Consider the following 72,089-nt stretch of genomic DNA (forward strand, 5'->3'; position numbering starts at 1 on the left):
ATAACCTTAACCTAAACCTATTCTCAAATTTCAAAACCTATACTTATAACCTCTAACCTAAACCTATACTTATGACCTTAACCTAAATATATAACCTTAACCTAAACTTATAACCTTAACCTATAACCTTGACCTATAACCTAAACCTATACTTATAACCTAAACCTATACTTATAACCTTAACCTAAACTTCTAACCTTAACCTAAACCTATTCTCAAATCCCAAAACCTATAACCTAAAATTTAACCTATATCCTAACATATAGCCTATACCTATAACCTATAACTTAAACTCAATTCCCTAAACCTTAACCTATAACTTATAACCTATAACCTATAGCCTATAACCTAAACTCAATTCCCTAAACCTTAACCTCTAACCTAAACACAATTCCCTAGACCTTAACCCATAACCTAACCTAAACCTAAACCTATAACCTACATTTATAGCCAGACTATAATCTAAACCTAAAACCTAAGCCTAAAACCCAAACGAAAACCCGATAACGAACCCGAACCCGATTTCCTAAACCTAAACCTTAACGTATTCTTAAATCCCTAAACCTAAACCTACACCTAATCCTAATCTCAACTCTCTAACCTAAACTTAAACCTAAACTTGAAAAACCAAACCTAAACCCGAACTCGAACCCGATTTCCTAAACCTAAACCTACACCTATTCTCAATTCCCTAAACCTTAACCTATAACATAATCTAAACCTAAATCTATAACCTACACTTATAACTTAAACCTATAACCTTAACCTAAACTTAAAACCTAACCTAAACCTTAACCTTTAACATATAACCTAAACCTAAAGCTCTATAACTGTGAGACTTGACCCGAGTTCACATGTTTGCATGTGTGTGTGTGAGTATGCATCTCGTGTATTTTGGTCCCGCGGTCCTACCGGTCAAATTTCGGCGACCCGCGACCTTCGGATAGTGATTGCGGTCACCCTCGAGTTTGGTCACGTAGACCCAACTCGGATTGACCCAAGATCTATGCCTTTGCGACCGCATCGTCGCCGCGGTTCCAGCGCCGCTTCTCATGCGTAAATCCAGCGTGTCCATCAAAAGTTATGGGCCGCGCATTATTTGGACCGTTGATTGCATTTTTGGTGGGACCCACCTGATTGCACATTTCCCCATGTGCACTATTCCCCATGTAAGCCACCTTAGCCTAGCAATGATGGCTTCTTTTCTCAAGAAAACCATGATGAGATTGGCTTCTCTAGGCAATGATGAGCCACCTTATCCCATGAGCAATGATTATTTCTCTTTTCAAAAATTCATCTTTTTCTAAGAAAGCAATCATTTCAACCTTAGAAACTCTCTCATCTCCCTCTCTCTTTCTTCATTTCTCTCTTCTCCTCTTTGCAAATGTCCTCCATTGCTGAATTTTTCCAGCCCTCTTTCCTCTTCTTTCCCCCTAGATCTAACCATCAAAGATCCATCATCACCATTGAACCTCCTTCCTTGTAGCTTAAGGAGCATGGTGGTTGAAGAATCTTGAAGATCCAACAAGTGGGTGAGCATGTAGGATAGATTGCATGGTTCTTATTTTTCATAGATCTTTTGTTGCTTCATATGGAGAGTGTAGGACTCACCACATCAATGGTGAAGGTCCACCACTCCTTGGATAAGTTTTTTTTTAGCCAACACTTGCATGCATGTGATCTTGATGGGGCCATTCTCCATGGACCCCATCTTGATGAGATTTCCTTTATTCCTCTCTTCTCTACTTTCTATGGTTTGGATGTAATGATTATGTGGCCCACCTGATGTGCCATGCAACCAGAATTTTTAAATTTTGGGACATCCAGGCCCAAGTTGTTGGACACCCAGGCCCAACTGTGCTGCCTAGTTTTGCTGCTTGATTTGGAAAGCCTTTGGGCCTGATTTTATGGATTTTCTTGGAGAGGTGCTGGGCCTGGGAGTTGTGTGACACATCAGGGTGGACCCCACCTTGTGAAATCTATGATTTATTTCCCATTTATTAAATTTTTGGGCTGATCTAGACAGCAACATGTTGCTGTCCAGATTGCTGGAATTTTTTTATGCTGTAATGTATGTGTTGTAGGCCTTGTTTGTGGTCTCCTTTTTCCTGATTTCTTAGACTTCTCTTTGAGGTATGGACCCCACCTAAAAGTATGCTAAACCTCAGCTTCAAATGTCCCTATTTGATCACCCAAAAGGGTGGGCCAAGGAGGGTGGACGGTCCAGATTTTTCTGGACTGTCCAGCTACACTGTTTGCTGGAAACTCATAAATATCAGCCTGATTTTGAAATGCTGGGCCACCTTTGTGGACCCCACCTTAATGTATACTTGTATAGGAAGGTTGGCCTTGTATTTTTCCAAACTTACATAGACCTGGGCCCACTCAAATGGGGTGCTAAAGTCAGGGACAGCAGCATTGCTGCAGCAGGAAAATAAAAATCTGGACCTTGTTGTCCATAAATTGCATGAGTTAAATAAAATATTTTTACTATCTCAAAAATCCTAAATTTTTGTAGGGAGGTGTCCCACCTATGGTAGGACCTATCCACATAATTTCAGGGCCAAGGAATCCTATTTGGGCATCCAAAAGGGTGGGCCAACATACTGGACTGCCAGAAATTTCTGCTGTGCAGTCCAGCAGCATAGTCCCATAAAAATAATATTAAAAAAATAATTTCTAAGAAGGCGGGCCATATTTCTGGATGCCAACTTGTTTTAGGCTTGATGAGGGACCTTGGGTCCAAATTTCAGGAATTTTGGAGGCCCAGAACCCACCCATTGGATGGCCCAAATTCAGGACAGTTATATTCCAGCAATATTTCACCCTGGATAGATTGTATTCTTTAAATTAATTTAAATACTTCTGAGTATCCTAAAATCATGAAAATTTACAGAGAGGTGGTCCACCCATGGTGGGACTCACCTACAAATTTTTGGGGCCAATGGAGCCCTGTGTACACCGTGACAAGTGCTGGAATGGCTCACCACGTCCAGGTGTCCCGATTCACCAGATTTTCTTAATGGTTTGATTTATTTAAATTAATTAAAATACTTCTGATCGTCCAAAAATCACAAAATTTTGAGGATTCGTGGTCCAACTATGGGAGTACCATCTTGTAAATTTTCATGGCCATCGGGCCCCTGTACTGATCGTGGTGTGGCTGCAAACTTGGGTCAGTTTTGGGCCAGATACTCAGGCCGTAGGACTACCCATCACGGGAAGCCCCTACCTTGGGCGGTTGCTGGGCCTGTATTCCAGCGGCATGGCCCACTTCTAATGTGTGTTATGTATTCCCCTCTCATCTGGTGGGACCCACTGTGATATGTGTGGGTCACCATGGGCCAGTAACCCATCTGAATTAAATAAATTTCTGGATTCCAGCAGGCCCAGGAAGTGGGTGGGCTGGAATTCCAACAAGGGGCCCAAATTTGCTCCATAGTGGATTGTTTTGGAGTTGTTGTGGCCCACCAGATTTAAGGGAGTATTGCACATACTCCCTTGCCTTATTTCCTTAGACATTTTTGGGCATAATTAGTTCCTCTTAAGGCCCACCTTTGTGGTGATGTTGGGGGTTAGCCTTAACCAGATTTTTGAAAGTTTATAGACCCAATGGGCTGGAAACCTATTTCTTGAGCCCAAGATCGTGTAGGGCCTGACCTTATTGTTTCACAGGCCCAACGAGCCGTCTACAGGCTGACCGTGTGTATTTATTAGCCGTGATGCCCTCATGAAATGCTTAATTATGGGCTGACTTGCGGGGCCCACATAAATGTATAGTGTGGAGGGCCTTGCTAAGTCTTTGGGCTGATGTGGTAAGGCCCACACTGTCAGTATATGCCTTGCATATGTGTATTCTTGGGTTTATGGGCTGCCCTCAAGCCCACCATAATGTATGAATTGGATGACTTTTGTTTTGGGCCATTTCTTTAGGGCCCATTATGTGATATAGTATATGCATGTTTGTGTTAGCAAGTAGGCCCTGTGGACTCGGTTCTTTTGGATAGGCCCATTGATCTTGAGCCTATACTCTCCTATCTATTGTGAGGGGCTTAGGGGCAATGATACACAAGAAGTCGGGCCCTTGGCTGCCCATTAAACTGACCCTGTACTTAGGCCAAAAGTGATGCCCAACTCACTTGTGTTAAATGTGAAACTTGCCCATGTAAATGAAATATTGGGCTGCCCATGAAGCCCACCACAATATGTGGAATTATGACCTTTGTGGTTGGGCCCAAACCTTACTTGAGGGCCCACTATATGGCTTATGAGTTGGGCTTGGTGTATGGCCTACTAGTCCACGCATTGCTTAGGCCTTAGATCTTTCATTATATGGGTAGTGGTGAGCTACCTCTTGGAAACCAGTTGAGGTTGGATGTCCTCCTGGGTGATCCTAAGGTAAGCTCAAAGGTTTCTCTATGGGTGGTTAAAGGTCCACCATAGACCTTATGTCATTTATTTAAGGCTCAATGTGCATGTATGTAGAACCTACCTTAATGCATGTTTGGTCCAGGCCGTCCAAGCCTTGGATCGCCCGATTGTGGAAGCACTCTCTGCCTTGGGTTGCTGCTGGACTCACAATCCAGTCGTAGGCCTACTTGATCTTTTCATGATATATACACACTCTCCATCTGGGGGTTCCCCGGTGAGTATAGTTGGCCTTCATGAGATTATTTCCACATACTCAACTAATTTCTGGACCTTAGCAGGCCCAGGAAGTCAAACGGGCCAAAAGTTTATCAAAGGGCCTTCAATGTACAATTTTATGGTTACAACTTTATTTGGCTGTGGGGCTCACCATATTGAGAACTTGTGTACGTGTTACATGCTTATGCTTTCTTATAATCCTTGGGCTTAATCAGTGCATTCTTTGGGTCACTTTTAGTGATCTTATGAGGACCCCATCTTAAGATCAGAATTTTGGGACATCCAGTGAGCCCAGATTGGGCAGGGACATCCTAGCTTGGCCCAACCATACATTGGGCCGACTTCCACCATTTTGATGGACTTGTGGGCTGAGGTAAGGATAGTATTGGGCCTTCTGTTGCCTACTTAAATTGCTAATTATTGGGCTGATATAGTGGGGCCCATTTCATCCAAACTTAAACCTTTTTTTGGGTCATATATTGTATACGCGGGCTGCCCACCAAGTCCAACTTAATGCATGGATTCTATGGCCATTGGGAATTGGGCCTTGGGCCTTAATTCTCCTCTTAGAGCCATGTTGTTAAAAGTGGTATTATATCTTTTTATGGCCTATTATGAGGAATATATGTATGTGGTTACTTTTATTTTTATCTTAAATGTAGGCCTTGGGCTTTTATCCATATAGTTCATGGTAGATATGCCTTTTTGGGGAATGGTGGTTAAATGTCCCCATTATGGACCCCTCTAGGTCTGATTGTATTTAAAAGTGATTGGATACTTATCTTAGACAGTTGCTAGGCTCATTTCTATATTACTTAGACCCGTAGTTGTATGCTTAGTCTTATGGGCTACCCCAGGTAAATGGGCCCCCACTAGAGGTGGGATTCCTTATGGATATTGTCTAAGTACCTAGTCTTGATTCCTTCTTGGATAGGAGGAATGTAATTTACTTTGTATATCGCCGCATAATGCGCCTAGACCCATCTTCATGACCCATGTGCATCATTGTATGCTTGGATGACACTGTGTGTGTGGTTATGATTGTGCCATTGGGCATTGCATGCTGTCTTCCCGAGGGACGTAATATTCCCTCTTGAGCATGTTGGATGCTTGGAATTGATGCATAGTTGATTGTGTGATTCATGCATCTGGCATTGCATAATATGAGCATTATCACCCTTGCTTCATCAGGGTTGTAGCCTCCATAGATACATCATGGATGGCCATGTTTGGACACCGGAAATGTTACTTGAGCATACTGGGTGCATAGGATGCCCATGGGTGAAATTCCCAAAACTTCCATGGTACCAAGGATCTGCTCCAACGCCATGACCGAGTGGAATATATGAGCGCACGAGGGCCTTATACTATTAGGCCGCGACTCCCACTGTCGTGTAGTCGGTTGGATAGGGGTGTGGCCTTACTCGCCTGATGTAAGAGGGCATTGCTAGGCTGAGTCTGACCAGCTCGTGAATGGGTCCGCTACCGTCGCCTTGCGTGATTGATTGTCCACAAAGCGGGTAGTGAGGTCTCTTACGCTCGTTTGGCTATGCGGGTCTGTAGAGGCGTTCAGCAGTGTAACGGACCCCGGTGATTTCCTTATGATTGGAAATATACTTGACATATGGTTTGGTTATGAGCACTGGCATTACTTGCATCGCATTAGTATTGGTTATGTAAGCCCCTTCATGCATTGCCTTGGTATGGTGTCCAGTACTCATTGCATCATATTCATGATAAACCTTGGTAAGGCTAGTGATATTCTCATTGAGCATGTCTCCTTCCTGTATCTCCTATTATTCTTCTGTGCACTATTATCACACACTTACACCACCCTCTAAGCTTCTATAAGCTTATGCACGATTGATGCGTGCGGGAGACTCTAGGTAGGCGCCAAAGTAGCAGAGTTTGGATTAGAGCTGAGCTTGAGGACCCAGTATTGCATCCTTCCTTTCTTTCTTCTATTATCTTATGTATGTCCTTTTGGACCTCATGTAAACTTGTAAAAGTTCAAATTCTTAGTGGATTTTGTGATAAGTGCCTTTTTTATTCTCAGATTTACTTGTTGTGATCTTGGGTATGCTCGTATTGGAAATGGTTATATTGTTATGGAAATCCTCCTTGTAGGATCCCAGGATCGGAACCTGCTTCAGGAGCCGAGAATGGGGTACTACGGAGGCTGTTGCGGCCAGAACCGGCCATCTGGTTCCTTGTGAATCCGGTTACCGAGTCTGGGGCGTGACAGGAGTTGGTATCAGAGCATAGCAAGTAATTTTGGAATAACTAAGGATAACATCACATATCTGCTGCAATCTTAGGATAAGTAGTGTCCCGAGTGCATTTCCCTCATTCCGTTTGAGCCTTCAAGGATTCTAATTCCTAGGTTTCCATTACCTTTGTTCTTTCTGTAGACCATGTCGTCTAGTCGAGGTGCCCATGATTGTGACGCCCATGGCTGTGGTGCCCATGGACATGGTTCTCATTCTGCTCCGGCGGTCCGAGTGACTTTTGCTCCACCACCTGAGATTCCTGTTTTCCCTCTGGAGCCCATTGTAGTTATTCCTGAGACTCCCGCCATACCTGTGCCTCCGCCAGAGGCTAATGCTACCCCCGCTTATCTGACGATTCCTGTAGGAGCTGAGCATCTCCAGCAGTTGATGCAGGTCGTCACTGATGTTCTTCAGACTCGTCAACCCGTTCCTGAGATGCCCAGTCAGGCGGAACAGGAGCGTGTGAGTCCCCTTTTGCGAGATTCGACTCTGCAGCGAGCTCCGTTAGCGATATTTCTACTTCAGGGCGAGGCCAAGTGGACTAGTTCGCAGAGGGATCGTGATCAGAGGAGAGGCCGGAAGAGGCAGGCCCCCTCCGGTAGCTCCCGGCAGCGTCGACAACAGCAGAGGTGCATAGCCTATCGAGCCGCCAGAGCATCAGCATCGCATGCAGCAACTTCTTCTTCTAAGGCATTTACTGGCATTTGCTATGGATGTGGGCAGACAGGGCATCAGAGGCGCGAGTGCCCTCTTCCCTTGCAGCAGCGACAGTGGCTCCCGCCACCGAGACCCCGACAGCAGCCGAGACTGCAGTGTAGACCTCCACAACAGCAGAGACCGCAGATGCAGAGGGGACAGACACCTCCCCAGCCACCTCAAACTTGATTTTGCGCGGCTTCGCAGGACCCTTAGTTATTAGGGGAGTCATTATGGGTATTTTTCTTGTCTCCGTATGTATGTCTTGTGTTTTGGTGCATCGTACCCCTTTTGTATCCAAGGGCTTTTGTTTGATCAAATTGCTATTAGAGTCTGCCGTAGAGGATTCTTAGTATCGACTTTTTGGAAAGATCGCTGTGTTAGGCCGATGATATTATCGTGTTCCATTTTGGTTAGTGAGATGTTCTTGCCCGCTGAATAGTTTTGTATTGCTGATGTTGAGCTTGTTGGCTTGTTTTGTTGTCAAGCCAGTATTTTTTTTCCTAGTCGCTAGTTTTATGGCCGAGTGTGATGCTTGCCAGCGTGTTAAGGCCGATCATCTGAGACCCCTAGTCCCTTGCAGCTGTTGAGTGTTTCAGAATGGAAATGGGAGCACATATCGATGGATTTCATCACAGGTTTGCCGAGGACTCAGCACGGGCACGATACCATCTAGGTTATCGTTGATCGTCTGATGAAGTCGGCTCATTTCATTCCAGTGTGTGCTTCTTGGTCTATGGATCGGCTTGCAAGGTGTTTATTGAGGAGATAGTGAGACTGCATGGCTCCTTTTGAGGCACGTTATGGTAGACCGTGCAGATCTCCTAGTTGTTGGGCCGAGATTAAAGAGCGTTATCCCTATTTGTTCGATGATTGATTGCTTGTATTTCTTGCATTTCCTTCTTTTGATTGACGATTGATATATATATGAGGATGCTTATGCATTTTGTTGTCTCAGTTTTCTCAATTTCGAGGACGAAATTTCTTTGTTGGTGGGGAGGATTGTGAGACCTGACCCGAGTTCACATGTTTGCATGTGTGTGTGTGAGTATGCATCTCGTGTATTTTGGTCCCGCGGTCCTACCGGTCAAATTTCGGCGACCCGCGACCTTCGGATAGTGATTGCGGTCACCCTCGAGTTTGGTCACGTAGACCCAACTCGGATTGACCCAAGATCTATGCCTTTGCGACCGCATCGTCGCCGCGGTTCCAGCGCCGCTTCTCATGCGTAAATCCAGCGTGTCCATCAAAAGTTATGGGCCGCGCATTATTTGGACCGTTGATTGCATTTTTGGTGGGACCCACCTGATTGCACATTTCCCCATGTGCACTATTCCCCATGTAAGCCACCTTAGCCTAGCAATGATGGCTTCTTTTCTCAAGAAAACCATGATGAGATTGGCTTCTCTAGGCAATGATGAGCCACCTTATCCCATGAGCAATGATTATTTCTCTTTTCAAAAATTCATCTTTTTCTAAGAAAGCAATCATTTCAACCTTAGAAACTCTCTCATCTCCCTCTCTCTTTCTTCATTTCTCTCTTCTCCTCTTTGCAAATGTCCTCCATTGCTGAATTTTTCCAGCCCTCTTTCCTCTTCTTTCCCCCTAGATCTAACCATCAAAGATCCATCATCACCATTGAACCTCCTTCCTTGTAGCTTAAGGAGCATGGTGGTTGAAGAATCTTGAAGATCCAACAAGTGGGTGAGCATGTAGGATAGATTGCATGGTTCTTATTTTTCATAGATCTTTTGTTGCTTCATATGGAGAGTGTAGGACTCACCACATCAATGGTGAAGGTCCACCACTCCTTGGATAAGTTTTTTTTTAGCCAACACTTGCATGCATGTGATCTTGATGGGGCCATTCTCCATGGACCCCATCTTGATGAGATTTCCTTTATTCCTCTCTTCTCCACTTTCTATGGTTTGGATGTAATGATTATGTGGCCCACCTGATGTGCCATGCAACCAGAATTTTTAAATTTTGGGACATCCAGGCCCAAGTTGTTGGACACCCAGGCCCAACTGTGCTGCCTAGTTTTGCTGCTTGATTTGGAAAGCCTTTGGGCCTGATTTTATGGATTTTCTTGGAGAGGTGCTGGGCCTGGGAGTTGTGTGACACATCAGGGTGGACCCCACCTTGTGGAATCTATGATTTATTTCCCATTTATTAAATTTTTGGGCTAATCTAGACAGCAACATGTTGCTGTCCAGATTGCTGGAATTTTTTTATGCTGTAATGTATGTGTTGTAGGCCTTGTTTGTGGTCTCCTTTTTCCTGATTTCTTAGACTTCTTTTTGAGGTATGGACCCCACCTAAAAGTATGCTAAACCTCAGCTTCAAATGTCCCTATTTGATCACCCAAAAGGGTGGGCCAAGGAGGGTGGACGGTCCAGATTTTTCTGGACTGTCCAGCTACACTGTTTGCTGGAAACTCATAAATATCAGCCTGATTTTGAAATGCTGGGCCACCTTTGTGGACCCCACCTTAATGTATACTTGTATAGGAAGGTTGGCCTTGTATTTTTCCAAACTTACATAAACCTGGGCCCACTCAAATGGGTTGCTAAAGTCAGGGACAGCAGCATTGCTGCAGCAGGAAAATAAAAATCTGGACCTTGCTGTCCATAAATTGCATGAGTTAAATAAAATATTTTTACTATCTCAAAAATCCTAAATTTTTGTAGGGAGGTGTCCTACCTATGGTAGGACCTATCCACATAATTTCAGGGCCAAGGAATCCTATTTGGGCATCCAAAAGGGTGGGCCAACATACTGGACTGCCAGAAATTTCTGCTGTGCAGTCCAGCAGCATAGTCCCATAAAAATAATATTAAAAAAATAATTTCTAAGAAGGTGGGCCATATTTCTAGATGCCAACTTGTTTTAGGCTTGATGAGGGACCTTGGGTCCAAATTTCAGGAATTTTGGAGGCCCAGAACCCACCCATTGGATGGCCCAAATTCAGGACAGTTATATTCCAGCAATATTTCACCCTGGATAGATTGTATTCTTTAAATTAATTTAAATACTTCTGAGTATCCTAAAATCATGAAAATTTACAGAGAGGTGGTCCACCCATGGTGGGACTCACCTACAAATTTTTGGGGCCAATGGAGCCCTGTGTACACCGTGACAAGTGCTGGAATGGCTCACCACGTCCAGGTGTCCCGATTCACCAGATTTTCTTAATGGTCTGATTTATTTAAATTAATTAAAATACTTCTGATCGTCCAAAAATCACAAAATTTTGAGGATTCGTGGTCCAACTATGGGAGTACCATCTTGTAAATTTTCATGGCCATCGGGCCCCTGTACTGATCGTGGTGTGGCTGCAAACTTGGGTCAGTTTTGGGCCAGATACTCAGGCCGTAGGACTACCCATCACGGGAAGCCCCTACCTTGGGCGGTTGTTGGGCCTGTATTCCAGCGGCATGGCCCACTTCTAATGTGTGTTATGTATTCCCCTCTCATCTGGTGGGACCCACTGTGATATGTGTGGGTCACCATGGGCCAGTAACCCATCTGAATTAAATAAATTTCTGGATTCCAGCAGGCCCAGGAAGTGGGTGGGCTGGAATTCCAACAAGGGGCCCAAATTTGCTCCATAGTGGATTGTTTTGGAGTTGTTGTGGCCCACCAGATTTAAGGGAGTATTGCACATACTCCCTTGCCTTATTTCCTTAGACATTTTTGGGCATAATTAGTTCCTCTTAAGGCCCACCTTTGTGGTGATGTTAGGGGTTAGCCTTAACCAGATTTTTGAAAGTTTATAGACCCAATGGGCTGGAAACCTATTTCTTAAGCCCAAGATCGTGTAGGGCCTGACCTTATTGTTTCACAGGCCCAACGAGCCGTCTACAGGCTGACCGTGTGTATTTATTAGCCGTGATGCCCTCATGAAATGCTTAATTATGGGCTGACTTGCGGGGCCCACATAAATGTATAGTGTGGAGGGCCTTGCTAAGTCTTTGGGCTGATGTGGTAAGGCCCACACTGTCAGTATATGCCTTGCATATGTGTATTCTTGGGTTTATGGGCTGCCCTCAAGCCCACCATAATGTATGAATTGGATGACTTTTGTTTTGGGCCATTTCTTTAGGGCCCATTATGTGATATAGTATATGCATGTTTGTGTTAGCAAGTAGGCCCTGTGGACTCGGTTCTTTTGGATAGGCCCATTGATCTTGAGCCTATACTCTCCTATCTATTGTGAGGGGCTTAGGGGCAATGATACACAAGAAGTCGGGCCCTTGGCTGCCCATTAAACTGACCCTGTACTTAGGCCAAAAGTGATGCCCAACTCACTTGTGTTAAATGTGAAACTTGCCCATGTAAATGAATTACTGGGCTGCCCATGAAGCCCACCACAATATGTGGAATTATGACCTTTGTGGTTGGGCCCAAACCTTACTTGAGGGCCCACTATATGGCTTATGAGTTGGGCTTGGTGTATGGCCTACTAGTCCACGCATTGCTTAGGCCTTAGATCTTTCATTATATGGGTAGTGGTGAGCTACCTCTTGGAAACCAGTTGAGGTTAGATGTCCTCCTGGGTGATCCTAAGGTAAGCTCAAAGGTTTCTCTATGGGTGGTTAAAGGTCCACCATAGACCTTATGTCATTTATTTAAGGCTCAATGTGCATGTATGTAGAACCTACCTTAATGCATGTTTGGTCCAGGCCGTCCAAGCCTTGGATCGCCCGATTGTGGAAGCACTCTCTGCCTTGGGTTGCTGCTGGACTCACAATCCAGTAGTAGGCCTACTTGATCTTTTCATGATATATACACACTCTCCATCTGGTGCTGTCCCCCAGTGAGTATAGTTGGCCTTCATGAGATTATTTCCACATACTCAACTAATTTCTGGACCTTAGCAGGCCCAGGAAGTCAAACGGGCCAAAAGTTTATCAAAGGGCCTTCAATGTACAATTTTATGGTTACAACTTTATTTGGCTGTGGGGCTCACCATATTGAGAACTTGTGTACGTGTTACATGCTTATGCTTTCTTATAATCCTTGGGCTTAATCAGTGCATTCTTTGGGTCACTTTTAGTGATCTTATGAGGACCCCATCTTAAGATCAGAATTTTGGGACATCCAGTGAGCCCAGATTGGGCAGGGACATCCTAGCTTGGCCCAACCATACATTGGGCCGACTTCCACCATTTTGATGGACTTGTGGGCTGAGGTAAGGATAGTATTGGGCCCTCGGTTGCCTACTTAAATTGCTAATTATTGGGCTGATATAGTGGGGCCCATTTCATCCAAACTTAAACCTTTTTTTGGGTCATATATTGTATACGCGGGCTGCCCACCAAGTCCAACTTAATGCATGGATTCTATGGCCATTGGGAATTGGGCCTTGGGCCTTAATTCTCCTCTTAGAGCCATGTTGTTAAAAGTGGTATTATATCTTTTTATGGCCTATTATGAGGAATATATGTATGTGGTTATTTTTATTTTTATCTTAAATGTAGGCCTTGGGCTTTTATCCATATAGTTCATGGTAGATATGCCTTTTTGGGGAATGGTGGTTAAATGTCCCCATTATGGACCCCTCTAGGTCTGATTGTATTTAAAAGTGATTGGATACTTATCTTAGACAGTTGCTAGGCTCATTTCTATATTACTTAGACCCGTAGTTGTATGCTTAGTCTTATGGGCTACCCCAGGTAAATGGGCCCCCACTAGAGGTGGGATTCCTTATGGATATTGTCTAAGTACCTAGTCTTGATTCCTTCTTGGATAGGAGGAATGTAATTTACTTTGTATATCGCCGCATAATGCGCCTAGACCCATCTTCATGACCCATGTGCATCATTGTATGCTTGGATGACACTGTGTGTGTGGTTATGATTGTGCCATTGGGCATTGCATGCTGTCTTCCCGAGGGACGTAATATTCCCTCTTGAGCATGTTGGATGCTTGGAATTGATGCATAGTTGATTGTGTGATTCATGCATCTGGCATTGCATAATATATGAGCATTATCACCCTTGCTTCATCAGGGTTGTAGCCTCCATAGATACATCATGGATGGCCATGTTTGGACACCGAAAATGTTACTTGAGCATACTGGGTGCATAGGATGCCCATGGGTGAAATTCCCAAAACTTCCATGGTACCAAGGATCTGCTCCAACGCCGTGACCGAGTGGAATATATGAGCGCACGAGGGCCTTATACTATTAGGCCGCGACTCCCATCTCGTGTAGTCGGTTGGATAGGGGTGTGGCCTTACTACTGATGTAAGAGGGCATTGCTAGGAGTCTGACCGGCTCGTGAATGGGTCCGCTACCGTCGGCCTTGCTGGTGATTGGTTGTCCACAAGCGGGTAGTGAGGTCTCTTACGCTCGTTTGGCTGTGCGGGTCTGTAGAGGTCATCCAGCAGTGTAATGGACCCGGTGATTTCCTTATGATTGGAAATATACTTGACATATGGTTTGGTTATGAGCACGGCATTACTTGCATCGCATTAGTATTGGTTATGTAAGCCCCTTCATGCATTGCCTTGGTATGGTGTCCGACTCATTGCATCATATTCATGATAAGCCTTGGTAAGGCTAGTGATATTCTCATTGAGCATGTCTCCTTCCCGTATCTCCTATTATTCTTCTGTGCACTATTATCACACACTTACACCACCCTCTAAGCTTCTATAAGCTTATGCACGATTGATGCGTGCAGGAGATCCTAGGCAGTCGTTGTAGCGGCAGAGCTTGGAGTATCGTTGAGCTTGAGGACCCAGTATTGCATCCTTCCTTTCTTTCTTCTATTATCTTATGTATGTCCTTTTGGACCTCATGTAAACTTGTAAAAGTTCAAATTCTTAGTGGATTTTGTGATAAGTGCCTTTTTTATTCTCAGATTTACTTGTTGTGATCTTGGGTATGCTCGTATTGGAAATGGTTATATTGTTATGGAAATCCTCCTTGTAGGATCCCAGGATCGGAACCTGCTTCAGGAGCCGAGAATGGGGTACTACGGAGGCTGTTGCGGCCAGAACCGGCCATCTGGTTCCTTGTGAATCCGGTTACCGAGTCTGGGGCGTGACAATAACCTAAATCTAAACCTTAACCTATAACCTAAACTTATAACCTTGACCTAAACCTATTCTCAAATCCCAAAACCTAAACCTTAACCTATAACCTAAACCTATACTTATGACCTTAACCTAAACTTATAACCTTAACCTATAACCTAAACCTATACTTATAACCTTAACCTAAACTTCTAAACTTAACCTAAACCTATTCTCAAATCCCAAAACCTATAACCTAAAACTTAACCTATAACCTATAACTTAAACTCAATTCCCTAAACCTTAACCTCTATAACCTATAACCTATAACCTAAACTCAATTCCCTAAACCTTAACCTATAACCTAAACGCAATTCCTTAAACCTTAACCCATAACCTAACCTAAACCTAAACCTATAACCTACACTTATAACCTAACTATAATCTAAACCTAAAACCTAAGCCTAAAACCCAAACGTAAACCCGATCCCGAACCCGAGCCCAATTTCCTAAACCTAAACCTATACGTATTCTCAAATCCCTTAACCTAAACCTACACCTAATCCTAACCTCAACTCCCTAACCTAAACTTAAACTTGAAAACCCAAACCTAAACCCGAACCCGATTTCTTAAACCTAAACCTTAACCTATTCTCAATTCCTAAACCTATAGCTTATATCCTAAACCTAAACCTTAAGCTAAACCTAAACCTAAACTTAATCCTAAACCTAAACCAAAACCTATGACCTAACCTATAACCTATAACCTAAACTTATAACCTATAACCTAACATTAACCTAAACCTAAAACCTAAACCTTAACATATAACCTAAAACCTAAACCTAAACCTAAAACCTAAATGTATTCTGAAATCCCTAAACCTAAACCTACACTTAATCCTAATCTCAACTCCCTAACCTAAACCTAAACCTAAACTTGAAAACCCAAACATAAACCCGATCCCAAACCCGAACCCAATTTTCTAAACCTAAACCTTAACCTATTCTCAATTCCCTAAACCTATAGCTTATAACCTAAACCTAAACCTAAACCTAAACCTATAACCTTAACCTAAACCAAAACCTATGACCTAACCTATAACCTATAACCTAACCTTAACCTAAACCTTAACCTATAACCTAAAACCTAAACCTAAACATAAAACCTAAATGTATTCTTAAATCCCTAAACCTAAACCTACACCTAATCCTGATCTCAACTCCCTAACCTAAACCTAAACCTAAACTTGAAAACCTAAACATAAACCCGATCCCGAACCCGAACCCGATTTCCTAAACCTAAACCTTAACCTATTCTCAATTCCCTAAACCTATAGCTTATAACCTAAACACCAAAACCTATGACCTAAGCATCAGTGCCTTTTTTTTTATTTATGATGTTAAACTAATATGTATTTATGCGTGGATGAATGTAATATGGATAAGATTGTTTGTGTTTGGATGGATGTAGTTTATGTTTGGATGAATGTAGTTTATGTTTGGATGGATTTATGTAGTTTGAGTTTAGATGGATGTAAATGTGAATATGATGAAATATATTATATAACAGGTGTATATTAGGAAGAAAACAATAAAATATATTGTAACAGCTGTATATCGACCATCTCATAATTGAAAATTTCTAACAGCTCTAGGCCGTCCATATTTTTCTAAATATTCAAATATGAGACGGTCCATGACTATCCTTTTAAGGCTCATAAGAGAGTTCATAGCAGTCTTTTTAAAGGACGGTCGATGACCGTCCTTTTATGGCTCATAAGAGACAGATCATAACAATCCTTTTGAAGGACGGTCCATGATCGTCCTTTTAAGGGTCATAAGAGACGGTTCATGATAGTCCTTTTTAAGGACGGTCTATGATCGTCCTTATTACAGACGGTCCATGACCGTCCTTTAAATGTCAATAAGACTACCGGTTCATGACCGTCCTTTAAGTAATACGATGCCCCAAAATATGACGGCCCATGCGACGATTCAAAACCATCCTTTTTAGTCATTTAAGACGGTTTTCAACCGTCCTTTTTTCGTTGTTTTATCATAGTGCATATACTCAAAAGCATGAAGAAGAACTACCAATCAGACCATGTGTTGATGTCAACATTAGAAGCGAGGCTTCTTACATGACCAGCAGATGTTTTGATTACTTCATGTTGAACCTTGCAAGTTTTGGTTTGTCATTTACACCCAAATTTGTTGCTTTAGAGGGGAAAAAAAAAATTCATCTTAGGAAACAAGTCGCTATAGGAAAAAATGATGGGGAAACAGAGAAACTTAGGTAAGTTACCTTAGAACATCTCCCTGCCCACATGTCGTCGCACCGGCCAAGGGGTTGTCCATCACCCATTAGTCCAAAGTACATGGTAGGGCCTATGAGCTCCCTGTTAATTATAGCAAGGAATTAGTTCATGTTGAAAAGGGAGTGGGCACATACATGTACACGTGACAAAACCTATCTTGTGTGCATTTGCATTTGCAATTTGAAAATGATTTATGGTTTAGGAATGGTTCAGTGAAATTCATTCTCAACATATTGGATGCATTTGCTATTTCATCATTATTTAGATCGTCCATCCATGTGAGCCCACTCTGGGTTGCCCATAGGTCAAAGTTACCTCTACTCACTAATAAGAGAAGCCTAAGTTCCTAGAGCTATTATGTATTCTCCATATTTCTACAAACATCTAAATGGAATATAAGACAATTGAAACAATAAAGAAATCGTAAAGATGATAGGTCTATAAGTTGATTCCATTGATGTTGCATCATGAATGCTAGCATGATAGTCCTCTCGAACATGGCAAACATTGCATTAGTTTCATATAAATGGCTTAAGACTAACAATAAAATAAAATTTTAAAAGAAACAGAAAAGAAGAATCATTCAATCATTCTTAATCAGTGGAAATGCAAGTAGAAGGGGCCCATAATAGTGTTTGAAAATAATTCTGAAAATTTCCCCACAACCTTATAAATGCATAAATAAGAAAAGTGACCCAAAAAAATAAAAATTCTTCAGATGATTGCATCCATTTTTTTTATTTTTATTTTTACATAAATCACACCTGAATTGTTTGATGCCAAATCAATTATAGATAGGGCAGCCCTATCCATTTTATTTCAAGCAGGATAAGAAATGAAAAGGGTAGAGATATGGTATCTCTTTAACGTATTAACTATCCTTGGAAGATTTAGGAAGAAACCTAGTAAGAAAGCTCAATGTTTTTAGGAAATCCTAGCAAAAAACTTGCAAATGAAACTTTCTTGCTTACCATTGTATTTAAAACAATTGTAGCCTTGTCAAATCAATGGCTATGCATTCAATGAACACGTTCTTTGTCTTTAAAGCAATTGCTGAATGCACACCATTAATCATCAAGGGTAAATACAAAACAGTTCTGTGAAAAAAAAAACACAAATAAATAGATCAAAGCATTTAAAACCAATGGAAACTTTAAAAGGCCAAGAGATTGTGCTACTAATCAGTTCAACTTTCCTATTCAACTATGTACAAAATTCACTTCAGGTAAGAGCTAACCATAAATGATACAAAGTCAACTTGTTCCCTAGACAACAAAAGCATGCAAGGACAAGTCCAACAAGCACACTAACCAAACAAAGGCAACAAACATCTAACCGGTTGGAAACTTTTGAGAGATTACCCTAGAAATTCTTCCTGTGTAAATGCGAGAAATCTTGATTTGGAGATTGATGTCTTAGAATTTCCACATCTGAAGGAGAAGAGATTGAAGAAGGAGAGAGACAGATAGAGGGAATTGGAAACTTTTGAGAGAGGGAGGGATAAAGAAACCCTGAGCCTGAGAGAATAAAAAGAAACTCGCAGGCTCATTTTTTTAGGCGTGGATTTGATACTACGCCCATGAGCTAGAGATAGGCGGTCTTTTCAAGGGTTCTGTAGGGCCCATTGTGATGTGTGTGGTTCATCCACTATGTTCATTTGTTTTGGCATTTAGTTTTAGTGTTTGATCTCAAAAAGGAGACACATCAAAGGCTCAAGTGGACCACATTACAGATCAATGGTAAGCCCTTAATCTCCACAGTTTCCTATGGTTTAGAGCCCATTAAATCAACAGTTTGGATCACCAAGGCATTACTCCTACTTGGATGGAATAGACATATTAGCTCAATACACTATTCTAGCCTACAAAGTTGAAGATCACCTCTCATGAAAGGAATTAAAGCATTTCTTCAAACAATTAGCATGTAGATTTCTATATAAAAATTAATTAAAAAATTTACAAAACTATAAATGCAATAATATCCATTAAGGAGGTCTGCTAATTCCACATGTGGAGAGTGTTGTCCCTGTCCGTCCATACTCAACTACAATTGTGTGCTTGATCAGATTTTTCCACCAGGTAGGCTACATTGTCTAGATTTCTAGCATAAAACAAAAGTCAGGAACTCAGTTTCTAAAAATATAATTTTTTATGGATCCTCCCAACATCTTAGACTCTCATTTAATAGGAGAAGCAACTAACATTACCAGAAAACATGCTCCTTTAAAAGGCAACACCCCTATCACCTTGTCTGTGGCATATATTAATTATGAAGTCAAATTAAATTGACTAAATTGTGGAACTGACAGTCAATAAGTCACATCCTACAATTAGATTGGTTAAATAATCCTGACCTTTGAAAATGGATACTTGTATGCCATGTATGCAATTTCTAAGTGCCTGCATATCATAGAAAGGAAGCTGTGACACCAATAGATGCTAAGCAGAAAAATAGTTAATTAAAAAGAAAAAATAAAGAATTTAGATGACCATATATGATCCATAACATAGCCCAATATGCAATTATCATAAACACCACTAGTGGCTCTCCATTTCATGAAACAACCATTTAAAGACATCCAAATACAGAATTCAAATCACAAATCTTAAACTTATAAAACTAAGTTTAAAATAAAGAAATTCATGAGCTGTTCACATATGCCAGTGATGATTTTTTCATTAGATCTCTGCATTTGAGTAGCATTCTCATTGGATTTCTGCATTGAGAAAATAAGATTACGACTTATTGTTGCTTGATTTCTATTGATGATTGAGGGAATCAAAAGAAAACCCAAAGCAGGTATTGATGAAGACCCAAGGAACTGATATTAATCAAAACCCAAAAAACCATTAGATGGAAATTGAAAGGAAACCCAAAATACAAATCAATAGAAAATGAAAAGAAAACCCAAAATAGATATTGATGAATTAAAAATCAGGCCTATCAGACCTGTACACATTTTTACAAACAAGTTGCCACAAGAATGTATGGCAAACTTGTACAATATCACCATACATGAGCACAGTTTAAAAAAATAAGCCTATCAGACCATCCGAAATGCTCAATCAGAACAAGGCCCAAGGACCTGCCTTTTTTCCTCAAATCAAGCAGCTAGGACTATCCAATTGGACTGATCTTTGGTTATGGCCCATTACAGTGTGGATTGCAGAATGGATTGTCCCAATCACGTAAAAAAATTTCCACATTTCCCACGGGAATTTGTGTGCAGAAAAATGTATAAGAAGTCATGGCATTTAACATTTATACTCTTTATGTAAATACCAATTTGAAACTTTAACTAAATTAGCACTAGACTCCACTACCGAATGAGGGCCAAGGATTCTACATCGAATGCTTTTCCAAAGAAAGACATAGTATAGATCTATAGAATAAAGAGCTTACCAGGTCAACCGACCATAGACAGAAATTCTAAAGATAAAATTAGAATTTGAAAGACAAACAATGGGATCCACAATTTTTTCTATTCCAATCCGAGAAACACTCTAAAATTCCAATCATCTAGAGTCATAGATTGCTGGAGTATCAAATAACTCCTTGTATTATTAATGTAAATTAAATGCTAATTGAGGTCTACAAGGGCTGTTTAGAAATAAAACAATGAGAAATCTACAAACTACCACCAAAGATGACAAAACTAAGAGTTGCCACTAAAGATAAACAACAATATCTTTCTGAAACAAAATCAAACAAGTCTCATAAGCGATTCTTAAATAATAGATCCATAGGCATCACTTCGGGGCCTGTTCAGATTGGTGGAGAACAAGATTCACCAGTAAAAAGAAATTAATTTCTTCTTATGTAATGGTTCCCCTTGTTTGTGGAAGCCCAAAGTAATGATGAAATCGGTTTTCATTCCTTAGAGAGGGACATTTCCTTTTCCTCCCGAAAACCTAAGAAATGGAATCAAATCAACGGATGAGAATCAAATCTCCAAGTCCCTAAACCCCTCTTCATACCATTTTGGCACCAAAACCCCTAAATCCAGTTCCGAAAACCACTTTCAATCCTAAAAAATACCATAAAAATTGGAAAGTCCCTAAAAATATGGACCATTTTGCCTTGCATGGCTTTAAGGGTTGATTCATGGAGTTGGATAAAGTCCAGATCTATCAACGCACCTGAGCAAAGAAGAAATTGCAATCGGACGAAGGCTCCGGCTGGTGGATGAGCCGAGATGGTGACGAGGGTTGGAGAAAGGGGTTTTGAAAACCCTGGCACATGGTCTGCTCACAAATCAATGGTGGGATTGTGGCGAAAGGGGGTTTTGAAAACCCTAGAGAGAGAGAGAGAGAGGGAGATGTTAGGAAACAAAGAGAGGGGTCTGGGGCCAAGAGACAGAGATCTAGAGAGGGCGAGGTAAAGGGAGAGGCTGAGTGCGCGAGAGAGAGGGTGAAGGAGCGTGAGAGATGGAGAGATGGCGAGGGAAAGGGAGAGGCTGAGTGCGAGAGAGAGAGAGAGAGAGAGAGAGAGAGAGAGAGAGAGTTTGGGTTTTGGGAGATGGGCACGCACAGGAGGATTAGCGTGGACATTTGGGTTTTGGGGGTGACGGATGGCACCTTCAGTGCTTTCTTTTATCACTTATGGGGCCCACCATGATGTATGTTATTTATCCACTCCGTCCATTCATTTTAACAAATCATTTTAACAGTTGATTCAAAAACGGATTCAGATCGAAGTTGTAAGCGGACCACATAACATATTAACGATAGAAAATTATTTTAAATTATTTCTTATGGTGTGGTCCACTTAGACCTTCAATCTTCCTACTTTTTGGGCTCATCCACTGAAATTATATATCAGAATTGATGGGTGGCTTAGATAAAACACATATATTCCAACGGGCCCCACGGAGCCCCTTAAGCACCATTAATCTCTAATAAGATCCTGGTGGGGGCATAGGTTTTAGCTACAGATTAAGTAGGTTTTAGTTACGGATTAAATTGGTAATATTTTAGCTACGGTTTATATCCGTAGCCAAAAACTTTCAAAGTTCATAGCCTTTGCTCGATTTTTTGGTAGTGGATTCTCATTGATGTGAATCTTTTCAAGAGTAATATCTCATTCTTCTAGCATTTTCCAGATAAAGTGATGATGAACATCAATGTACTTAACTAGGAGTGATGTATGGTTTTCCCTATTTGCCTATATGAGGCTATGTGGCTATGTGGAAGGTTGTACTGCAGCTCCTAATTTCCAGCTTATTCATGTTCATTTGTAGTTTATTTTGCAAACTTTAAATAGACCGTTAACTATTTTGTTGGTATTATGCTAATTGTTTTATGTCTCGATGAATGTTAAATGAGTGAAACATGCATAGGTTTAACCATCGATTGATTGTGATATTATTAGCTTTAATTGATAAAAACCAATACTAAAGATGGATTTAGTCTTGGTTGGCATCCACTGAGGTGAAAAACTATATTTAACCTTGGTTGTTGATAACCGAGGTTAAAAACTGAATTTAGCCTCAATTGATGCCAACAGAGGCTAAATCCATCTTTAGCTTCGATTTTCCCTCAGTTACTTAAATTGAGGCTGCAACTCCCATGGTTAAAGTCTTTAGCCTCAGTTGTTGAGAACTATGGTTAAAAAAGGATTTAGCTTCGGTTGGAGGCAACCGAGGCTAAATTTTGGATTTAGTCTCAATTAGAAACAACAAAGTCTAAAATCTTGATTTAGCCTTATTTCGAGGTAACCAAAGCTAAAAAGGTTCTTTTAGCTTCAATTGAAGAACTGAGACTATAAAAGCCTTTTTAGCCTTAGTTGTTAAAATTGAGGCTAAAGCTTTTACCCACGGGAGTTGCAGCCTCGATTTGGATAACTGAGACTAAAGGCTTTAGCCTCAGTTTTTAACATTTGTAGCCATAATTTTGAACTAAAGCTGAAGGCTTTTTTTTTTTTTTTTTGTAGGGAGGATTCTAATTACACAATTAGGCTAGAACGAAAGGACCTTATCACATTTTTAAGGGTTTTGAGGGAGAAGCCAAGGTTTCTCATCTGTCAGTTATTTCATCTCTTGTTACTTTTTTATTATGGCTTTATGCCATGGCTTTTTTTCTCCGAAATGATTTTTTCACGTAAAATTCATGTGTTCTCTATGGTTGCTTAAATTTTTATTCTCTATTATATTATTTGATTCTATTTAAGGTTGTTAATAATCCCAAAATATTGAATATTTATGTCCTATTTTGCATTACTTTTGTCAAACAAATTAAGTTAATTGGTGCTAATAAAGTATTTACATGTACAAGGAAAAATTAGAGTCTAAAGCTAAATCTGAGCTAAAGGTGAGGATTTAAAGTCTAAAGATGATCAAGAGTAGAGTGATTAAAGATTTAAGAGCTCAAGGGATGATGATCGAGTATATTCGAGCATGTGGACAAAAGGAGATTAAGTGGAAATCAAACGATGCTTGAAAACAAGTGAATAAATAAAGGAAAATGAATCCTAAAATTTCAGGCCCAAAAAATTCAAAGTCCTGAAATGCATGGCCAGAATGTCAAAATCCAGAAAATGCAGTAAATGACCCCATAGTCTTGCTATATAAGTTTTATGACCTTTGATCAATCAACAACCATGCCTCGATCAATCGAGAATCACTTAAATTTACAGATTACTCGCTGGACAATTTTTGTATGTTCGATCGATCAACTGACTTATCTTGATCAATTATGGATTCCTTGATGCCTATTGATCGATCGAGTGTTTTGCTCAACGATTTTGAGGAAAACTGCAAAAGTGCAGAATTTGTTTCTAATTTTGATGAGATTGAAATTGCGTGATATAGGATACCATGACATGTGAAAGCTTGAAGGAGTTACGGAATGAATGTTATGTCCTCGAGGGAGGGTAATTAGGACCAAATAAAATTTTCATCTTTTAACCACGTAATTTCTTACTTAAACTAAGTAACAATTAAATTAAGACAATTAACTCTAAGGCTTCCAAGCTAATAGAAGGTCCAATCACATAGATTACAAATCATTTTCTAATGAAGCAACTAGTTTATATATAATAGTATACATATGTGTGTAGGATGTGCTACCTATCAACTCTTAACATTCATCTAATTTTGCATACATTTAATTAACTATCTATCACTTACGCATAATTAAATAAGTGTTCAAAGACAATCCCAAACACAAGCATATAAAGTGGTTGGATTTTCCTACTCTACTCTCGGCGGATGCACTCAACATATAAGTGTACTGGATTTCACTATCGGAAGTTTTAAATCAAGTTTACCTCTAACCTTTACAATCCTACACAAGGACCGGCTCCCTCGGAGACTTACGTATTTTTCTATAAGCTCGCCATGAACCTCGTTCATAATCCAATGATCTATGTTTACTCCTGCCGGAGGCTCCCTCGAAGAGTAACACACAAACACACCCATGTCTAGTTGCCTACATAAGAACTTGGATTCAGGTCTTGCACAAGAACCAAGGTCTTATATAAGAACCTAGTCGAGTTTGAAAATTCAAACTCTACACTCAATCCTGCACAAGGAAGGAGTGTACTCAGACTCTTAAAATTGATAATTTACATGTCAGATTAAGCCCCTTTTGTAGCATCATCTCAGGTTACTTGATCGATGCTCTCCCATGCTTCAATCAGCTTCCCTTGCTCCCCTGATCATGCTGTCAATGTGTTGCCAATGATTTAGCTCCAATATCAACTATCTTGCGTGCATATTCTCCTTTGAGGTGTCCAACATGATAGAATGTTAGTAGAATCTCCTACAACTAATGGGAAGTTGTAATTCCTAGGGGATTCACCCAGATAGGTCTTCTAGAGGATTTAGGCAATAGTATACACATCTTCAAGGTGGATATTGGAATCCTCATTAAAATGTTTATCTCAAGGAAGAAGGTTATGATCATGAAATCTCCTATTCCTATAATTAATTATGGCATTTGATGTAGTTAGGAATGGGCGGCCAAGGATGGCAGGAATTTGAGTGTTAGCATCAATAACGGGTTGCGTATCCAACACAATAAAATATACTAGATAGTAGAGTTTATCTACTTGGATAAGCACATCTCCTATCATCCCTCTTGATATACGAATCGAACAATCAGTGAATTGGAGTGTTGTCTTGGTGTATTTTAATTTACCTAGACCAAGCTGTTCGTAGATCGAGTAGAGGATCAAATTCACACACCCCCAAATCAAGCAGCTCATGCTCAATTCGGTGATCCCTAATCACGTATGAGATAGTTGGGGTTTCGGGATCTTTGTATTTTTGGGGCACATCCTGTTTGATGATGACACTCAGTTTTTCTATAAAAAAATATCTTCTTTTGAATATTGTGTATTCTTTTGGTTGTGCATAGGTCTTTTAAGAATTTGGCATATGAGGGAATTTATTTTATAGCATCCAACAAATGGATGTTGATTTTCACTTGTTTAAGAATCTCTAAGATATCTTCGGTATTAGGTTTTGGTCAGATCAACCGTTGTGGGAATGGTGCCACCATCTTATAATTTTTTTCTGGTCCTTTCTCATGTGGGGTGTGGCTACTCTCATTATCACCCTTACATCCTTCCAAGTCAGGCTTCTCAGCCATCGTCGGGATGTTTTTATCAATCATTTTTCTACTTTTAAGAATAGTTATAAACTTGGGTTGCTTCACATGTTGAGAAGAAGTGCTCAGGTCACTTATTTCACATTGAGGTTTTGGGTTAGGTTGAGGTTGGGCTAGAAGAGTCCCCTTTCTCCCTATAGTTAGTTATGATTCTAATCTTTGAATGGATGATGCAAACATTCCTAAGGATGTTTTAATATCCTGAAATGTTTACATGGCACTCTGATTGAATTGCTCTTTATCATTCATGAGTTTTTGAACTGGATCCTCTTGCGTCATTTTGTGCATTAACAATGGGATAAGGATTGAAGGTAGAGGCCTTTGAGGGTTTTTCTCAGCATTAGTCATTGGTTCATTCCTCCAACTGAAGTTCAGGTAGTTCCTCAAACTGGAATTATATGTGTTTGATAATTGGAGCACTGAACAGTCATTGAAACTTATTCATAGTATTGGATTGCTCATGTAACAACTCTTAGAACGCATGAATAGCAGGACACTCCTATTCCAAGTGTATGTAACTTACGCAAATGCCGTAAACAGTTTCAACAGTCTCATCGGGATTAACTGATTCCACATTCTTCAATTCTATAGTCTCAACTTTTCTTGTGAGGTTGGATACCTTAGCAATGATGTCGTCTTCTTCCCTTAAGAAGTAAATTCCCCAATTTTCCTTAGGCTGAGTTGACTTGAGATTGGTTGACTTAGCTAAAGTATCCCAAGATTGCACATTTTTAGCTAACATGTCGAAATATTTCCTTGCGTCATCAGGATTCTTATTCATGAATTCCCCATTGCACATCATCTCTACAAATTGGTATATGGGTGAAGTTATTCCATCATAAAAAAAGCTTATAACCAGCCAAATTTCATAGCCATGGTGTGGGCAGGCACTTCAAAGATCCTTAAACCTCTCCTAGTATTGGAAGAAGGTTTCTTCATCTTTTTAGGAAAAGTTCATGATAACCCTTTTAAGATTTGTTAGTCTTATAAACTAGGACGAACTTTTTAAGGAACTCCCAAGTCATCTCATCCCATGTCCCAATCGATCTTAGTCTTACAGGGTGAAGCTATGACTTGGCCTTCTCCTTTAATGAAAAAGGGTACATTTTAATCTTAAGGTGTCATCCAACACATTGTTGAAGTGTATGGTTGTTACAATCTCATCAAACTCTTTGAGATGTAGGTATGGACTCTCAGAATCTAGTCCATAAAAATTTGGAAGTAGTTGGATCACCCCCGGTATGAAATCCATATTTCCTGCATCATGTGGAAATATCATGCAGAAAGGGGTGCTTATCGTAGTTGGTTGTAAATAATCATGTAACATTCTAGATGGTGGGACATTTTGCACCTCATTCTCATCTTGTTGGTCTTCAACATGCCAATTTGGTTGGTTCTCAGCCATATCCACAACCAAATTAGATGATTTTAGAAGTTTTCTAATACGGCAATGGATGGCCAATCCTTCAACTAGTCCTCCTTCACTTAAGAGATGAAGAGTGTTATTACGAATTCACTTGGGCATGAACTACTCAAAACCTAATTCTAAACCTAAACTTACTTCTAGATAATTTAAAAACTTTTAGATCAAAACAAAATTCAAAAATAATCTAAAGCAAGAGAGTTGGAAGGATAATACCCAATTAATGATTCTAGGTTAGATTTTATATCTAAAAAAAGGGACAAAACAAACAATGTTAGTATCTAACTTTTAGAAAAGTGTTGAGGGTCGAATATTGCATATTAGACCCCAATTACTACCTGGATTTACAAACATGACACTGCTTAACGGTTTATTTTAATTGTGTTTGTGATGCAAGGTGAATCTAGGAGCGTGGACTGGAAAGGATGCTAAAAGCATGGATTTAACACTCAGGCATCACCAAGGCATTGGACAAGACTCCATGGGACCAAGATCGAGGATTTACATGCCGGAGATCAGAGAAATTCTAGCCACTCACCTTAAACAGGCCTAAAAGACATCCAGAATGTAAGATCATAGGGCTCCCACCATATGATCGGCTTAAAACATTATACAGGGCCTGAGGACTCTAAATTAACCATACACGTCGAATTTCAGCTAGTGGATCCCTCTAGAAGTAGCCCAACGGACAGATCAGCTCATAAACCATTGATTTTGGGCCCATTTGATTTCTGGATATGCTTCAAACTTGGGTTCGACCCTTTAAATGAGGTGATAAAACATATGGATGGAGTGGATATCTCAGAAACATCATCGTAGACTCCACCTGAGTCAGGGTGTACATGGTGCACAAGTGCACCAGATGTGCACGGCAACTGCATCTCCTTTCAAAATGGTTTGGTCTCGTGACTGAGTCAAAAACAGCAACTACCATTTTGTTTCTTGAGCAAACAGTGGCGCGGAGGCCAATTGTGGAAGCCGGTGGGCCACCATCATGGCCCACATGATCGATCCACACCGTCCATCAGATAGACTGAACTGATTTAATCAAACCATGTTGACCGTGGACTTCATATACCTAGGCATATGCATGTACCTACTACAGTGGTCACAAGAAGATCATTTGCATCGTCCAAAGCAATTATAACCTGATTACTTCAGTGGGCCGCATCAAAGGATAGCTAAAACCAACCATCCTGCACCTAATTCTCGCCACGAGTGTAATGGACGGAGTGGATCTCTCTATTGAAGCTGATCATGGGCCCACCGAATGTCTCAGCGCAAGAAAGTGCGCAAGTGAGTGCGAACTTATGCACGGACGCCGCCTGGCTCGCTGTGGGTGATTGTGCGAGCAAGATCACATTCGGATCTATGATCTAGACTGTCCAAATTGAGGAGAAGACAATTTCGACCGTGCCTATGACGTCAGATCTCAGGGAATGTAAGAACTACGTCATGGATTCAATTTAAACGCAAGAAGCTGATTGCGTTCTTTACTACATAAAACAGGGGAGCGGCGCAAAGGGTTTCCAAAAACGTTGTTGCGTAAGCACGTAACCTATAACATCTCACCGACAAGGTTTCCTATAAAGAGAAAGAAGAAAGGGAGAGAAGGGAGATCCGATTGTGGACGGGAGTACAAGAAAGAGTTTTTCTAGTTTTTCTATTTTTTTAGTTTTTCTTTCTTTCCTTTGAGAATTAGTTAATCATGCCTGTGGTTAGGTAACCTCTTAGCTAGGGCTAAGAGGTAAAGCTTGTGAAGTGATGGGACTGATTTTACAGCTATGATTTATATTTTAAACTGATTTTAATTATGGTTTGATTTTAAGGAATGCCTTTAGTTTTTAATGGTTTATTGTGACTGAAATTACAATAGATCTGTGATGGCTTTGTGTACTTCCTTTTCCAGTAATTGATTATGAAGTTAGGAAGCCTTGTTGTTCACCATTGCCCCTTGGACATGGTTGGATGATGGAATCCTCCCTAACATTCATACATCGCTCAGATTGGCTGTGGATTGGTTTAATTTTGTTATTTGCTTTATCTCATGGGCATGGTTTTGTGATGGAATCCATTCTAATTTACATCCGTCTTATCTCTTGAAAACTAGATCAAAAGACGTTCAGATTTGATTTTCAGGCTACATCTTCCAACTGGATGAAGATGGGACTCGAAGTCTAGTTGGGTTCATGAATCAAGCGTAGATTTCCCTGATATCTACTAGTGGATCCTTGGCACCCTAGTTTCCTACCTTTGAATTCTCTAAATTTTACATTAATACTTCACCATTATTACTCAAATTATAATCAAAATAGATTTCATCTTAACTTGTTCTAATTCTACCTAATTTCAGATAACGTACAGGTTTCAGTCCCTTGGGATTCGACCTCGGTCTCACCAAGTTTATTATTACATCACAACCCTATACTTGGGGAGTGAACAAGTTTTTGGCGCCGTTGCCAGGGACTGACGGTTACGTTTTCTGAAATTAATTAGTTTTGGGATTAGTTTAAGATTAGGATTTTTCTAACCTTAGATTTTAGGTTTAGGTTTTCTTGATTTTTAGAAACTAACCTATTTTTCCTGTTTTGTAGGATTCTGATATATACTTTCTAAATTGGTAATATCTTTCTGATTTTCTAACCCTCTATTTCTAGATTAGGTTTTGTTCTAGGAATTTTCCTAATTTATTTCATCTTTCCTTTCTTTTATTTTATTTTTAGAGATTTTTTTTTTTAATTTTTAATTTTTTAAAAACTAACTTGTTTTGGTTTGTTTTGCAGGTTTTTAACTTAGGGACTCTGATCTAGTAACTTCTTTCCAAATCCTCTCTTTCTTTCTAGATTTTTATTTCATTTCTCTCTTTTAGGTCTAAGTTTAGAATTTGAATTGAGGTTATGGCTGCAAATCAACCTCAAGCACTACCTCCACCTGGGATTGAGGAAGTCCATGATGAGAATGAGGTGCATCAAGCACCCCCGCCTTGTACTTTACGAGATTATTTACAACCGGCGGGGGTGAGCACGCCCTCATGCATGTTTTTCCAGAAAATACGGGACACATGAATATCAAGCTAGGGGTGATCCAACTCCTTAAATTTCATGGGCTTGAATCTGAAAAATTGTATTTACACTTGAAAGAGTTTGATGAGATTATAACCACTTTATATTTTCCAAATGTGTCTGAGGACACAGTCAGGCTGAAACTCTTTCCCTTTTCTTTGAAAGAGAAAGCTAAGGCGTGTTCACATTCACTATGTCCTAGATCTATTGGCACATGGAATGATATACAAAGGGAGTTCATAAAGAAAATTTTTTCCATATCATAAAACGAACACCCTTAGAAAATCAATCATAAACTTTTCACAAAGGGAGGATGAAACATTCTTCCAATGTTGGGAGCGATTCAAGGATCTTGTCAGCTCTTGCCCACAATACGGTTTTAAAATGTGGCGCATTACGCACTTTTTCTATGATGGGCTGACATCCTCCATGCATCAATTGGTTGAGACGATGTGCAATGGGAAATTTATGAATAAAAATATCAATGATGTGTGGGATTACTTGGATAGACTTGCCGAAAACGTACAATCATGGGACACATACCCAAAATCGAGTACCACTTCTAGGACCACTCAATCAATGGAAAGGGGCGGAGTATACCTGCTGAAAGAGGATGATGATATCAATGTTAAAGTGGCTAATCTCATAAAGAAATTCGAGGCCATGGAATCGAGGAAGGATAAGGGTAAGGAAGTTATTTGTGATATTTGTGGTTGTAACAGTCACAGAACTAAAAATTGTCCAACTACATCTGCCTTTCAAGAGGTTCTGACTGAGCAATCCAATGCCATAAATAATTACCAAAGACCTTTCAATGGATCCACCTCTAATACGTACAATCCTAGTTGGAGAAATCATCCAAACTTCAGTTGAAGGAATGGACAAACTGCTACCCCTCAAGATTTCTTCAATCAAATTCCAAATCAAGGGAAACCTCAAGAAGATCCAGTTCTAAATCACATTCAAGACCAAGAGCTATTCAACCAAGATATTAAATCAGCAATAGGATCACTTATATCATCCATTCAAAGGATAGAGCCACACATAATAATTGGGGGAAAGGGGATGCTTCCTACTCAACCTCTCCTCGATCCTAAACCGCAATATGAGATAAGTGATCCAAGCTCTTTGGATCAAATGGAGTAGGCTAAATCTATCACCACTCTTAGGAGTGGGAAGACCATTGACAAAACTATTCCGGTTAGGGTTGAAAAGCCTAAGAACCCGGAAGAGGATAACAATGATAGACCTAGCATTGCTCCACAAAAATTAAAACCGAAACTTCTAGAGAAGCCAGTTGCTTCATTTTCCCAATGGTTGGTTGCACCAAAACCTCTCTCTAACTCTCAGGATATTCTAGAGGCGTTGAAACAAGTGAAAGTCAACATTCCTCTACTTGATGTCGTAAAACAAATACCTTTATATGTCAAATTCTTGAAAGACTTATGCACGACCAAACGATGGAAGAGTATTCAAAAGAAGATCTTCTTGACTGAGAAAGTATGTGTCATCCTGAAGCAAGATGTGCCACAAAAATTCAAAGATCCCAGTAGCCCAACCATATCATGTGTAATCGGGGACTATCGAATTGATCACGCACTTCTTGACTTAGGAGCGAGCGTCAATCTAATTCCCTACTCGGTATACAAACAGTTAGGTTTGGATGAATTAAAACTCACCCTAACCACACTATAACTTGCTGATCGCTCTGTTCGTGTGCTAAGAGGGATAATTGAGGATGTGTTAGTTCAGGTCGATAGATTTTACTACCCTGTAGATTTTATCATCCTGGATACCGAACCCATCAATAACATGAGCACTCAGATTTTTATCGTTCTTGGTCACCCATTCATTGCCACTTCAAATGCAATTATCAATTGTAGGAATAGTGTCATGATTATGTCTTTAGGGAATATGACATTGGAGTCAAACATCTTTTTCAATAACGGCAGAAACTCAGAGGATGATGACAATTTTCACGACATTAACATGATTGATTCTTTCATGGAAGATAGAACGCCTCTGACCTTATCCTCTGACCCTCTAGAGATGTGCCTGACACACTCTCATGACTTGGATGATGACATGATTAGGGAGAGGTGTGCCTTAATACTGCGCCGGTACTTGAAGTTAACTAGTGGAGGCCACAATTTAAAGAATTACACCAAACTGATGCCGTGCCTCTATCGTCTAACCTCAAGCCACCGAAGCTTGACCTAAAACCTTTACCCTCTGATTTAGAATATGCCCATTTAGGTCAAGAAAAGACATACCCAGTGGTGATTTCATCTCACCTTGAGAACAAACAAGAGAGTATGCTCATTTCTACTCTCGAAGGAGAATAGGTTTAGGTTTAGGTTTAAGTTATAAGTTATAGGTTATATATTTAGGTTTAGGTTAAGGTTATAGGTTTAGGTTTAGGGATTTGAGAATACATTTAGGTTTTAGGTTTAGGTTTAGGTTTTAGTTTATAGGTTTAGGTTATAGGTTTAGGTTTAGGTTTTAGGTTTAGGTTAAGGTTAGGTTATAGGTTATAAGTTTAGGTTATAGGTTATAGGTTATAAGTTAAGGTTTAGGTTTAGCTTGTAGGTTATAGGTTATAGCTTATAACTTTAGGGAATTGAGAATATGTTAAGGTTTAGGTTGAGGAAATCGGATTCGGGTTTAGAATCGGGTTTAGGTTTGGGTTTTCAAGTTTAGGTTTAGGTTAAGCAGTTGAAATTAGGATTAGGTGTGGGTTTAGGTTTAAGGATTTGAGAATACATTTAGGTTTTAAGTTTAGGTTTAGGTTTTAGGATTATGTTAAGGTTATGGGTTTAGGCTAGGTTTAGGTTTAGGTTATAGGTTATAGGTTATAGCTTTAGGGAATTGAGAATATGTTAAGGTTTAGGTTTAGGAAATTGGGTTTGGGTTCGGGTTTAGGTTTGGGTTTTCAAGTTTAGGTTTAGGTTTAGGTTTTAGGTTTAGGTTAAGGTTAGGTTATAGGTTTAGGTTATAGGTTAAGGTTTAGGTTATAGGTTTTGGTTAAGGTTATAGCTTATAGCTTTAGGGAATTGAGAATAGGTTAAGGTTTAGGTTTAGGAAATCGGGTTCGGGTTCGGGTTCAGGATCGGGTTTAGGTTTGGGTTTTCAAGTTTAGGTTTAGGTTTAGGTTAGGGAGTTGAGATTAGGATTAGGTGTAGGTTTAGGTTTAAGTTTAGGTTATAGGTTATAGGTTTACGGATTTGAGAATACATTTAGGTTATAGGTTTAGGTTTAGGTTTTTGGTTTAGGTGAAGGTTAGGTTATAGGTTATAAGTTTAGTTTATAGGTTATAGGTTATAGGTTATAGGTTATAGCTTTAGGGAATTAAGAATAGGTTAAGGTTTAGGTTTAGGAAATCGGGTTCGGGTTCGGTATCGGGTTTAGGTTCCAGTTTTCAAGTTTAGGTTTTGGTTTAGGTTAGGGAGTTGAGATTAGGATTAGGTGTAGGTTTAGGTTTAGGGATTTGAGAATAGGTTAAGGTTTAGGTTTAGGAAATCGGGTTCGGGTTATAGGTTTAGGTTATAGGTTATAGGTTATAGGTTATAGCTTTAGGGAATTGAGAATAGGTTAAGGTTTAGGTTTAGGAAATCAGGTTCGGGTTCGGGATCAGGTTTAGGCTTGGGTTTTCAAGTTTAGGTTTAGGTTTAGGCTTTGGAGTTGAGATTAGGATTAGGTGTAGGTTTAGGTTTAGGGATTTGAGAATACATTTAAATTTTAGGTTTAGGTTTAGGTTTTAGGTTTAGGTTATAGGTTATAGGTTTAGGTTTAGGTTTAGGTTTTAGGTTTAGGTTAAGGTTAGGTTATAGGTTATAAGTTTAGGTTATAGGTTGAGGTTTAGGTTTTAGGTTTAGGTTAAGGTTTTAGGTTTTAGTTTAGGTTTAGGTTTAGGTTAAGGTTATAAGTTTAAGTTATAGGTTTAGGTTTTATGTTATAAGTTTTAGGTTATAGGTTTAAGGAATTGAGAATAGGTTAAGGTTTAGGGATTTGAGAATACACTTAGGTTATAGGTTTAGGTTTGGGTTTTAGCTTTAGGTTAAGGTTAGGTTATAGGTTATAGGTTATAGGTTAAGGTTTAGGTTATATGTTTTGGTTTACGGTTAGGTTTAGGTTATAGGTTATAGGTTATAACTTTAGAGAATTGAGAATAGTTTTAGGTTATAGGTTTAGGGTGTGGTTTAGGTTAAGGGTGTGGTCCCTATAAATATGGATAAAAACACGGCCTGTCCAAATGGTCAGGCCCCTCCAATGCTGTCCATAGGAAATGGACACCTTCATCATGATCAAAACAGCGGTTCTCACCTTCTAAGGATCCCTACTTATCCGGATAGCTCCGACGCACATCCGGGTCTACTCCATTAATTTTAAGCAAATACATAAACACGGCCTATCCAAATGGCCAGACCCCTCCAATGCTGTCCATAGGAAATGGACAACTTCATCATGGTCATAACAGCGGTTCCCACCTTCCAAGGACCCCCGCTCATCGGGATAGCTCCGATGCACATCCGGGTCTACTTCATTAATTTCGACCAAATACATAAACACGGCCTATCCAAATGGCCAGGCCCCTCCAATGCTGTCCATAGAAAATGGACAGCTTCTTCATGGTCATAACAGCGGTTCCCACCTGTAAGGGATGAAGGAGAAACTGATACGAGAAGTTTATATGATGTGGGGTCGTGATCCAGATCAAACGGTTGGACTTGATTGTTTTCTGTTGTGAGAATTACTCGATCTAACTCTCAAAATCATCAAAAAGATAATCATGTTACCTCAGATCTGATATTTTGGCAATGGATCTATGCTCCCTATAACACCCTTCTAAATCATATAGCCTTAGAAATCAGGTCCTAAAACACCCTTCCAAATTCAAAAGTATGGTACCTAAGTTTTCATATGTGACAAAGCCAATTCCTCGATGTTGCTTGGATACTGGTTCCTAAAACACATTGAATATCAAATATCAATGTCTTTGATATTAAAGATACAAACATATAGACACAAGTTTTATAGAAAAGATACAAACAAGAGAGCCAATATAGAACTGCAGGAAATTAACTGCTCTAATTGCCCATAGTCATACCAATAGAGCATGTTTGCAATTAACCGTGCACCACATGGTGGAGAAATTTCATCTAGTCCACTCATCCATTAGATGTGTCACCATATTTTCACCTGGATCTTAAAAATCAGTCTAACCCAAAACTTAGGTGGGCCACGCCATAAAAACTCTAAATTCTAAATCTTAAAAATCAGTCCAATCTAAGACTTGGGTGGGCCACACCATATGGAACAATGTAAAATCATGCTCAAAAACTCTAAATCCAGTTCATCCTGGTCTGGTGCATTAGATGATTGAATAAGACGCCATATAAACACTAATATAGTGGACCCCACATGCAACTTACATTCTTGCAATAGCGGGACTTCTGTCTCAACTATCCCCCCATATTATAGACAACCTATGTTTTAAATAGGCCTGAAGTTTTAGGTCCTAATGGTGGATCTCATGTACATGATGTATTCCATGCACGTCAGCAAATAGTCACACCTGCAAATAAGGGTAAAAGCACTTAGAATAGTATAAACATCTCCTAAAGAATTTGAGAATTTTGTAATGTGGTTTTATAAAGAAAATGTTGCGTAGAATGACTATAATATTCTTGACCATTCAATCAGTTGAATGCATTGAAATTTAAAAATAAACATGTGAAAGAATTCAATTCAAAGCTTCAAACTCACTGAAATATACCAACAAAAGTAAATGGCATTCTTGATTTTCAACTAGAAAACACAAAATATGAACTACAACATGAGAGCAGAGAAGTGTTGACTCACTTGTTCACTTTAACCGAAGTAACTTTTAGTGTTTCCTTTTTCTTTTCATCAAGCTCTTCAATCACCTTCTTGATTTTTGACTTATCATTCTAAGCAAGAGAAGAATACAATAAACAAAAAACTTCAGACAAACAAATTCAATTTAAAAAAAGAAAAAAGAAAAAAGATGAGATCCTTTATAGGCTTAGAAATACAACAATATACCTCAATGATGTTTTTCTTGGATAATAAGTCATTGTATTCATCTTCAGCTTTCTCGAACATTTCCATAACTTTTTTGTTAACCCTCTTCTCAAGACTGAAAGCAATAAATCAGTTTAACTAAGATGCATGTCCATTAACCTTCTTCTTTTAAAAAAAAATGCAAAACCAAACATCAATTAGGTGTTGAATCATACTATTTCATTGTCATGGAAAAGAAAACAAAGAAGCATATGAAACAACACAACAAGTAATCTAATCACACACCCAGATTGTTCAGCTTGAAGTTTCTCAAGCTCCTCCCTTGATTTACGAGGATCACGAGATGAGAAGTCATAATCTGTCCCACTTTTTCCAAATAATTGTTTCTTAGCTTCAATCCAACTATGCCTTTCTAGTAGTTTATCTACCTTCAAGGAGCAATCTTTCTGTTCCATCTCCATTCGCTTAATCTGTGTGAATGGGAAAGAGTGGGTTTCTATCAAGAACACATCCACAATTTCATAGATCAAGCAAGTTAAATAAAATAGGAACAGAATAACCATTGCAAGTACCTCATTTTCCAATTTTTTCCTCTCAACATTTGCATCACTAATTTTATGTTGAAGCTTCTGTTGCTCCTTGACAATGGCACTGATCTCAGCGTCACATTCTTTCATCTTTGAACGACTCAAATTGAGCTCAGATTGGGCTTGATCATATTCCTTCTTTATGGAACTAACCTGCAATAGGAAAGGCAATAAAGACGCTTGCATTTTGTGTTCAGCAAAAAGGGTTAGATTGTAAGTTTAAGCACCTTGCTTGTAAGGTTATCTACTTCTGCAATGAGGCTGTTTATCTGTGTCTGTAAAGAAACCAATTGATTTTCCAGGGAAGCATGCTCTTGAATGACTGCTTCCTTCTCCATAATGAGCCTCTCTCTTTCATTTTCAAAGTCATAAATCCTTTCACAATTGAATGCATTGAAATTTAAAAATAAACATGTGTAAGAATGCACCAATTACAATAAGAAGTGTGTGAGTAGGATTTTGATTACTACCATCCCTACATGTATGCAAGATCCAATTTATCTGGTGGTTGCCACCGTGTATGTGTTGCGGCTAGAAAAATTAGGTTGTTCCGTTTTTGAGATGAGCCACGTATGTATGGTAAGAATGGAAACCGAGTCAACTGGCAATCCAGATTTGATGCCCATGTATGGCCCAACTGAGAACCAAACATACCTGATGAAAGGCCTGGATTTATCATGCAAGGAGAGTAGGATTCAATATGCTACTCCTACAAGAAGTCTTAACAGGTTTCAGTTATAACTGAGTATATGAACACTGATGGATGTCCAACGGGAAAAGAAGAAACTGTGTTAATGGGTGGGGCCTAGTCTGCTGGACAAGATTCCTAGGCCCAACATGAGTTACAATGCAAATAAAATGGCATATGAACTGAGAGTTACAGAGCTACACGAAATAAAAAATGCTACATGAGACTGCAAAATTACGAGCGCATGCACATTTGAATGAAAGATCTAAGCTTCATGCTACTGGAATAGATGACCCCGTAGTTTATTAGAAATGGTTCTTGTTGAAAAAAAAAAAAAAAAACTAGCAAGGATGCCGTTTCATTGGCATATTTAGACAACTTAAATCATGCACCCAATCGTGATCCCGTAAGGCAGTCAAGATGAGTTCAGGAAAATGTGGCTGACGTGGATGAGGGGATCATGGGCCCCAAAGCCTTATCATAATTAATTCAAACCCATATTTAAAGTCATAACTTCAATTAGACCATAAATCACCCTATCTTTTCTTATTACCACTAACTATATCCTTTTGGGCCTTTTCCTTCTCTATAATCTAAACCTTTTGGGCCTTTTCCTTCTCTATTAATGAAAGGAGACTAGTATGGCATTCCATATGACTATAAAAACACAAAGTGAAAATAAGAACATATGGTACAACTTAAAGCATGACTATAAATGTCTCCACACTATTTATGCAGATTCGATCCAATTTTCTTGTCCATCATTTGAAACTGTGAATTAAATTAATCGAAGGAAGTGCAATATGCACGTCTGTAATGTTTAAAGCAGGAATGCCAACAAAATTTGACTAGCCATATTTTCAGTTACCTTGACTTATGGAATAGAGTTTCAATGTATGGTATAATGCAACATGAGAATGGTGAACCCAAATAATATTGAACAATGGAACCTACTACCAGTCTATGTAAGAAATTTGCATACTCTTACCTCACAAACCATGCTACCATACGCAAGAGCATGAAAAGAGTCAAACCAAACCATACTCCTGGAATACCAAAACCAGAAGGAGCATATACCAAAAATGCACATGACATAGTCCCAACCACCATCTACTCAGTCAAAATAGCAATATTAAAGGATCTTCTAGACATAGGCAAATATCATGGATGAAGACTGAAAATTATGTGAATTTAATATATCTTAAGGTTAAAGCTTACCGAAGAAAAAGCCAAATACGAGAAGTCTGAAACACCACAATGGAGACCATAAAAAACAAAAGATAGAGCATTCATGGGTTGAGTGGCACTGACAAACTGCAAAATATAACAAGGGAATCCATCAATCAAGGTGCAACCAAGGGCTGAAATAATCAAGTTGCAGGTAAACATGCATACGTACCAGAAACCCAGACCTAACAATTCCTAGCACTTCAACATCCTTAGTGAATAATTCAGCAATAGAACTCACTACAAGAAAACTGGCATTTACCGGCGGTCAAAACCGCCGGCAAAGGACCAGAAAACCGCGGGTAAATCCTTTGCCCGCGGTTAGTTAACAGCCGGCAAAGCCTCAGTCGGTAAAGGCTTTACCGGCGGTCAGGACCTTTACTGACAGTTGTGCTGGACGCCGCTAAATTATCAGTTTTTTGCTACACTACCAGAATGTAGGTCAAAAGCTACGGATAAAATCCGTAGCTGAAGATGACTATCCCACAGTACGACCGTAGCCATTCGGATCGTAGCTCTTTAAAACTTCTTACGGTTTAAATCCGTAGCTATAGAGATCACGGCCACCTAAAACCCGTAGCAATAGAGAAAATTTTTCTTATTAAAAAGTATTGAAAAAAAGAAAAAGAAAAGAAAAGGTGACCCACATGTATCCTAGTTTTTTTTTTTTTTTTTTTTTATTATACACCAATCTAAGCAGCTAACATACCTTGGTTAATGTCAATGATCTCCTCATTGCCAATGATTGCCATTGTTTCCAAGGGACTGGTTTCTTCTGTCGATCTTTGGTGAGCTGTGTAGCTGCCATTGAGGTTCACTCTACTTGCCTTCAAATAGGCTGTAAGAGATTCTCTACCTTGTAGAGTGTTAACTGGCTTGCAGCGGGTGAGAAATTGCGGGTATGCCTCCACCTTGTAGACAACTCAGAATTTGGAGTTCTTATTGAGCTTCCTTGGGAGTTCACCTTATACACATTAGTTGATGAAATGGATCTCTTATCAGGAGAAGACCAGTCCGAGTCTACGGAACAAATATTATTTGATAATTCCAGTTCATTGATTTTTCCTACAACAAATCAAAGGTAAAATGAGAATTGGTTGATGCCAATTCAGATCCAGCAAAATTCAGATAAAACCAAACAATAATTTAATCAAAACCAATTGAGAAATATTATGCATTCATCTGGCTGCAAGCAAGATCCAATCGAACTTGCTCTGCTTAAATGAAACAACTAAAACAAGCTCAAATCGCTTGACCCAGAAAAGGTTCAGTTTCATAGTCTGCTGGACTACCAAAGAAAGATGTTTGAGTGGAACAAATGGACCAACTTATTTTCAATTAGAACCAGCATCATCATCATCAAGGTTTACTACTCAAGGAGGTCTGCTACTCTGCTTAGGGTGAATCAGAATCCAAGTGGCCAATTCAAAAAACCAACATCACCATGAAGGCCACATCTCGGATTGGCGACCGCCTGATGATTGGTAATGATTGATTTTTGGGCCACGTCATCTTAAGAGCAGATCTCATCTATGAAAATGAAAAGTATTGCTTGCTAATAATAGATACAACATTTCCAAATAACTTCATGCACAACATAAATAGGAACACAGATGGAAAGTTACAAAATAATAATAATAATAATAAGGAAAGCAATATCTGCTAGTACAATACTTCGATTGGAAACAAAAGCTGAAATAATGAAAAAGTGCCCTGGCCAACAAAACAATGTACAAAACCGATTGGAAAATCCAAACAAGCCTTTTGTACTATTTTCAAAATGAGGGCAGTCATCAACTGTATTGCCCACATTGTACACAATTTAGTCTTGCAATGACCCACCAGGATTTATTCTCATTGGATTGAAAGCTTAAATTTCAACATAAATCAAGATGTTAGAAGTTAAGAACTAATGAATGACCCTTGCATTACTCATCATGTACAATTTTCTTCTTTCGACAATTGAGCCTAAATCAAAGCTTATTTAGCAATCTGCTAAGAAAAAGTACCAGAAAATTAAGCACAGTAACTTGCCTCACAGACCCACCAACCAACCAAAAAACAGGATAGTCGTTTGATTGGACAAAATATCAGCAACCAATTAAGCTAAGAAATTAATTACCCAAGTTATTGGAACAGAAAAATACTAGTGAATGGTCAAACAAATCAGGATATAACTGAAAGGATTTGAAAAAATGGATGGACAACATGGATGAAACAAATACATCATGATGGATCCACATATAAATGAATTGATTAAGTACTTGTAAGTAAAAAAGTTACTTATAACTAATCATAAACAAAACTTATCTGAAATAAGTTACTTATCTACTGCTGTAAATTGAAAAAGTAACTTATTTGACGATATCCAAACAGGGCCTTAATCATAAATTCGTACTTGTCAAATAAAAAAATAAAATTAGTGGAATAGATTTGAAGTGTGTAAGAGAAGTTGTATTCATTAAGTATATGCAGAAACAACTATCTGCATATCCTGTCTTTTATCGAAATTCCTTTCAAGGCAACATAGGTCAGATATGGTTGCCTGAACCTAAATCTCTGCTTTGTTAGTGTCTTCTATTGTGGAATGATCCGATTTAAACACTTTAACAAAATCTAATCTGTTAGCAAACTTTGGGATCATCATACAATTCTGATCATTCCTCTAATACATGTGGTGCTCCATGCTTGTCACAATGTCCAACCTATAGACCAGATTTTGTTAACCTTGCATATGCTTTAAGTCGGAGTAAGCTACAGTTGCAACTTAAACTATCAGTTGGTATCCAGATCAGTGGATGCATGTATCCATCCTGATTTACTTAGGTATGAATCCAGATTTCTGGACCAATTAATTATTGGGTCAGGTTTGGGTCCACATGCAATTCTGTCTAGAATCTAAGGTGTTTTTTTAAAAAAAAAAAAAAAATTTAATTACATTCATTATTTAAAAGCGATAAAAAGGCATTTTCTACTATGCACCTGACCATGATTCTTAGACCTGAACCCCATTCTGAACTCTAAATCATGCTTAAAATAGACCTGATAGGACCTGATGGAGCTACTCAAATCAGATCAGATTTGGATTGTGTACCTCATGTGTGTTAACATCCGGATATGGGAACACCAGTAACTGACCTGAACCTGATAGTGACAGCCCTAGCTGCCACTAACTGCTCCTGGCCCAAGTTTGGCCTAGGTCTGGCCTGAGGCCAGCTAGCATTGGTATCAAGCTAGAGTTTCGAGTTGAATGTGCCTAAGCAGGCCTTACTAATCAGTCCAGCCTGAAGGATTAACAATTTGTAAGCCAAGTATTTGGCTGGTGAGACTGGCCTGGCCTGAGCATGATTCTTAGGGGGTGTTTGGCGCATGGTATTGGGAAGGATCAGGTGGGATGGGTTCAAAAAGTGTAATTATTACATGTGTAAGGGATTGTCCCCTGTTACCAAGTGGGCTCCACCTGTTAGATGGGCTACAGGTAATGTTATGCATGATGATGGACGGATCAAACAATAAACTATTGACAAGTTTCTTTTTTCTTTTTTTTTTTTGTTGTTTTAAAATGCAACTTCATGATAGTGAGAGATGCTGTTGGGACTGATATCAATCCAACACTTTTTTTTTTTTTTATCAGAACAGGGATGGAGAGAGATGTTACTGGGAATAATATGAATACAACTTCGTGTGTATAGCACGTGCCGCATTTCAAAGTTCTTGTTATGTTTTATGCCTTGCAAATCACCCACGTTTTCACAGGCACTATCAATTGAACACTGGCAACAATTGTGTATGTGTAGCTGGCTCTGTTCGTGTGTCACTGTAACTCCAGTAAATCATTTCATGGGTAGGTACAATTTTCTTGAACTTTCTCCATCTGCCAGATTACTGAAGATTTCGAGTAAAAAGGAAAAAAATAAAAATGCAATTAAAAAATTACATAAGAAAACTGATGGTGTCAAGATGCTGTTATTCATGTCAATCTTCATGCAACTAATTGCAAGGTATAAAAATGCATAAACATGAATAATAAATACATAAGAGTCAGCATGGATAGCTGCCCCTCCATTTGGGCAAAATATTTCGTTTTCCCATATTGGTTGAGGGGCCAAGTCTCTCTCTCTCTCATAAGTTGGCTAAGGCAGGGGTTTCCTGTTCTTCTCTTTGTATTGGGAATTCTCTTCCCCTTTTTTAGTTCTAAGGTTTTTTTTTTTCAATTTTCTCATAAAGAACAAAAAAAAAAAAGAGTTAGCCGCATCAGATCTTTAAATAGAAAAATTAACATGTACGCCATTAGATACTAGGGATGATTTTGTTTGTTATGGTGATTGAATGACCATACAAAGCACTTACAGGTAATAATGAGACCATCCACATCCCAAAAAGGAAATATCATACTAAGTTAAAGGTTAATATCCCAGAATGTCTGACATTAGAATTTTTATTTCTTTAAAGCAGACACAAACCTTGGTGTGAGGCCAGAGTTGATCAGGAGAAACATGCATTGTGCAACCATCTTTACCTGCTTCCCACTCAACAACAAAACGTGCCATTATTGCAGGCATTGAGCCAAAACTAAACCACAAACTCATGAGACCAACTGCTTCAATCCTGAATGCTCTCCTCATCTGTTCAGATGTCTTATCCGCAACCTCAGTCGCACCTTTTATTCCAGACTGTACCTTATTTTCTGAGTTTACTCCATCTTCTAGTTTATCTTCAGCTCTTACACCAAGTAACTTCCTCATTCCAAGAGCAAATAAGCGTGCATTAGAAAGCCTCCTTAAATCTGCCACTAGCTTTTGTATACTATCATCCTCAACAGTCTTATAACTCAGAACAACACCTTCTGAATCATAACGGATATGAGAATCCACATCAGATGTGTTGGCAATACGGACACCATAACCCCATGGTGTACTGGAACTATCTTTCTGAAGGTCCCACAGGTCCCTAAAGTGTTTCAAGCATTGAACCATGGTCCCAACTTTTACAAACTGAAAACCCCAATGCATCATAGAAACTAGGAGCAATGCCAGGACTGTTATCATTCATAAATATAATTGTTTTCATCTTTTGACATTAAAAAGCGCACAAAAAATACCAAATCCCTTCAAGAAAATTGAATTGTGCCCACCTTTGTAACACCAACAGAAGGACCTCAGCTGATCGACTACCTTGGACTACATCAACAGCTACATTTGAAATTGGGCTTGTCCATAGATGTTGCAACACATCCCTCACTTGAATCCTTCCAAATTCAACATCTACAACCACAATAAGTGCATTTTTCATTTATGGCATGCACTTACTGTTTGCGCCCAAACACAATAGCGATAGTTCTCTAAAATTCCAACTAACCTAATGATGCATTCGGACCCAAAGTTTATTCATCTCTGGGAAGTTTTGAAGTACAAATTCCATAACATCATTAACAGTGTTAGCATCCCTGTCAGAAGACAATGGACAGGGTATAGAGCATTTTATCAGCGATCTATAAAAAGATATCATTCATTTTAAAAGATATCTACACCATATATCACATAAGAACCTTAGATCTGACAAGAAATCAAGGAAAATCAAAGTAGAAGGGCAGAAAACGTAGACATCGAAGAAAAAAGATCATTCAAAGTTCAGACACATTGCCTAAGCAACCCTACCTGAGGAAATGCCGCTGAAACAGAAAATAAAATGTGGATCAGTGAGTGAGATGGCAAAGAACCATACAAAAGTAAGAGGAAATAAAATGTGCAACAATAAGACAAAGGGATACTATGAAACTCAATCCATTCCAAGGATTTAGTTGGATTGGATGGCATCTCTAGAGCATTTGATTCCTTTCCAGCTCTCTCCACAGGGGTCACCACCGACAAAATTCCATCCAGTGAGTTGGGGTGGGAAGTTCAGGGAGATGTTGTGCCATCCTTTCTTATAGTGTACATATAAATAGGGGTACTCCAAATTCCCTATTTAAGAATGAAATCAGAGCTTCTTAAAGGATTTCATCTTAAGCAATTTGAATATAGTTGGAAGTGGATAGGCAGCAAATTCCATATTTTTCTAAGGTAAAAAATATTTAAATAGACTAGTTTGCAACATCAGGTTGGTGATCAGCTGTTGATTAGTTACCTAAACGGTTCTGCAGCAACTATTATACTACCAACCATTTAAAGTTGTCAGGAAAAAGAAAAAGAAAGAAAGAAAGAAGAAACCAGCAAGGTGGGAAACCAGAGGGTAATGGAGAGTTTGTGCAGTTCTAAAATTGGATCTGCAATGGAGATTCTTCATTCAGTTTGTAAATTAAAGAATCCAAGTTCCACAGTTAGTTGTGAGGGATGCAAAGATGTAGCTCTCTCTCTAGAAAGCACTTGTGACCGTATCTTGGAGCAAGGCTACTCTAATGGCCATGCTAAAACAAATACATCTTTCAACTCTACAATGCAATCTGAACATGATTTGCTCATTGATACCCTACTTCTGCATGTTAGGATGGCACTCACTGTGTTTGTATTCTCTCATATAGTTATTAAAAATAATAATAATAAGCAAACACTCACAGTCAAAATTGCTTTTCCAGTGTTGTCAAGCTTCGGTCCTAGACCTTTCATATCAGTTTCAAGGAAAAAATGTTTTCATTTTACCGCTTCTGTCATTGCAATGTCTCTTAGTTCCTGCATGTTTTCCATGGTAATGTTGTCATTGTATTTCAACTTTGCCATCTAATGGCAACAGGAATAAAAGTTGAATGCCTATAGAGTAACTATTCAAATGGACTTTGCAGATTGTGAGCTGAGTTGAGATTTACTTACTAGAGCCTTTTTCCAAGTATCTTCTGCCAACTTCATCAAGACAAAATAAAGGAAATCAAGATAAATGACAAATCAATCGAAACTAACACTGGAAGAAGATGGCACAACACCAACCTTATTTTTCTCTGGTAGGTATGAGACAGTTAAACTCGACAGTCTTTCTTTTCTCTGGTAGGTATGAGACAGTTAAGAATATATGAACAGTAGATGCTTTGTGATCAATTAACTCAAGTTTGAGACTTATGTTACATAATCACAGCAGTATTGCTGCTAGGCCCACTACACCTAGTAGACATCTGAATTCTCCACACAAATCTACTAAATTTAGCCAGTGAAGAAGCTACTTGTAGCCTACCCTATGAATTATTGCCAATTTATCCAACTGGTTTGACACTCCATGTTCTAGGAGTTCCATTTGCCAGCAGCCGTTAAAAAGAGGAGTTCAATCTCGACAAAGATGGAAGAAGCAAAGACTACCTTCTCTGAAATTGCTCTTGAACCTTCAAGGCACATGACGTAAATACCTCACACTACCCGTTCTGGTTGTCATCCTCCTAATGGCCTTCACACTCCAGTTATCTGTTTCTTTAAGATAATCAGCAAACAACATACTTAGAGAACCTGCTAAAACCATATAGATTACAAGAAGATAAACAAAGGAATAAAAAACTGTGACCCATGAAATGGTCCAAATGCCAAATGTTCTGAGTTTTGCCCATTGAATATTCTGTACAGTGTGTCATTTCGCTACAATGGACCACACTTCAAAAACACACAAATCAAATATTCTAATCATCCAACAAATAGCCTATAAAATGTGTCATTCTAGAAGTGCTGTTCGACTTCTCTTTCAGTTGACACAATCATACAACCTCAATATTGTGACATTTTTTAAAGATAAACCAAAAATCATTAAGAAAAACCAGGACAAAAAGAAAAGAAAAGAAAGAATGCTGCAGGGCAATTCTCAAGAAAAAGGAAAAACACTGCCACTAACCAAAAAGAAAAACAATCCAATGATCATGAATCCCCTTGAAACTACCGAGATACAAACAAAATAAATATATGCAATAATATAAGAAAAGATGGTAATTCTGATGAAGAAAGAAGTCATATTCGCTGAAGCTCCAATTAGAAAAATATGTAACAGCTACCTTTGGTTATGATCATGCAAATGGTCTGATTTTGGGGTATGCCCCATTCACGGTAGGTCCCAACAGACAGAGTAGCAATCCCATATGTGTTGCACATGTATGGAATCTATGGATACGTATGCTTGATAAGTCATCAAATATAGGTGATAAAACCATAGGTTTCCCATGTTTTCATACCAGTGTTTGGACAAGTTACCAGCAAAAGTACCTTTTTAGTAGCCACTGCAACTGATATATCGACAGAATCGCACAAGGTGGCCTCTCCTTTCTCATCATTCCAGTAAGCTGTGAATGTAGCAAAACAATAAGACTTCAGTGCCTAGTCCAGGCTGCAAAAGCAAGATGAAATAAATAACCACAAGATCAATTCAGACAACCAACAGAAGTGCTCAATATTCATGACTGATGCGAAACGTGTATGATGGGGATTGTTTGTAGTCATACAAGCTTCCTTGGCTTTCCCATTTGACAAAAGTAATAGTTATGAATCGACAAACATAGACCTGCAAAAGTGAATCAGGCAGACTGCTGGCAAATATGTAATTACTCCTCCCCAGCTATTTTAAATGGCAAATGCAGCAGAGCGTAGAACAGTTTGTCGGGGTCTAGTTGAAAATCCAAGGGTACTCCTGGAAGTTATTTGATACTCTGCCTGTAATGAAGCTTGATAAGCATGCACTTATAAATTATACGTTAAAAACAGACTACATTGTGGCGCAGCCAGTTGCTAGTTCAAAGTCCTGAGATCAGATTGTCTATGTAATCCTAGCCTCTGATCAGTGGTATCTTTTATTTCAACCATCCAATGAATGTCCACCAATTGGAATGCGTGCTCATCAATTAAACGTGGAATCATAATTTCGGCCATTTTATTTGACTTGCTTGCATGCCATGTATGCAGTTTCTTATCAATTTTCTAAGTGCCTGCATATCATCCATCACACCATGCCGGAGCATTAAAGTTTCTCTTATGAACAAAATAATCATTTAAAACCCCACTAATCAAGCTTTTAAGAATTGGACTGGTCTTGGTCGACTAATCTATGTCGGCAAAAACTAGGTCAGGTTGTTCTAGATTGCGAGCCAGAATTGAAAATTGAGGATGAGTCGCTGAATTTGGCTCGACACCACGAGCTAGAATTGTAATCTAGGGTGACTTGGCCCTAAAACATGAAATAGGATCCATTTTCAAGCATTTCCCAGAAGCCAAACATGTGCAGCAGCCCTTGCTAATGGATTCCATTTCAATTAGGGTTACTTTCTAGGAGCCAAATCAACCCAACAAAAGATAAGAAATCAGTAACTGATGTGTGAAATAAATGAGCTGCAAAAAAAAAAAAGACAAAGAAGAAGACAGAAAATCGACAATGCAAATTTCTAAAAATGGATTCGACAACGCAAATCCCTAATTAGGGATTTGTAGTCAAAAAAGCATACTTGAGATGGATAAGAATCCGAGATCCACGAGCAGTAGAAGACCAAACTGCAGCAGAGGGCCGAGGAGATAGGGAGAGAGAGAGAGAGAGAGAGAGAGAGAGAGAGAGAGAGAGAGAGAGAGAGGAATAGGGTTTTGAGAGAGAGATAGATAGGGAGAGTGAGAGTGAGAGGAGAGCGAGCGGAGAGCGAGAGGGAGAGGCAGAGGGAGAGGCAGAGGGAGAGCGTGCGAAGGGGAGAGGGAGAGGCAGAGAGAGGGAGGGAGAGGGAGAGGGAGAGCACGCGAGAGGGAGAGAGACGGAGAGAGAGGGAGAGAGAGCGCGCGAGAGGGAGAGGCAGAGAGAGGGAGGGAGAGCACGAGAGGGAGAGTGAGAGGGAGAGGCAGAGAGAGATTCGGCGCTCAAATAGCAAGTAGGGCCTGCTTTTTTTTTTTTTTTAATTTTATAGGGCATCCCTTTGCCCGCAGCCGATAAAACTAGCTGCGGGTAAAGGGTTGGGCCATCGGTCGGCTTAGGCCTGTTTTCTTGTAGTGACTGTACCATGTACCCAGTATGATAGCTAGGAAAACACCAGTAAATGCTCCTATCTGAGGAAAAGGAGAAACATGGAAGTTCATATCAGTTTCCGAACAACCTTAATAAAATGAATTCAGACCCTTGAAAGTATTAGAGGATAGGATATGTATGCACAACTATATACATACATCTCATATCCTCCAACAACCTTAGCATATCTTAACCTCTACCTATCTTAGTATGTAAGTTGTATGTACAGCTGTATATAAACGCATCCAATCCTCTAATAGAAATCGCATTAAAGACAACTCAAGATTATCGTTTACTCAAGTTGCAAGCTATTCAAAAATAAAATGACAAGCACAAGAGAATAATCACCTTCACAACGGAATAAGTAATTTCTTTCACCTTTTTGTAGTCACTTTTTGAGAAAGAACTTGCAATTAGAGCCTAAGAATAAACAAACAATCCATTAAAGACATGATCAAGAAATAAAAGAAAATATTAATAATCAAATTATTTTTGAATAACAGGAAAAAACAAAGATAAAATAAATAGTTAAAAACTTTACCATTTTAATATTGAACCTTGTAGTGGCAACATTGATCTGTGAGGCAAAAAATACATCAGCCTGCATATAAAAATCTCAAGTTAGTTGGGCCTTTAAGGTCCTCAAATGATAGTAGAAGAAGCCGGAAAACTATTGAAATTAACCATCAAGCATTTTAAAAATCCCTCTCAGAAAATGAATGGAAAGTACACAACTCACCTTGATGCCCATTCTCCTTCCTCCTTTACCCAAGCTTGGGACCGGCAATGCAAGGAGTTGCATTAGCAGAGTTAGCAAGGGGCTTAGGCTCCATTTGGTTTGTGACAACCAAATGGAGTCTAATATGTTTAAATATAGAGTATAAATTCATTCAAAATTAAAAAAACCAAACCAAACAACATATAGAGTAACTACAAAAAATGTAGGCCATCAATATGTTGAACTAATTCTGGTTGTGCTTCTTTATGTACATCGTTTGCATCATTGTTGTCATCACCACAACCACCATCTTTGTAGATGTTGATCTATGTGCTATTTATTGGTTGAGACAATGAGCTCCACACCACTGGATTAGATTTGATGCTTATGGTCTTTCTAGTGCAGGGTTGCCACTGAGAGTAATGAACAACATGATCTAGAGATTGTTTCTGTGCGGGCTGCTGCAGAGCAGGATGTGGCTGAGAACAGTGGTGCTATCCTTCACCACTTTGAGAGTAAGTCCTATATTATTCTTACTTTTATTGCCCATATCTTTTAGTCGCATATATTTGAGCCAAGAAATATGGCATAGAGGAGCTGAATATCTCAAAATCTCCTAATCATTTGGTCAGCATGACTTTGTGTTTTTTTCAAAGAGTTCTAATTTGGTTGTTATTGCTATAAGAACGTGTTCAAAACAATGTTCTTGAAATACATTTTGAGTTAGAAAAGGCAATGGTAGAAAGATTACATAGAAAATTTGTATGGTACCTTGGGTTTAGTAACTCAAACAAGATTTGTCTCTGATGAACCGACAAACTAGCTTTTCTGCTGTAAATGCCAAAGTCTTTAGTTCAAAGTCTCAATTAAGGCTCACAAATTAAATGGGATGGGAACGTTGCATTAAAAATAAAAAATATATATATAAAATAAGAAAGAAAGAAAAAAAACCTGTTCAATATCTCCTGACATGAATGTCATTTCAACAAACAGATAGCATGCCATTTCATCAAATAGATACAATGTCATTTCATCAAATAGATACAATGCCATTTCAACAAACAGATAGCATGCCATTTCATCAAACAGTGAAATAGATACAATGCCATTTCATCAAATAGATACAATACCATTTCAACAAACAGATAACATGCCATTTCAAATTTGAAAGACAGGAAAAGAGATACAAATAGAAGAAGATATCAAACCTATGGAGAGGAGCTTCATGGTGTGTGTTTCTTCGGGCAGGAGATTCACAGCTACTGCAATGGAGAGAGAGAGAGAGAGAGAGAGAGAGAGAGAGAGAGAGAGAGAGAGAAGAGGGCATTCACGGCTGATGCATTGGAGAGAGAGGGAGGAGAATGAGAGAGATGGAGTAGAGATCGGAAGGGAGAGAGAGGATCAGGGAAAGATGAGCTTAGGGAATGCTCTGATAAGGGAACAGAGAGAGAGAGAGAGCAAAATACCCAAATTTGGGGGTTTCTAACGGACGGACGTAGGCGGTCCGATCAGGAGCTCCGTGGGGCCCATCACGATGTATTTCCTTAATCCATTTCGATCCATAATTTTAACAAATTATTTTAGCTTATCACACCAACTTTCAGGTATATTGAAGATTCAAGTGGACTACACCATAAGAAGCAATTGTAATTTAATATCAATGTTTCCTACCGTGTGGTCCACTTGAGCCTTCGATCTAGCTGATTTTTTTTCTTTACTAAAGTAATATTTAAAAATATATAGACGGTTTAGATAGAAAATATAGTTTCTTTTAGGCCTCATAGAGTACCTTACAACACTATTAAATATCAATGGTGCATTGAATTTTTAGTTATGGATTAAAACTGAACTTAGCTAAGGTTTATATCCATCGCAAAAGGCTGCCGTGGTCTGAATCCTTTGCCCCTTTTTTTGGTAGTGAAGGTATGTGATTCTCACCCTCTCTCTCTCTCTCTCTATCTATCTCTCTCGCACCCTCTAACTCTCTCTGTCTCTCTCTATCTGTCTCTCTTGCACCCTCTCCCTCTCCGTCTCTCCCTTCCTCTCTCCCTTTCTCCCTCTATCACGTCGAGGGAGATCCAAACGCCTGCTACTGGAAAATATGTGGGCCCACCATGATGCATATGTTTTATCCATACCGTGCATCCATTTTTCCAGCTCACCTTAGGGCATGCACCCCAAAAATAGTGATATACAAATCTCATGTAGACAACACCACATGAGACAATAGCGATTGAATGCTGACCATTAAAAACTTCCTAAGGCCCACTGTAATGTTGGTTTGCCATTTAGCCTGTTGATTAGTCACATGGACCTGGATGAAGGGAAAACACAAATATCAACTTGATCCAAAACTCCTGTAGCCTTAAGAAGTTTTTAATGGTGGGCATTCAATTAGTATTGTTTCCTATGGTGTGGTCTGCCTCAGTTTTGGGCTTGGATGGCCTGTGTGGATAAAACACATACATCATGGTGGGCCCACAGCTTTTTCAGTAGCACACACCATTTTGATATTCTCTCCTCTTGCAATAAAAGTAGATTTTTTGAATTGGGTTTTTGTTGAAAGCTCTGAACTTTGTAGCATTTCTTGAGTTTTTACTTCATGTGTTTTTTATTTTATGTTCCTGCTGCAAGAAATATAAATTCTTTAAAATGGATTCTTACTGAAACTTTGATAAATATCTAGCTTTTTACAGATAACAGTCTTACGATTCATAGTGCACTGAATAACAATAATATCCTCATATTCAACCATCATGATCATAGCCTTTTAGGCCATTTCCTCTTGCTGAAAATTTGCATCATTGAAGCTACTGGCTTGAAGCTTCTACTGAACTCAATTCCATTAGTTTATGGACTCCCAATTGCCATTCATTTGAAACTTGCCCTCTATTTTTATAATTCATATTTGGATATTTGGTGAGAAGTCCCCACATGCTGCCAGGTATTGTGAGATGCATTATATGCCAGCGTTTTAAGATATTTATTTTTTCACCATTTACTTTAATATGCTATTCTTGCAACTTTTGGAATTGTTTCGGAGTATCCAAGAATTTCAGATTGGGCTCCGAAATTTTCTTGAGCATTTCTTTAGAAAGAATCTAAGATGGTGAGACCCATGGGAATCTGATCACTCTTCATTTTACCTCATCACTTACTCTAATCAATAGTCACATCATTTGCAGATGTGATTCGCACCCTCTCTCTCTCTCTCTCTCTCTCTCTCTCTCTCTCGCACCCTCTCCCTCTCTCTCCGTCTCTCTCTTTCTCCCTCCATCACATCGAGGGAGATCCAGACGTCTGCTACTAGAAAATCTATGGGCCCACCATGATGCATATGTTTTATCCATGCCGTGCATCCATTTTGCTAGCTCACCTTAGGGCATGCGCCCAAAAAATAGTGAGATACAAATCTTAGGTAGACCACACCATAGGAGACAGTAGTGATTGAACACTATCCATTAAAAACTTCCTAAGGCCCACTGTAATTTTTATTTGACATCCTAGCTGTGCATCAGGTAGGGCCCACTATATAGTTGATCTAGCCCAAAAATTAAGGTTGTCAACTCATCACGTCGGCAGTGCATGAATGAAACAATGAATAGTTTTTTATTTATTTATTTTATAAAGTCAAAATCATGGGTCCATTGGGGGGCCCATGCTGAGATTGGCTGATTGATCGAACCGTCCATGTTATGGATCTTACTCTCTACGGTCCACATTAATAAACTTATGTCAAATGGTTGATTGTGATCATCATTATTTGTAGATGAATATAAACACTAGTAATACCATTTTCAATGCCTCTCCCACTCTTGTCACTTTGTTCAATTGGCCAGCACTTGCATACATGTTTGCTAGAAGAACATAATCCCCACTTTCAAAGAAGTCTCTCGTCTTTGAAAGAAGCGAATGCAACTATCTGTAGATCAAACTATGTATGAAGAATTTGGACAATGCAAAAACTTTCAAGGAAAGAAATCAGAAAAGAAAACAAATAGAAGAGAACTACCTTGATGACCCTAGGATATCCACTCCATCCATTAGTTTCTCAAGTTCAAAAATAGGACAGGAACCCAAATGTGAGGCAGATAAAATAAATTTTTTTTAAAAAAAAAAACCTCAAGTGGATAGCATCACAGGAGTGGGGATTAAAAACTCAACATCGAAACCTTCGAGTAAGAACTTTAGTTTAAAGACCGATTTAAGATATTTTAATTGCATTAAGCAAATGTTAGTGGCATTTCAACATCTAGGATCATTAGATTAGTGTGGTTCTTTGTGTGTGGCTAAACAGATGAACAGTCCATATCCCATGAATGTGAGTGCTTGTTAACTAACTTAGACATTGGTTTTTATAGCACCAGGTCACACACATCAATGCTGGTATGCATGGGATACCTGAGCCATGTATCAGGTGGAACCAATAGTGTATTTCATTTCAGGCTGGTTAACTGTCATGTAGACCATACATTTTCTGAAAGAAAAAAAATGATGGTCTAGAACAGTTTCAAGTTGCAAATTGTTTTGATCCAGCTGTTGTTTTCATATCATACCTGCAGTGAAGAGAAATCATCTTCACTATAGGTATGATATGATAAATGTCTCAAATGTCATACCCAAATGCAAAGTCAGCTCCAGCGGGGCTAGTAAACCTCAATTACATTGAAATCACTTGAGAGAGAGAGAGAGAGGCATAATATAAAATATTAACTAAACAAACCATAAATCAACAATTAATAAAAATCTCATTAATTTACAACATAAGTAAAAATCCCAAAGACACGTGGATAATGATTGAACTAAAAGATCTGTTAGCTATGATGACCTAAATTCAAATCGACCCAAGTTGAATATCCATCTAGCTGGAGCTTCCCTCAAAGTGAATTGATCCATGAAAATTTTCATCATCTCAGGACCATCAAATGTCTAACATCTAATCTTGGCATTCCCTTTAAGAAATGGCATGATGGTCCATTCACCAAGGACCATCTTAGCAAAATTGTATCCAATGTAAGCTTTTAGGTCATATTATATTAAATAGGCCTCCTCCCATCAGGATCAATATGCAATCCTCAAATAAAGAGGCCGCCTCTTTTGTTTGCTTTGGCTTACTTCACTTTTGTATGGCCTGGAGAGGCATTTAGTTCAAAATAATGTGATATTGGCTGTTAGCTCATGCTTTGTTTATAGGAAGCTTTCCAATATTGTAATTTGATCTTTTCAAGAAACTATTATACTTTGCAGATTGTGAGAGTTGTATTTGATCTTTTCTCATTATTTCAAGAAACTATTATACTTTCACTTGGTAATGCTTAATATGTATTACATTTTCTTTCTTAAATTATTATTATGACTTGTTAGTTTATAGTTGTGACTTGTGATTATGATTTGTAAGTTAGATAATTAGTTATCCATTTGAGGATTTCTATATGGTCATACATAGATATGGTGTGTTTTTGGTGGTATAGAAATCGCTCAAATTGTCCCATTTTGGACTGTTCAAGGTTAGATGGATAGTATGCTTCCATATAATCTATTTAAGTGTTCATGCCTGATCCGCAGTTCATCTCCTCATTTCTCTCTAGATATGTTTCTTCCATTCCGTATCCAATGCCAAATATCTTTACATTGCTTTAGATATTTGGCATCAGAATGTAACGTAAGATCAACTTATCTGGAGAGAGGCATGGGGAAATGCTGCAGCATTTTCAGCGTGAACATTTAAATGGGAATGTGAAAGTATTACAATTTATCCAACCTTAGATGGGTAACTAATTTAGGATTTAATTGTATTAACTCAAAATTAATGGGGCAGACCTGGATATGCGTCGGAGCTATCCAAATTTTGAGTGAGGGTCCTTGGAAGGTGGGAACAGCTGTTATGACCATGATCAAGCTGTCCATTTCCTATAGACAGCAATATGGGTGGCCTGGCCATTTGGATAGGCCCATGTATATGTATTAGCTCAGAATTGATGGAGCAGACCCGGATGTGTGTCGAAGCTATTCGGATGTTGAGTGGAGGTCCTTAGAAGGTAGGAACCGCTGTTATGACCACGATAAAGCTGTCCATTTCTTATGGACAATAATATGGGTGGCCTGGCCATTTGGACAGGCCTGTGTTGATGTATTAACTTGAAATTGATGGAGCAGACCCTAGTATAACCCTAAACCTAAACCTACACTAAAACTAAAATCTAAAACTAAACATCATGGTGGGGACAGTGCCCTCGACTGTTGATTCCTTCCTGGGACCCACCATGATGGTTATTTGAGATCTAATCTATTGGTAAGTTCACACAGACCTAGACTGGAAGAAAGGATAACACAAATATCAGCTTGATCAAAAACTTTTGTGGCCCCAATTAGTTTCGAGGTCCACTTGGGCTTTGGATCTACCCCATTCTTCAACCCATGCCCTAAAATGATCTCTCCAAAGGGATGGACGGTTGGATAAAACATATACATCATAGTGGGATCCAAATCTTAGGTGGACCATAAGATAGTAAACAATGGTCCATCGTGATTTATGTATTTCATCCACTCCGTTCATCCATTTTAACAGGTAATTTCATCCACACCTAATCCTAAACTTATAACCCTAACCTAATCTTAAACCTATTTCCGTAAACTGACTCTAATCTTTTCATTGTAGAGATGGATAAGAGTTGGATGTGAGCTAAGAACAGGTTTGGCCTAGAGTATAAATAAGGGATTCAAGAGTTTATGAAATTTACACAAAATTGAGCAAATTCAGGCAATAGGATCAGGTGTTCATATAAAAAATGCAAGAACATGATTCATAAGACTTTAGATAAAGTAGAAGACGATTTGTTCATAGTTGGGATTGACCAGGGTTACACTTGGTGGATCCATCATGGTGAAGATATCCACCAAAGAGTTGAGGTCACTAAAGTCCTTACTGACCCAATTGTGCCAGATGAGAATAATGAAGACATCGACGAAATGCAAGATATCATAAGGGATGTGTTCAGGGGAACAATTGCGGATACTGATTTTGCAGTAACAAATAGTAACCAAGATATTCCTCTTATGGGTGATGTCAAATCAAAAAAGTTTAGTAGGTTTTTGAGGGATACGCAACGTCTACTTTATCCGGGGTGTGAGAATTTCTCCAAGTTGAATTTTCTTACAATGTTACTTCATTCGAAGACAATAAATTGTTGGAGTAACAAATCATTTAACACGTTACTTGACTTGTTGAAAGAAGCATTATCAGACAATGAGACATTGCCTAAGTCTCATTATGAGGTAAAATCTTTGTTACGAGACTTGGGCCTTGGTTACATTGTAAGACCCGTATCCTACTTCGTATTGTTCCATCAACTACTGCAATCCTTCCCATCGAATTTCGGCAATTTGCGACGTATAATCGATGTTTGCGTGCGACCCTAAGCCATATCCTATAGAATTGAGTCGGCTTAATCTGAGACTTGTACCATTGCGACCGCACCGTCGCCATGGTTTTGATACCGCGTCTCGCGCACCGATCCCATACCCTGGCAGGGAGATGTGGACCAGCGTTTATTTTGAAGAAAATGCCGCGCATTTGCATTCCCAAGAGAATCTCTACAACATGTCCCATCAATCAATCACCTCATGTCAAGTACAGACACCCATTCTTTCTTTCTCCACAAGTCAAGCAAGCCCAAAAGTCAACCAATCTCTCACCTCACCCATCACTCACCTCACATCCATCACTCACATCTCTCTTACAACTACCACACCTCTCTCTCTCATTTCTCATCATATTTTCTAAAGCAAGAGAAGAGGCTCACATCCAAGCATTTCATGTGAGAGAGAAAAGTGAGTTTGTGTATGGCCCACTTTCCCATCCCAAATCCATCATCCTAGCCATTCAAACCTCATCTTCCACCATCAAAGTGAGACACAAGGAGATTGGCTTTCCAACGGACCAAGAAGATCGAAGGTGGGTACTTATTAGGCTAGATCTTTCCATGTTTTAATGATGGGCCAAGTGAGGCTTACTGATTAATGGTATGGATCTCACTTGGGACCCTAGATATGGCCGATGGCCCACCTTGATTTTATTATCATTCCATGATGGGGCCATTCTTCATGGACCCTATCATGATGTTTACTTTCTAGTCCAAAAAGGGGTCATCTAGACCTTACATCTTGGTGGAGAAGGGATCTCCACCGTTGATCTTTGATTTGGTGGGCCCACATGCAATGAGACCCACTTAATTTATGATTGGATGCTTGAAATGGAGGGCACATAGTGCCGGGGTCCCTCCATCACACCTTTCAAATGAACAAAAATCGACCCAATCTAACATCAAATGTTGGAGTTATAGGTGACTTCGATGAATCGCGCGATTTGGAAAGATTAATACTCCATATTGTAAAATGACAATCGATGAGTTCCAACATGCTTTGGGCATATCGAACGATCTCTGAATTAGGCGATTCTGGTGCAACTTGGAAGCTTTACAAGTTACCATTGCAATGTGCTGTAATAGTCTAAATTTGACCTCTTAAGTGAGAGTTATGAGGCTTTCTATTGGACAAGGAGATGAAGGAAAAATTCAGGACCGACGACTGCGATCCAACTTACGGATGCCCAAAGGGACTCGGAATACGACGATTCTAGTCAGAAATGAAAGAGCACTAAAGTACCTTTCAAATGACCAAAAATTGACCCAATCTGACATTAAATGATGGAGTTATATGGATCTCCATCGGATCGCATGATTTGGAAAGATTAGCACTCCATATTGTAAAATGACGATCAAAGAGTTCCATCGTGCTTTGGGCATATCGAACGGTCTCTGAATTAGGCAATTCTAGTGTAACTTGGAAGCTTTACAAGTTACCATTGCAATGTGCTATAATAGTCTAAATTCGACCTCTAAAGTGAGAGTTATGAGGGTTTCTATTGGACAAGGAGATGAAGGAAAAATTCAGGACCGACGACTGCGATCCCACTTACGGATGCCTAAATGGTCTCAGAATACGACGATTCCAGTCAGAAATGAAAGAGCACTAAAGTACCTTTCAAATGACCAAAAATTGACCCAAGCTGACGTTAAATGCTGGAGTTATAGGCGTCTCCATTAGATAATGTGATTTGGAAAGATTAACACTCCATATTGTAAAATGACGATCAAAGAGTTCCAATGTGCTTTTGCATATCGAACGGTCTCTAAATTAAGCAGTTCTGGTGCAACATGGAAGCTTGACAAGTTACCATTGCAATGAGCTGAAATAGTCTATATTCGACCTCTGTAGAGAGAGTTATGAGGGTTACTATTGGACAAGGGGATGAAGGGAAAATTCAGGACCAATGACTACGATCCCACTTACGGATGGCCAAATGGTATCGGAATACGACGATTCCAATTAGAAATGAAAGAGGACTAAAGTACCTTTCAAATTGCTGAAAATCGACCCAATCCGACATCAAATGTTCGAGTTATAGGTGTCTCCATTGGATCACGCGATTTGGAAAGATTAACACTCCATATTGTAAAATGATGATCGAAGAGTTCCAACGTGCTTTGGGCATTTCGAACGGTCTCTGAATTAGGCATTTGTGGTGCAACTTGGAAACTTAACAAGTTGCCATTGCAATGAGCTGAATTAGCCAAAATTTGACCTCTAAAGAGAGAGTTATGAGGGTTACTATTGGACAAGGAGATGAAGGAAAAATTTAGGACCGACGACTACGATCCCACTTACGGATGCCCAAATGGTCTCGGAATACGACGATTCCAGTCAGAAATGAAAGAGCACTAAAGTACCTTTCAAATGACCAAAAATTGACCCAATCTAACATTAAATGATGGAGTTATAAGCGTCTCCATTGGATCGCATGATTTGGAAAGATTAACACTCCATATTGTAAAATGACGATCAAAGAATTTCAACGTGCTTTTGGCAAATCGAACGGTCTCTAAATTAAGTAGTTCTGGTGCAACATGGAAGCTTGTCAAGTTGCCATTACAATGAGCTGAAATAGTCTATATTCGACCTCTACAGAGAGAGTTATGAGGGTTACTATTGGACAAGGGGAGGAAGGAAAAATTCAGGACCAATGACTGCGATCCCACTTATGGGTGTCCAAATGGTATAGGAATATGACGATTCCAATCAGAAATGAAAGAGCACTAAAGTACCTTTCAAATTGCCAAAAATTGACCCAATCCGACATCAAATGTTCGAGTTATAGGCATCTCCATTGGATCACGCGATTTGTAAAGATTAACACTCCATATTGTTAAATGATGATTGAAGAGTTCCAACGTACTTTGGGCATATCAAACGGTCTCTAAATTAAGCAGTTCTGGTGTAATTTGGAAGCTCTACAAGTTACCATTGTAATGTGCTGTAATAGTCTAAATTTGACCTCTGAAGTCAGAGTTATGAGGGTTTCAATTGGACATGGAAGTGGAGGAAAAATTCAGGACTGACGACTGAGATCCCACTTACGGATGCCCAAATGGTGTCGGAATACGCCGATTCCATTCTGAAATGAAAGATCGCCAAAAGCACCTTTCAAATGACCAAAAATCGACACAATCTAACATCAAATGATGGAATTATAGGCGTCTCTGTTGGATCGGGGGATTTTTAAAGATTAACAGTCCATATTGTAAAATGACGATCGAAGAGTTCCATCATGCTTTGGGCATATCGAACGGTCTCTGAATTAGGCAATTCTGGTGCAACTTGGAAACTTAACAAGTTACCATTGCAATGAGCTGAAATAGTCAAAAATTGACTTCTGAAGAGAGAGTTATGAGGGTTACTATTGGACAACGAGATGAAGGATAAATTCAGGACTGACGACTGCGATCCCACTTACGGATGCCCAAATGGTCTCGGAATACGACGATTCCAGTCAGAAATGAAAGAGCACGAAAGCACCTTTCAAATGACCAAAAATTTACCCAAGCTGACATTAAATGCTCGAGTTATAGGCATCTCCGTTGGATCACGTGATTTAGAAAGATTAACACTCCATATTGTAAAATGAGGATTAAAGAGTTCCAACGTGCTTTTGGCATATCGAACAGTCTCTAAATTAAGAAGTTTTGCTACAACATGGAAGCTTGACAAGTTACCATTGCAATGAGCTGAAATAGTCTATATTCGACCTCTACAGAGAGAGTTATGAGGGTTACTATTGGACAAGGGGATGAAGGAAAAATTCAGGACCGACGACTGCGATCCCACTTACGAATGACCAAATGGTATCTGAATACGACGATTCCAATCATAAATAAAAGAGCACTAAAGTATCTTTCAAATTGCCAAAAATTGACCCAATCTGACATCAAATGTTGGAGTTATAGGCGACTCTGTTGGATCGCGTGATTTGGAAAGATTAATACTCCATACTGTAAAATGACGATCAAAGAGTTCCAACATGCTTTGGGCATTTCGAACGGTCTCTGAATTAGGCAATTCTGGTGCAACTTGGAAGCTTTACAAGTTACCATTGCAATGTGCTGTAATAGTCTAAATTCGACCTCTGAAGTGAGAGTTATGAGGGTTTCTATTGGACAAGGAGATGAAGGAAAAATTCAGGACCGACGACTGTGATCCCACTTACGGATGCCCAAATGGTCTCGGAATACGACGATTCCAGTCAGAAATGAAAGAGCAAAAGTACCTTTCAAATGACCAAAAATTGACCCAATCTAACATTAATGATGGAGTTATAAGCGTCTCCGTTGGATCGCACGATTTGGAAAGATTAACACTCCATATTGTAAAATGACGATCAAAGAGTTTCAACATGCTTTTGGCATATCGAACGATTTTATTTATTTATTTATTTTGTGTGATGAGGTGGTCATGTGGCCCACTTCGATGGACCCCACCATGAAGCATGTATTGGGTCCAATGCATTTGTAGGTGGGGCCCACTTTATATATGGGTATGTTCCACACTACCCTACCATGTGGTAACCCACTTAAGCAGGGCCCACCTTAACGTTATTTGTATGCCCAAACAAAAAAAAAGGGTCCAACGTCTCTGGACGTAAACCTGAAACCACAAATATTAGCATGGGTTCAAAGCTTTGGGAAGGGCCATTTGTATAGGCCTCACCTTGATGTATGTATTTAATCCATGTCGTTTATTCCATTCCTCAACCCGTTTTAGGCGTTGAGCCGAAAAATGAAGTCAATCTAGCTTTCAGGTGGGCCATAGCATAGCAAACGATGTTCTCACCGTTGAAAAATCACCTGATGTTTCTATACTCCAAAACACCTCCAATATTGGGCTTGTTTGGCTTATTTAGGGCCATGGGAGCCAGTGGATGGGGTGGATCTACCTGATGCGGGCCCCACGTATGAAAAACCCCTAAAAAATAAGTTTTTCAAAAAAAAATTATATGAAGGCAGCAGACATTGCTGCTACCAGAGGCACAGGCAGCACCCGCGCGTGTAAGCAGGCGGACAGGGACCTACGGTCCTAGTCGTGGGCCCACAATAATGTATGTTTAGTATCCACCCCGTTCCATTGGTGGGCCCCTCCTTGAAGGGCCCCCCCCCCCCCCCCCCCCTAAAGGTCAGACCCATCTGACGCTTAGGTGGCCCACATCACAGGAAACAGTGGAGATTTAACGTCTGCCATTGGAACCCTTTTGGGTCAGCATAAAAGTTTTGAATCAATATGAAATTTGTTTTTCCCATTCATCCAGGTACACGCGACCTCATCAATGGGTTGGATTGTAGATAAACATTGTGGTGGGCCCCACGTGGGACCCATAATGATTTATGTGATTTATTCGACGGTGTAACCCACCAAAATGTATGTGTTTTATTAATGTCATCCAGCATTTGGCTGGGCTACTGGATGGCTATGTGGGCCCCACCTGATTCACCCTCGCCACCTGTCTATGGGCCCCACCATGATGCTTGTGTTGCATCCAATCTGTCCAACCATTTTGAAAGTTCATTTTATGGCATGAGCTAAAATGAGACAGATCCAATATCAAGTGGACCATACAACAAAAACCAGTGGGGATTAAGTGTCTGCCATTGAAACCGTGTTGTCATAGAAGTTTTGAATCATTAGGAAATTTGTTTTCCTCTTAATTCAAGGTTGTATGATCTTATTATTAGATTCGGATAGAAAGTGAATGTTATAGTGGGCCTTAAGAATTCAATGGTGGATTTCATTACTGCCACTGCTATTTGGAGGGCGGTCCAGTTGATCTGTTGATATGATTCATATATATATATACACACACACACATATGGATGTACTCGTGGCCGTCCGTTGAGGCCCATTTGATATGCATATGGCCCATGTGATTAGGCCCATTTTGATGTATTCTAAGGTCCACCTTTAATATGTTTTGTGGCCATCTGTGAGGCCCACCTTAATGTACTTTGTGGTCCATCTGTCAAGCCCACTTTGATGTATTTTTGTGGCCCAATCGAAGGGCCCACTTTGATATACATGTGACTCATCAGGATGTATCTTTGACCCATAAGCGGGGCCCACCTATTACGTATTTTGAGGCCCAAGTACAGGGCCCACCTGTCATATATTTAGGGCCCGTGGGTTGAGGTTCATTGTGATGTATTTCCGATCCATTTGGCAAAGTCCATTGTGATGTATTTGGAGCCCATGGGTGAAAGCCCATTGTGATGTATTAGGGCCCATGGGTTGAAACCCATTATGATGTATTTAGAGCCCATGGGTTAAGGCCCATTTGAGGAGGCCCACCTTGATATTTATGAGGCCCATTTGATGTATTAGAGGCCATGGGTCGAGGCCCAATGGGATGTACATATGGCCCATTGAATGTGATTCCACCATGGTTTGTGTAATGATATTTATGGTGGGCCATGCCTTAAGAGCAATGTTGGTTTAATGTCCACATTATAAGAATAATGTTGGTTAAATGTCTACATTATAACCCTCCCTAGGGCCCATTGATAGGCCCATGCTTGTTGTGTGTAGGCCATCAAGGCCCATCTTCATTGTGAGAATAGTTCATCACCATATAAAATGCTTAGTATAACTCCATGATTCATACCCATATGCATCATATGTATGCCTGATATGAGGAATGTTTGATCATAGAATACGCCATTAGGCAGACTCCTTATGAGACGGAGTGCCCACATTATCGCGCCATACACGCAGGATCACTGCATGACTGGATAGTGTGACTCATGCATATCGCATATATGTGACTTGATCATTGTACGCCCTAAAGACATCAGGGTCGTGACCTCCACAGGCACATCGTGGATGACTAGATGAGACACCGAAAATATTTAGTTCTAGCACTGTGAGCACTTAGGATGTCCTTGGGTGAAAATCTCAGAACCTCCGAGGCCAGGAGAAGCCCCAACGTCTAGACTGAGTGGAACGTGAGTGCCCGAGTGCCGAATACCAGTAGGCCGCATCTCCCACTATGTCGTGGTCAGTTGGGAGGGGGTGTGGCCTTATCCGCCTGAGTGAGGGGGCTATAAGCTAGGTTGAGTATGACCAGCTCGTAAATGGGTCCACTATCAATGAGCCGAGTAGGTATTGGCAGACTACTGGATAAGCGGATAGTGAGGTCTCTTTCACTCGCTCGGCTGTGCAGTTAGGGAGGAAGCAGTCTGAGTGGAGTGTAATAGACCCCAGAAATTTTCTTAGAGAGCAACCATACTGATATGTGGACTCATTGAGTAGGAATTGTATATCCATTCATTCATTCATTCACTATCTACTTGGGCTGGTAGTGCTTAACTATTTGTTACGTGTACCATCGCATGGTTAGGATTTCGATTAGGCGCGCGACTAACCTGAGATCAGGAGTTTACCACATTGTGTCTGACTATCCAAATATAGGTATGAGACTGGTTTGGATAGAAGTCCCTTGTGATGGACCCCATAGCCTGTGATACTTCGTACTATCATCCTGACTTCACATTTCAGCATGGTCATTTCATTTGAACCGCATATCACATTGCATTAGTAATACTTAACATTTTGGGTTACTATATTTTTTCACTTATATGACCTAGATGAGGTTGATGGTATTTGTGGCTCATCAGGATTTGCATATTGCATTGCATCCTCAGCATCTGTTATTTTCTTATTACGTTTTGCATCGCATATCCTTGGTATGACTGATAGCACTCATGGACTTATCAGTATATTTTCGCTTACTCTGATATCGTATGATTCATGATCTTATTAGTATTTTCGCTTATTTTGATGATGTATGATTCATGATCTTATTAGTATTTTCGCTTATTTTGATGATGTATGATTCATGAGCTTTATAATATACTTAGCACTTACCTTACACCACCCTCTAAGCTTTCTATAAGCTTATGCACGATAGATGCGTGCAGGTGGCGTTAGGTTGCAGCAGCACTGAGCTTGGAGTGTGCAGCTGTCTTTTAGAGCTTTGATATATGTATTTCCCTTTCAGCATTGTATTCAATTGATTATATTAGTGGATATGTGATGATGATGTTGCCTTTGTGAATTGGGTATGCTTGTGGTTATGCTCCATTAAAAAAATTATTCTAAAAATCCTCCTTGTAGGATCCCAATATCGGAATCTGGCACGTGCTGCGCTGAGAGCTGAGAATGGGGCACTACGAAGGCTGTCAGCACCGGATTAGGCGATCGAGCCCGGTTTCCAAGTTTGGGGCGTGACATACATCCCCATACATGCATGTATAAATGATTGTATATTGTATTGGAAAGAGCATGAAAATGTTAAAGAGAGTCCAGAATGTTGAGAGTATAGGTGGAAGTATGACAAAGCCAAGCATAAGAAAATCCCGTAAAAGGTGTTAAAGTACTTCCCATTGAAACCCAGATTGCAAAGATTGTTTATGTCTCACAAGAAGGATGAAGAGATAAGGTGGCATGGGGAGAAATGTGTTCATAATGATTGTACACTGAGGCACCCTACGGACTGTGAAGCCTGGCAAAATTTTGCCAAGTAATATGACTGATTTGTAGAGGATTCTCGCAATGTTCAACTAGGTCTTGCAAGTGATGGTTTTAATCCATTTGGTAATATGAGTAACTCGTATAGTATATGGTCAGTGGTACTTATGCCCTACAATTTACCTCCTTGGTTGCATATAAAGGAGTCATTTTTCATCATGTCATTGCTTATTCCTGGACCCAGGTCACCTGGGAATGATATTGATGTGTATTTACGATCATTAGTAGATGAGTTAAATGAGTTGTAGAATCAAGGTGTACAGACGTATGACACATTTGCATGACAGGCATTTCAATTATATACAGCGGTCTTGTGGACAATAAATGACTTCCCCACATATGGGAATTTGTCTAGGTAGAGCACGAAGGAAAAGTTGGCTTGTCCTATATGTAGTATTGAGACTTGTTTATTATCATTGAAGCATGGTAAAAAAAAGTGTTATATGGGCCATCATCGCTTTCTTCCGAGCGATCATGGTTAGCGCAATAAGACGATGATCTTTGATGGTAAACAAGATCATAGACCACCACCGAAAGAGCTATCTGGAGAAGATGTGATACAACAACTGAGAAACATTGGAGAAGTTAGATTTGCTAAGGCATCACACTTGAAGAAGAGGAAACGTACAGTATTGGAGTATAATTGGAGGAAGAAGAGCATTTTTTGGAGTTGCCCTATTGGAGTGATATGAAATTGTGACACAACTTGGATGTCTGCATATTGAGAAGAATATATGTGACAATGTCTTCAGAACATTGATAAACATAAAGAAGAAAACGAAAGACAATTTCAAGGCTCAATTGGATTACAAGCAATGGGTTTAAGGAAAGAGTTGCACTTGCAACAACATGAAATTTCATATACTATACCAACAGCCTACTACACATTGATAAAATTAGAGAAAAAGCATTTATGAGAATGGTTGAGATCAGTGAAGTTTTTCAATAGGTATGCATCAAATATATCTCAGCGCGTAAACATTACAGACTGTAAGGTAACAGGAATGAAAAGTCATGATTATCACATCCTTTTGCAACGTCTACTACCGGTTGCGATTCATGGATTCCTAATTAAAGATATCATGCGACATTGATTAAGTTGGGTGTGAGACTCGTATCCTACCCTGTACCATTCTATAGGCTCCTGCGGTCCTCCCGGTCGAATTTCGATGACCTGCGACGTGTAGATAGCATTTACGCGCAACCTTGAGTGTCATCCTTTAATTCCGAGTCGGCTTGACCTAAGACCTATGTCATTGCGACCGCATCGTCACTGGGGTTCCAATGCCATGTCTCGTATGACAATCCGAGTTGTACATCAAAAGATGTAGGCCGCACTTTATTTGGACCTTGATCGCATTTGTGGGACCCACCTATGGCATGGCACGCCACCCTATGTATGCATGACATCATTATCTTCATAATTTCTTAGCCACCTATGGCTAGTCTAGACCCCTTGCCACCTATAGTTAGTCAAGACCCCTATCCACCTATAGCTAGTCTATACCCCTAACCCCTCCCTTACATTCATTATGACATGCATTTATTACATCTTTCTCTCTCTCTGTCTCTCTTATCTTTCTCCCTCCCTCCCTCTTTCTTTCTTATTTCCTAGCAAGAGAGAGCTCCCAATGTCCATTAGAGCTCTCCATTTCCAACCCTTTTGCAAGCTTTCCACCCCTAAATCCAACCCTCCAAAATCAATCCCAACCATTGAATCTTGTTACCTTGGAGCTCTAGATCACATTGGTGGAAGAAGTCCAAGATCTAAAGTGGGTGCTTCTCTTTCTCTCTCTCCCTCTCTTTCATTTTTTTAGTGATGATGAGTGGCCCACCTATAATATATGTATTACATCCATGCCGTCCACCTAGTGGGCCCACCTAGCAGTTCATTTAGGCGGGCCTAATTGGAGGAAATACATAAATACCCATTTTTTATCTAAGGCTGGTGGGTCCCATACGTGTGGACCCACCCCAATGTGAAGCTGGTGGGTCCCATACGTGTGGACCCACCCCAATGTGAAGTACATAGTGTCAATGTGGGACCCACCTAGAATGAGCTAAATTCACACCGTCCAGCGTCCCGGATGCTAGACATGTAGTGAAGTGTGAACCATCAGTGAATGCACGTCTGGACGTGCCATGCGAAGACAAAAAAAATCAGTTTGGTTTAAAGCTTTTTGGTGGGCTACTTATACAGGCCCTACCTTGATGTATGTAGATAATCCCCGCCGTCCATTCTGATGGTCAGCTCATTTCAGGCGTTGAGCCGAAAAATGAGTCCAATCCGATAATTGAGCGGGCCATACCATATGAAATATTGGTACTACCGTTAAAACTCACATTGATCCTTCTATTTGTCAAAAATACATCGCATATTAGTCTCATTTGGTTGATCAGGGGCCGTAGAATCAAATGGACTGGTTGGATTTCCTTTATGCTGGCCCCACCTGTGAAAAACCATAGAAATATTGAATTTAAAAAAAAACAAACAAACTGCATTAGGTAGCAGGCGCTGCAAGTCCCTAACGTGAGGACGTATGGCGTCCTACTGCCGTGAATGCTAGAGGCAGGGACCCATGGTCCCAGCCGTGGGCCCCACAATGATGTGTATTTTTCATCCATGCCGTTCAGTTAGTGGGCCCCTTCTTGAAATGGGCTCCCTCTAAAAATCAACTTGATCTGGGACCCAGGTGGCCCACATCACAGGAAATAGTATTAAATTAAACATCTACCATTGAGACTCTTCAAGCATCCAGAAGCTTTGGATTAACATGAAATTTGTTTTCCCTCTTCATCTGGGTCTACGTGACCTTATCAACGGGTTGGATGGCGTATAAACATTATGGTGGGCCTCATGTGGTACCCACAGTGATGTACGTGTTTTATTCCTACCGTCCAGGCGGATGGTGGAACCCACATAGATGTTTATGTTTTATTAATGTCGTCCAGCTGCTGCTGGACGGCTAGTGGACCCCACCAATGACGTATGTGTTTATTCACACCACCGCCCACACCTGGATGGTGGGACCACCCCACGTGTGGGGCTGATGTGTGTACGTGTGTGTGTGTATATATATATTATATTGTATATATTATATATATTATATATAGATTTTTATATTGTATTATATAATATATACATGAGGGTGGGCCTTCATGGGACCCACCATAATGCATGTGTTGCATCCAAGCTATCCATCCATTTTGAAAGCTCATTTCATGGTGTGAGCTAAAGAATGAGTCAAATCCATAGCTCATGTGGACCCCGCCCTTGATGCATGTGTTACATCCAAACCGTCCAACCATTTGGCAAGCTTGTCTTAATAGGCTTGAGACTAAAAATAAGTCAGATCTAAAGTTCAAGTGGACCCCACCATTTAAGGTAGTGGACAATGACATCCACCGTTCAAAATTTCTAAGGGCCATGGAGTTTCCTATTAAGTTAATATTTGTTCCACTTCATATATCATTACGTTAATTTATAAACATGTTGGATGAGAAACATATGTTATGGTGGGCCTTAGGAACTTAAATGGTGGAAATCATTATCACCACTTTTATTTGGGTGTGGCCCATTTGATATACATGGGGCCCATTGGTGTGGCCCATTTGATGTACGTATGACCATGTGAGGAGGCCCATCTTGATGTATTGTGGCCCGTCCAGTGGGGCCCACCTTAATGTATAGGAGGCCCATGTTATGAGGCCCACTTTGATGTATTTTGTGGCCCATTTTCAGGCCCACTTTGATGTATTTTGTAGTCCATTCGAGGTGCCCATCTCGATGCATGCACTCCTTATTCACATCATCCAGCAGCTATTGGACGATGGGGCGCTCCTTACTATATCTTATTATATGTGTTGAATAAGCATATCGTCCATATGCAGTGTGGGCCAACTTGATGTATTTATTTATCCTCACCGCCCAATCTCTGGCTATGGGATGTGGAACCCGTGTGACATATGTATTTCGTTTCATGCAGTCCATCTGTGTGAGGCCCACCTTGATGCATCTGTTGTACACATGGATCCCACATGATATATATGTTTTTATATCCATACTATCCAACTATTTGGATGGGATGCACCATGATGTATTTTTATCCATGCCATCCAAGGTAGGCACCCCATTATGATATATATCAGGGCCCATGGGTTGAGGCCCATTGAGATGTATTCAAAGCCCATTTGGTAAGGCCCAATGTAATGTATTTGGAACCCATGAGCAGAGCCCACCTCATATGTTCCACCCTAACCGTCCAGGTCATATAGGGCCAGCCTCGATGTATGTTTTATTCACACCGTCCGTGGGATGTATGACCCACTAGATGTATGCATTCTATAGCCACACTAACCATCTGGTGGGGCCCATCTGCTACATGTGCAGGGCCTACTTATTGTGCGTTTGTGTGGCCCATTAATGCAACCCACTTGATGTGCATGAGCCCCATTAGTGCGGCCCATTGATGCAAGGCCCGTAATGATATATTAGAGGCCCATGGTTGAGGCCCATTAGGATGTGTTTATGGCCCATTTGGTAAGGCCCACAGATATGTATTTTCAGCTCATGGGTCGAGGCCCATTGCGACGTATTTTCGGCCCATATGTCATGTCCCATTATGACATGTTTTCAGCCCAGTTATCGAGGCCCGACTTGATATGTATCAGGCCCATTAGTGCGGCTCATTAATGCGGCCCACTTGTTGGATTGACGCTCATTGCTGCGGCCCAATGATGCGACCCACCATGATGTGCATATTAGGTTAATGGTGCGGCCCAATGTATCGACCCACCGTGATGGGTAGGCCCACTTGCTGCATGTGTAAGGCCCACCTATGATGACTATTTGAGGCCACCTGTTGGATATTTGGGCCCACCTTATGTTTGACTCTACATGGGCCACTACTTGGGAGCAATGTTGGTTGAATATCCACATTGATGGGCAATGATGGTTAGATGTCCTCATTGTAACCTTCCCTTAAGCCTTATTAGGCCCATTCTCTTCATGGGTTAACCCAAATAAGTGGGCCCCATTCGCCATAGACAGATGGCTCCGTGCTATCGGATTGATATAACCATGACCGAGAGCCGATCTTTACATTATTATTGATTAGTTGTCCATCTATGGACCCCGCCTTGTTTATACATGTTGATTATCGGTACCGATTATAGAGGCCGATCCCGAGTGTCGATTCCGAGTATTGAGGCCGAATATCGAGGCTGATTATTGAGGCGTAATGCGATGTATATACAGTCCGTATTTGAGGACCATTGTGATGTGCATTTAGGTCGTGTTTAAGGCCTAATATGATATATATGAGGCCTATGCGATGAGGCCCATTAGGATGCGTTTGAGGACCAAGCTATGGAGCATATTAAGTTGTATGTTAGGCCCATGAGAAAGGCCCATTGTGATGTATTCATGGCCCATGATGCATGGCCCATTTAATGTATTTGAGACCCATGTGTAGGGCCTATATGTCATGTATTTGAGGCCCATAAGCAGGGCCCACCTATTGTGTATATGTGTCCCTTAAGTAAGGCCCACTGTGTTGTATATTAGGCCTTTGTATGAGGCCGTGGGCCCATTATATATTTGGCTCTATGTGGGTCATTCCTTGGGGGCAATGTTGGTTAAATGTCTACATTGTCGAGGTCGATTGTCGATGTCGGTTGTTGATACCGGTTATGAATATGTGACAGCATAGCATCATGCTACATGCCCATACTTATCATCTACATGTTTGTTATGAGATGTGGTTGATCATTGCATATGTCATTGAGCATGTTGTTATGAGACTCCCTGATAGGCGGAGGTTATCTCACATGAGCACGCAATATGCGCAGGATTGATGGATGACTGGATTGTATGACTCATGCATCTCACATTATGATTACTATATACCCTAGCAACATCAGGGTTGTAGCCTCCACAGGCATATCATGGATGGCCAAATGGGACACCAGAAATGTTTAGTTCTAGCATATGGGCGCCATAGATGTCCCTGGGTGAAAATCCCTAAACCTCCGTGGCCAAAGACGCCCCATCGTCAAGACCGAATGGATACATGAGCGCCCGAGTACCGAATACTAGGAGGCCACGCCTCCCACTATGTCGTGGTCGGTTGGGAAGGGGTGTGGCCTTACCCGCCCAAGGGTAGGGGGCAATATAGGCTAAGTTTGACCAGCTCGTGAATGGGTCCACTATCGACGTGCTAGATAGGTATTGGCAGACTATTGGCCAGGCGGATAGTGAGGTTTCTTATGCTTACTTGGACTGTGCGGCTAAGAGAGCGGCAGTGCCATTTGGAGTGTACTAAACCCCGATGATGATCCCAGAGATGAACTGTAGTGATATGTGGATTTAGTAAGTAGGAGTTGCATACACATTCATGCATTCATTCATTCACTATCCACTCGGGTTGGTGGTGCGTACCTATTTGTTACATGTGCCTTCACAATGGCCAGAATTTCGGTTGGGGCGCACGACTAACCTGAGATCAGGAGTTTACCACATTGAGTCTGACTATCCAAATTTAGGTATGGGACTGGTTTGGATAGAAGTCCCTTGTGATGGACCCCATAGCCTGCGATACTACGTGCTATCATCCCAACTTCACACTCCAGTATGGTCATTCCATTCGCACCGCATATTGCATGACATTCGCAGCATACGGCATTTTAGGTTACTGCGTTTCTGTATTTATATGGTCTAAATACGGCTGACGCTATTCGTGAACTCATCAGGAATTGTATATTGCATTACATACTCGGCATCTGATTTTTTTGACTTTTTATGACTCTTTATTTGCATAGTTGTTTTATATTGCGTACTTTATTATCTTATGATTTATGATCTTGT

The 72,089-nt window shown here is 39.9% G+C and overlaps 1 protein-coding gene and 2 non-coding genes across 3 annotated transcripts; 1 reads left to right on the top strand and 2 right to left on the bottom strand.

Moving 5' to 3' along the window:
* Positions 1-26,435: 26,435 nt before the first annotated feature.
* LOC131241870 (small nucleolar RNA R71) lies at positions 26,436-26,542 on the top strand. Its single transcript, XR_009169437.1, has one exon. It is a non-coding gene; the product is annotated as a small nucleolar RNA R71 (small nucleolar RNA).
* A 3,782-nt stretch (positions 26,543-30,324) lies between these two features.
* Positions 30,325-30,431, bottom strand: LOC131241765 (small nucleolar RNA R71). The gene has a single exon (XR_009169330.1). It is a non-coding gene; the product is annotated as a small nucleolar RNA R71 (small nucleolar RNA).
* Positions 30,432-34,865: 4,434 nt separating this feature from the next.
* Positions 34,866-37,118, bottom strand: LOC131240302 (structural maintenance of chromosomes protein 2-2-like). The gene is made up of 6 exons (XM_058238439.1): positions 36,911-37,118; positions 36,669-36,836; positions 36,382-36,566; positions 36,118-36,211; positions 35,914-36,002; positions 34,866-35,014 (listed from the first exon to the last, which is right to left on the bottom strand). The coding sequence occupies exons 1-6, from the start codon at positions 37,019-37,021 to the stop codon at positions 34,960-34,962; spliced, it is 702 nt and encodes a 233-aa protein (XP_058094422.1). The 5' UTR covers positions 37,022-37,118; the 3' UTR covers positions 34,866-34,959.
* Between the last annotated feature and the right edge of the window lie 34,971 nt (positions 37,119-72,089).

Source organism: Magnolia sinica, chromosome 3 (genome assembly GCF_029962835.1).
Source record: "Magnolia sinica isolate HGM2019 chromosome 3, MsV1, whole genome shotgun sequence".
Taxonomy (NCBI): domain Eukaryota; kingdom Viridiplantae; phylum Streptophyta; class Magnoliopsida; order Magnoliales; family Magnoliaceae; genus Magnolia; species Magnolia sinica.

Bases quoted from the DNA above. Each gene is read 5' to 3' on its own strand.
- LOC131240302 (XM_058238439.1), bottom strand. From the start codon at position 37,021: ATGGAGAAGGAAGCAGTCATTCAAGAGCATGCTTCCCTGGAAAATCAA. The intron at 36,212-36,381 runs GTGTGTGATTAG...TATTGCTTTCAG, and splicing joins CTTCAAGCTGAACAATCTGG to TCTTGAGAAGAGGGTTAACA. The intron at 36,003-36,117 runs GTATATTGTTGT...TCTCTTGCTTAG, and splicing joins CCAAGAAAAACATCATTGAG to AATGATAAGTCAAAAATCAA.